The sequence below is a fragment of the Diceros bicornis genome, chromosome 27 (genome assembly GCF_020826845.1).
Source record: "Diceros bicornis minor isolate mBicDic1 chromosome 27, mDicBic1.mat.cur, whole genome shotgun sequence".
Taxonomy (NCBI): domain Eukaryota; kingdom Metazoa; phylum Chordata; class Mammalia; order Perissodactyla; family Rhinocerotidae; genus Diceros; species Diceros bicornis.
Genome location: NC_080766.1, coordinates 16,585,834 through 16,657,922, shown reverse-complemented (window position 1 = coordinate 16,657,922; position 72,089 = coordinate 16,585,834). Strand labels below are relative to the sequence as shown.

Sequence of the window (72,089 nt, the reverse complement as noted above, 5' to 3'; positions counted from 1 at the left end):
TAGATGTGTACAACAGGGGAGTTGCTTACAGGAGACAGGAGGTTTAATCCTGGAAAGACCAGGTCGCCAAAAATTTCCAGAAGGTCCTCTTGGTATGAAACGAAGGCAACTGGCCAGGGAATCAATTGGTCGCAGTCGCGATTTGGCTGCCCAAATCATCTCAAACCTCATTTATCATATTGGAGTAAAAACACTCGCCACATAAAAGGGCTTGGGGAATAAGTAACGTATAGGGAAACATTTTAAAATCTATACCTCTCATTTCGCGGGACGTAAGGCGTGAAGGTGCTTATTACCTGCAGGAAGACAGTGACAGGGCTGTGTCACCCCCCCTCCTCCCCTCACACTCAAGGCCCAGGCAGCCTCCGCGAAGCCCTTACTCAGGGCTGGGGCTTGGGGGCAGCTCAGTTACTGCCCACCCCCAGGATTCTGCAGCGGGGGGGTGGGGAGGATGGGGATGGGGCGCACACCATGTCACTTCACTACCCAGCTGCTCACCTGGAGACAGGTGCGCCAAGGCGGAACTAAATTAAAACCAAGGCATAGGACGGGGCGGGAAGCGGGCCGGCTCCGGGTGGTCCAGGTGCGCCCTGCCCCTCCGGCTGAGCTTCCGGCTCGACGCGCCCCGCCCCTCCGCCGCCCCTTCCCCGCCGCCGGTACCTGAAGGAACAGCTCGTAAAGAATCTCTTCCCGCACACGGGCCTCTAAATTCCCCACAAACACCGTCCTGTCGGCCTCCTCCTGAGCGGGGAACATCCCTCCGCTCTCGGCCCGAGGATGGAGGAGGCGCCGAGACCCCGCCCCCACTCGCCGCTTTTACTGCGCCGCCCGGGCGAGGGGGCGGGGCCGGCGACGAGCACGCGCGCGTCTGGGGCGGAGCGAGGCTGCGAGGCCACGCCCCCGGCGCCCGCGGGAACCGCCCACCACGCCGCCGCCCCGCCCCGGATCCAGCTGGCACGGTGGGAGAGTGAGTAAGAGTGAGAAACGTTAGTGTGCCAGGGGCTTTGCCCTCTTCCTTGTGGAGTACCCTCCATTTTCCCGGGCACGACGTTATTAATTGATTCTGGATTTATTCAACCAACATTTTAAATAAAATGTCTATGGAGATGATTTAAGACATACTAACTGCATTACCGAAGCTCCGAGGCTAATGGGGGGAAAGATTAATTTCTTTGTTTCCAAAGAGTCGGTGAATAAATCATTAGAATTTTAAAATTATATTCTTTATGAAACGACTTTTTGGAAGAATGAATGCATGCATGCATGGATAGGGAAAAAGTAGAGTACTAGAATTAAAGTGTATTTACCTAGGAAGCGCTCCTAAAGAAGGCTTTGAAAATGGCCATAGAAGTTTTAGGTGGTACCAAGGAATACTGAGAAGAGTATAGCAAGTTTTGTGGCTGAAGCCGGAATTTTTGAGGATGACTGTTGGGCGCTTGTAGCAGGATCCACTATGTGTACTATGTATCAGGGCTGTACTTGGTATATTGTGTACCAGGGTGAAGAATTGATTCTTACCTGAGGAGGATTTAAAAAAAAACTAAAAACAATAAAGATAATTAAAAGAAAGAGGGAAGAAAACTTACTGAAAATCTCAGTACTTTGATAAATCAATGATCAACTGTTAAGTTGGCTTCCTTTCTGAAGATACCCTATGTCTACATAGGACCCTGAAGTCATCCCGTAAATGTCATACAAGTAATCAGGACACCATTTAGCCTTTAGTTAGGCGTGGTGATAATTCATTTTGAATTGAAGAGCTATGCTTTCATTTGGCTGGTGGACCCAAAGCACCATCTTTTCTAATGAAAAGGGACACATGTTTGGAACCCTGGTTTCTAATTGAACTCTGACATTACTTAATTTTATGACTTTAAGTAAGTAATTTCACTTTCTGGAATTCAAGTCCTCCTATTTCTTAAGGGATGGATTGGACTAATATAATTAAATTCATTTAATAGGTATTGTCTGAGTGCTTACTGTGTGCCAGGCACTGTCTTTAATCCTTGGGAAACAAAGGTAAGGATAATGATCTGCCCTCTGAAAACTTACAGAATAATGAGAAAGACTATACATATAAATACAAAGTAATGTGTCAGTAACTTCACTAGTCACCTTCAGTTGATGTATTCTGAGTCTGTAAGTACTGCCTCTGTTTTTTCTTTCTTTCCTCTGTCATCAACATTGTTGTAGAGTAGGAGGGAGTTAAAGAAACTAGAACATTGTAGGCGTACAACAAATATATATTGATCAAGTGAGTGGATACCTGCAAGTCTCTATTATGTGTAGATCTATTGATTTTTTATTTATTCATTTACCGCATAAATCTTATCCAAACCAACCTATTTCCTCTTAAACTTCCCCTCAGACACAGCCTATCTGGGAGATGCATCTTTAGGTTTCACTGTAAAATATGCAGTGCATATACATGATTGTGAATGCTCTAAACCTTTAACTATATTTGTAAATAATTGATGATCATATTATCTTGCTATATTGAAATTGCATCATTCTTTGTCTACAAATGTGGATGATTCTGGAGTTCTTATCACATCTTCTTTTCTTTTGGCAGTGTGTAAATTTATGGGGCTTGTACTTGTAGAGTACTTACTTAATGTAATTAGTTCTGAAAGTCAGCTCACGCAGTTAGCTGTTTGTTCAGATTTGACCTCAAAATATAATTTTTCTAATGTAAGTGTACTTTATTTCCTAACTCATATCGAATGCATGCATGGTAATAAACCTAGCAGTAGCTAAAAAATAATTCACTTTACTCTCATATTTACTGGACTGTGAGTCACATATAAGGTTTAATGGATTAAATATATGAAACACTCTGTAAAGAATTAATCTTTCCTCACTCACATCAGGATGTCTTTTACCCCTAACTGTATGAAGACATCAAAAATGAAAATGTTGGGCTGGCCCCGTGGCTTAGCAGTTAAGTGCGCGCGCTCCGCTACTGGCGACCGGGGTTCGAATCCCGGGCGCACACCGACGCACTGCTTCTCCTGCCGTGCTGAGGCGGCGTCCCGCATACAGCAACTAGAAGGATGTGCAACTATGACATACAACTATTTGCTGGGGCTTTGGGGGAAAAAGGAGGAGGATTGGCAATAGATATTAGCTCAGAGCCGGTCTTCCTCAGCAAAAAGAGGAGGATTAGCGTGCATGTTAGCTCAGGGCTGATCTTCCTCACAAGAAAAAAAAAAAGAAAATGTTTATATATAAATATATATATAATACATAATACTATATCTAAAACTATAAACTATGTTTATATATATATATTTTTAAAATATGTATACACACACTCACACACTCACAAAACTAGAGCGCCTTTCTCCCCTTCTTTGCCCAGCTGACTCACTGTTGTCTGTAGTTCAGCCCAGAAGCATCTCCTGCAAGTCTTCCCTGAACTCTGCACTCTAGATTAGCTGGCTGCCCTACCTGTGTGATGCCACAGTTTCCTAGGTATACCTTTTTCAAGCCCTCCTCACTGGGAAGTACTATGGGATAAATATATCTTAGTACCTGGGGCAATCCTTGACTCGTCTGTGGGTGTATAATAAATAGTTGTTGAAATAATACAGTTTGAATAAATGAATGTCTCTACTTTGTATATCCAATGATGAAGTTATGCCTGGGAATCAGTGAATGCTTAATAAAAGTTTCATAACTGAATAAATGAATGGAGAAACTTGGTAAATTAGTGTTAAGGGACTCTAATGGATGCTTTTTTTAAAAATCGACCTCACTTTTGTCTTCATTTTTTTTCTTACCCTTATTTTTTCTTTATTCTGATTTTCCTAATCATATTTTTCCCAAGTAAATATAGCTTTTTTGTTTTACTTTTATTAGATGTTTATTATAAAGAAATATTTTTAATATTTAAACAAAAAATAGAAAAGTGAAAATCACCAGTAAGTCTATCATGCAGAGGTAAACATTTGTAGGAAGACCTTCTCAACTTTGACTTATACATATATACATGAAACATATTTTAGGAAAATAAACCTTGCTATACATATTATTTTTTAGCTTTCCTTTTCCCCTCTAAAACCATGTAATGGAGGCTTTCTATACCAATAAATATTGATTTATCCACATCACTAATTTTAATCCACAGTATGTACATAATTAGACTACTCTCCCACGATTAGACATTTACATTGTTTCTATTTTTTGGCTGTTATAAAAATACTGAGATGAACCTCCTTGCTTATATGTCTTTGTGCATGTGTGTTAGTATTTCTGTAGGAAAGTATCTTGGATGTTTAATTGCTGAGTCAAAGGGTAAGATCATTAAACATTTTGACATGTATTGCTAAATTATACAAAAAGTTTATGCCAAATATATTCTGATAAACAATGACTTCCCCATCTCAATAAATACTACTCAACTACCTATTATAATTACCTGTAAAGTGCTAGAAGCGTGCCTGGTGCATGGGGCTCAATCTGTGTTATGTCTTCGTCATCCTCATCCTCATTATCACTTTTATTTTATTGTTTATAGTGTATGCATGTCTGTAAGCTTAAAATCATTTTTTATATCTAAGGAAGACTAAATAAGTGCATAAATAAATATTGTCTTACTAAACTATAGCCATTTTATATAATATTTTCGTTCCTTAATGTTTTTCTATTTAATGCAATGACAATAATCCCAACTTTCTCACTATTGCCAGTAAGTAAAAAATATGAAAGTGAAATGTAATTTCATATTTTGAAACTCTGTTATGTAAGTACTGTCTTAAATGCCAAGTTGATATTTTCAATATGAGCTCTTTAGAATGGTAAAGATGAAAATAATGTGCAGGATTCATATTAGAGTGTCACATCAGAAGCATAAAGCAAAAGGAAAATTCTGTGTTAAATAGCAAAGACTTATTTAAGTTGAGTATAAACTTGTTAAGAAGAATCTCTTTTAACATGTAAGACAATTACATTATCTTTCTTCCCACATTCTGAAATGATGTGGTTTATTTATATCTTGTTAGAGAAGTAGTTGTTAGAGCCAAATGATGTGGAAGGACCTAGGTTATTTGGTGGTCTCCAGTCAAAATATAGTGTTGGCACCCTTTTAAAAATGAAGTCTCACATAAAGTCCCCAGAGATCAAACAGGTTAAAATAATGATGAGGTTTCATCAATAGTTAAATTTTTCGTGATTTTTAAATGAATACCTCATTTTGGTTGTGGATCTTCTGAAACACCTCCCCAGACCTCAGACTAGTTTCTGCTGATTGATGATGTAAATTAAATGCTTCTGTTCGTAAAGTATCTTTGGAAATTTATGGAGACTTGAATTTCCAAAAAACAGATTTAATTTTTGAACTTAAAATGCATGTACTTAGAGGAATTTTCTATTTTCTTTGCCTACTAAAGTCCATTGCTTGAAGGAAAAATTAAGTAAACGTGAAAAGAAAACCTATAATAATTTAAAAATGTTTGTTATATTAAAAACAAAAATACTTTTTATTTTCAAATTGCAGATCTCAAGGGACAGGCTAGCATTTTGAATTTTAAAATAGCCACTGAGTTTGGGTTGCAAAATGACATAAGCATGCAAGGGCTATATTTTATACTTGCCAGCTTGATGGATATGGATTTCATCATTGATTTTATGGTGTATAAAGACAGCTTAGTTTGTAATCAAAATGAACATAAACCACAACTTTTTCTAACTCTTTCCATTTCTAGCATTTTCTAACATCACATTTGCTGTAGGCTTTTAACAAACATATTCTTCCTGACCACTTCTGAAATCCTGAGGTTAAGAGGAATAAAGAAAGATAGAATTAGCTTTTTCTTTCCCTTAAATTCAACCTGTGTAGCTGAACGTTTGTGACTTATTACAGTCTTTGACTTAAAAATCCTTCTCACAACCACAAGCTAAATGAGAGAAAACGAAGTACTTCACCTTTTCAACAAACAGGGAGGAGCAAAAGGTCAAGGGCCTTTTACACCAAGACCTACCGGACTGTGACAATCTTACCCAAGAGAAACCTTAATGAATTGCGCTATTTCTTTTCTGGCGAATCCGAGTGCTTCTTTTACTTTTATCAGATTCCAAATGAGAGTATACATTTTTCTCTGTTTGATGTGCTGGGCAAGATCTGGTAAGAACTTAATAATTTGATTTGTCATAAAAAATTGGGTATAAAATAATCAGTCTGGTCTGTATTCTGGGGTAAAGAATGCTATGACATCATAATATGAAAAAAATGTACTATGATTATGGGTGTTAATTACATCAAACAAATTAGATTATTCTGAGGAAAGACTGTGTATATATGTATGTGTGTGTGTGTTTGGTAAATTGTATGTTCTGTGTTTTATTAACTTTTCAGATAAATAGTAACTAGAAAACCTTTTACAAGAAGATGTAAATAGAGAAAAAATAGACATATTCAAGAGAAAGTTAGAATAATTCAGGAATAAATTAATTCAGTATTTTAAAATCATGACTTAATAAATATCTTATTTCAATTTCATTTGTTCAAATAACCCTACTTTTGAGGAAAATTTTTATGTAGGTAAATTGTCAATTGCAAAGTAAAGTAAACATTACTACAACTTTCTCTTTTTGTTTGTCCTGTTGTGCTAAGGCATAACAAAAACTGAAACTGGTTTATGATAATAAAGTAGAACTTTTATTTTCCTGGTTTACTGGTGTATGGTAATAAAGTTTACTAATTTTAGTAATATCATTTACTACTTCATGGTAATAAAGTAGAACTACTTGTTCTACTTTATGATGATAAGAAAAGTAACAAATTTAAAATTCATGATGAATAGTTTTCTGTAGGCTTTTTGCCAAAGCCAGTCATTTTCTTTGTTTTAAATTTCTTTTTAAAAAAGTTCTTGAATGTATACTTGAATAACCTTAAAATATCAGCTAGAAGTTCAGATTATTTCTTCTTTCTTTTCAATTGGATATTTAAGCTAATCATAAATTCTGACAATGTTTGAGTCTTATATTCAAATACAGAATCTAAATGGTACTAATATACAATTTATTTATGTTTTGGAATGTAATTATTTTGCAATAATTTTGATATTAGTATCATTTATATTTGGAGGTTTCTTGATAGACACTTTATGTTTGTGTAATGTATATAATAGTGGCACCTTAATTTGAAAGTCAGAGAAATTTGAAGTCTAGGCCCCTAAACTTTGTGTCATATCATAGTTGACATCATTTTACATTATCTTAATATCGTAGTTTATACTACAAACCTTATGTGGGAGACTTTCTGAGATTATTGTTTTGATTAGTAGTTAGTTAGGCAGTTGCCTAAATTTTCAACTGGGAAAACTCAGATATAATTGCTAAGTATGTTGCCATCTCTGTTGACCAAAGTAGAATATCAGACCTGTTAGATAATAATGACAGTAAACAGGAAATAAGGAAATTAAAGATTTAGTGAATCTGAAAATCATTCTTAACCCATGGAAGCTCTTCTGCTTTCTCTCCTTTTCCTTAAATTCCGAACTGCCGAGGAAATTTTCTGTAATTTATTTCATATAAGTATGTTTTATTCAAATTATACATGCTCCTCTCTTCTCCTCTAGAGATTCTAATATGTATCTCTTGGAGGGCATGTGTTACACTCCTCAACGTGAAAGTCATTACATGATTACATCTGCCTTCAAAAAAGGAAAAACATTCTGAAAAATTGAGATTAGTCATATGTTTTTAAAATTTTTAAATAGAATAAAATGGGAGTGGAGAGGTAGCTGAGCAAACTATATACAAATATATATCTATATGCATATATATTCAAATAATATGCATATGTATTCTTAGTATAGTTTCTGGTTCATAGTAACTGCTTAATGGCAATTGTGTTGTTGTTGTTATAATTATAGCAAGAGTCAGCAAATATTTCTGTAAAGGGCCAGATAGTAAATATTTTAAGCTTTGAGGGCCATGCAATCTCTGTTACATCTGTTCAACTCTGCCATCATAGCATGAAAATAGCCATAGACAATTCGTAAACAAATGAGTGAGGCTGTGTTCTAATAAAAATTTATTTATGGACATTAAAATTTGAATTTATTATAATTTTCAAATGTCGCAAAATATTATTTTTATTTTTGTCAACCACTTAAAATGTCAAAACCATTCTTAGTTTGCCACCAGATTTAGCCCACAGGCCATAGTTTGTTGACTCCTGTGTTCCAGTAAACTAGATGAGATGTTAAAGATAGATGAATTCATCTTTCTCATTTCACAGTTGAGGAAAGTGAAATTCCAAAAAATGGAGTCATTTTTCTAAGATGATAGAACTTACAATATGTGATATAGGACACCTGGGAATCTTGTTTAAAATGCAGATTCTTACCCTTGGACTGGAGATGATTCTGTAAATCTAATAAACTCCCAGGGGATGCTCTTGGGTTTGTTGACAACATTGAGTAGTAAGAGTATAGAAAGTTATACTATACATAGTAGGCTGTTTGTAGGGCAATGATCTTTTCAAAACCCATGGAATTCTGAGATTACAGCCTAAACAAATTCATCATTAATTTTCTTTAAATTGTATAAAAATCTTTCTGATGTAACTAGCAATTTGTTTCTATTGATTTACTGAAATCAGATGCCCACAAGCAACTTTAATTTATTGTGCCAAAGTTTCTTTAATGTAAGGGTGATGTGAAAGAACATGAAATGTGCAGTTAAAAGACCCAGATTCAAGTTCTGGTGGCTTATTATCCTAGGCCAAATCACTTAACCTTATTTTTAATAGAAATAAAAGTCATAATACTATCTCTCTGCATTGTGAAGTTCAAAGGCGATGATAACATATATCTGTGACTTGGACAATTATAGGCAATATAAATGAGGTTAGAGTAATCCAGTGTTTCCTTCCATGTGCATTTGCTCAGATAATTTCCAGATGTAGAGCTTCACCAGCGTGGCTCGTGGGCTGTCTGTATCAGAATGGGTTATGCGTCGACTGAGTTGCAAGACAGAGAAGCTTCTCTCAGCAGCTTACCAAGAATGAAAATAGGTTTGAAATCTAAGAATGTTACAATAACATGAGTCATAGGGACCATTTGTTTCAATTCCTTCCCTTTAAAGAAACCGGGGCTCAGTGATGAGAGGAGAAAGAATTTCCTGAGTCACAAGAGATGTTTGAGAGAGGCTAGAGGCACTTGGGTCTCAACTGCCCATGTCCAGGGCACGTCCAGGGCTCTGGACTCTGTCCATTTTGATCTCCTTTTCCTCTTCTTCACAGCCATTGTCCCTATAATGGGAATATATTTCAGAGATATAGCTGAACAACCTAGAATGATTATTCCTAACTTCACCACGTCTTTGTTATTTTTAACAATTTTACTGCTTCTGTAATTTGAAACCTAAGATTTTCGACGAGTCATTATCTTCCTACGTATTTGGCAATAAAATTCAATATTGTGCTCCTGCTACTGAATTTCAAATCACAATAGAGTTACTTAGTCTAGTCCTCAGACCTTCAATTTGTTAATTTTTTAAACAGGATTTTAAAAAATCAATACTTATCTGTTCTAGAGATCTTCACCTTTTTGCTGGTCACATTACTTTTTGCTATTATCATTTTTTAATTAACTGAAGTCTATTTAAACCATTTTTTCTTCATTATAAAACTAAGAAATAAGTATTTCAGATCTAAAACACTCAGAAAATATTAAAATACAGAAAAATAGAAAGCACAGCAAAATATAGAAAAAAGAGAAAAAAATCTATTGTAATACCATCAGCACAAACAACTATTAAGTTATTGGTTTATTTTTTACCAGTTCTATTACAATAAGTATGTGTGTGTGCATGTGCACAAATGTGCACCTGCGTTTATAGTGTACTGTATATATGCTGTATTTTATAGATAAAATTACAACTATACATGTATATATATGGACTATATAGATTTCTTAATTGCTGCATAGAGTCCCCATCTTATGGATAGACCATAATTTATTTTTCTAGTCTCTCATCACCATATATTTAGTTGATTGCTAAATAATCACTTTTAAAAACCCTGTGATATACATTGGTGTTAATGGTCAATGAGTATAATGGTAAAAATGATATGGTAATATTATTTATGGACTCTTCATTTGATTTTAAGAAAGTTGAGCACATTTTAATATGTTTAAGCACCATTTGAATATTTTATTTTGTGAAATATCTGTTTATACCCCTCACTTGGTATTCTATTGGGGTATTCTTTTTCTTCATTTATAATTCTTCATATGTAAGTATATTAATTCCTTTCCTACCTTATATTGAAAATATTTCCCTAGTTTATTTATTTATTTTTGTTGTCTTTTGGCTAGTTTATAGTGTTAAGTACAGAATTTTTACTTTTATGTGCTGTGAAATCAATTGGTCTGATACTTTACATTTTCTTCCTTTGTTTTTATCCTAAAAAAGTCTTTCCTCAATCTGAGAACATGTACATATTAACTGTATTTTTCTTCTAGTTCATATAATTTTACTTTTACATGGAGTGTTTTAATATAACTAGAATCAAATAGTTATCCTAGCCATTGTTTATTTTAAAATCCATTACCTTTGACTACTTTGAGTTACCATAGTTATCATGGATAGTATAGTATATTTCTGGGTGACCCCATTCTGTTTCATTAATCTGTCTATCAATTCTTGATTCAGTTTCACAGGCCTCTTTTTACTCGATTTATAATATAAACATAATTTTAATCCTGCCACCTATTGTCTTTAAAATATTATTAATTTTTCTTGGGCACTTTTCCCCTCCCCCAAGACATCTCATCAATCAACATATAAAACATTCTCTGCATCCCATAATGTTAACTCCTTCCAGTTAATCCACTTCCCACCTCTGGCTCCATACAACCCTGATGTGCTTTCTGACACTGGCTTAGATATCCCTTTTCTAGAATTTCACATAAATGGAATTAAACAATATGTACCTTTTTGTTTCTGGAGTCTTTTGCCCAGCATAATGTTTTTGAGATTCATCAGAGTTGTTGCGTGTATAAGCAGCTTATTCCTTTTTATTGCTGGGTAGTATTACATCATATAGATACATCACAACTTGTTTATCCATACTCTTGATTGATATGTAGCTTCTTTCCAATTTGGGGTCTTTATGAAAAAAACTATGAACTTGTTATACATGTTATGGATAAATGTTTTCATCTATCATGGGTAAACAGCTAGAAGTGAACTTTGGGTCCTATAAGTGCATATTTAACATTATAAGAAATTATCAAACTGTTTTCCAAAGTATTGTATCATTTTGTCATTTCCCTCAGCACTGTAGGTCGCTTCAAGTTGTTTTACATCCTCACCAATCCTTGGTTTTGTCAGTCTTTTTCATTTTAGCCATTCTGGTGATTGTATAGTGGTCTATTATTTTGGTTTAATTTACATTTTCCTGATGACTAATGATATTGAGCGTCATTCTTGAGCTTAATTGGCCACTAGACCATCTCTCGTGAAATGTCTTCAATTCTTTTGCCAATTTTTACAAATTGACTTGCCTTCTTATTTTACGTATATTTGTGTGTATACACGCACACATAAACACACACACATGCTGGATACAGGTACTTTATCAGATGTACATATTGCAAACCTGCATATTCATATTCTTAGCAGTGTCATTTTAGGAGTAGACATGCTTCGTTATGACAATTTCCAATTTATCACTTTTTTCTTTTCATGCTTGCTGTATCTTATCTGAAAAATCTTTGCTTACCTCAAGATTGTTAATATTTTTTCTCAGTATTTCATACACATAGCCTGTTGCCTGCCAGAGAATAAAGCCGAATCAAAGCAAGCAGAGCTGAGAGAATGAGAAGGAGAAAGGATGGGCTAGGTCTCTTTTACCCTAGAGCTGGTTTAGCTCCATTACAACTAAGTCTGACCCTTCTAGAGTCTCTACTGAATGTCCCTGCTGTTCGTTAAGGTCTTTCTACTCTGGCTAGTTGGAGCTTCAGTGTCTCCCAGCACATTGTGACCTTTGGAGTTATTCGGCTCACAGCTTTTTGTGGAGTTTCACCGTAGGCATGCTTACGTTTGTATCCAGCAACAGACGTGAGGGGACCTGTCCACAGATTTCAGAGCTCTGCCTCTGCATAGCTCCTTCCTTTGTAGCTCTCTGCGATACAAATTCTAGTTGTTTCAGCCCCCTAAACTCAAATTCAGCTCCCTAAACTCCAGTCTTTCTCCTGCCTAAACTTGGCAATACCGCCATGCTCTCCTTGGGTTAAATCTGACTCCGCTGCAGTCTGGAAACCGCCTCCAGCTGGAAAGCTATTAGATTATAGGGTTCAAATCACTTGTTTCTCTTCTTTCAGGGATCACAGTCCTATGCTTCTCGTTGTCCAATATATAAACTTCTTTTTTCCATATATATATTTTTGTGTGTGAGGAAGATTAGCCCTGAGCTAACATCCGTTGCCAATCCTCCTCTTTTTGCTGAGAAAGATTGGCCCTAGGCTAACATCCATGCCCATCTTCCTCTACTTTATATGGGATACCACCACAGCAAGGCTTGACAAGCAGTGCGTCGGTGTGCACCTGGGATCTGAACCTGCGAACCCTGGGCGGCAGAAGCAGAGCACGCGAACTTACCCGCTATGTCACTGGGGCGGCCCCCCTTTTTTCCATGTGTTTTATCTAGTGTTCAAGTTGTTTACAGAAGTAAGGCAAGCCTGGAATCAGATATCCATGATGACAGGAATCAGATTCTGTAAGTTTTTGTTGTTGTTTTTTTCTTTTAGTTGTGGTAAGACATACATAAAATATTACCATTTTAACCATTTTTAAGTGTACAGATTAGTGGCATTAAATATATTCTCATAGTGTGCAACCACTGCCACTATCCATCTTCAGAATTTTTTCATCTTCCCACACTGAAACTCTATACACATTAAACAATAACTCTCCATTTTCCCCTTCTTCCCAACCCCTGGCAACCACTGTTCTACTTTATGTCTCTATGAATTTGACTACTTTATGTACCTCCTATAAGTGGAATCATACCATATTTGTATTTTTGTGACTGGTTTATTTTACTTAGTATAATGTACTCAGAGTTCTTCCCTGTTGTAGCATGTGTCAGAATTTCCTTCCTTTTTAAGGCTGAATAATATTCCATTGTACATTATGTATATACCAGATTTTGTTATCCATTCATCTATTGATGGATACTTGGGTTGCTTCTATCTTTTGGCTATTGTGAATAATGCTGCTATGAACCTGGATGCATAAATGTCTCTTTGAGTCTTTGCTTTTGGTTCTTTTGGGTTTATATCCAGAAATGGAATTTCTGCATTATATGGTAATTCTATTTTTAATTTTTTGAGGAAACGCCATACCATTTTCCACAGCAGCTGCACCATTTTACATCCCCTTTAGTAATGTCATGAAGTTTTCTCCTTAAGTTTCCTTCTAAGAATTTTATAATTTTAGCTCTGTGATGTCTTGATTTGTCTCTTGTAAGAGTTTTGAAATTAAAGCCTGTTTTCTCTGTTAGGAGTATAGCCATCTCTGCTCTCTGCTCCCTCTTTTTTCCCCCAATTTTATTGAGGAATAATTGACAAATATAATTGTATATATTTAAAGTGTACAACATGATGATTCAGTATACATATACCTTGTGGAATGATTACAAATATCAAGATAACATGTCCATCACCTCATACGATTAACTCTTTTTGTGTGTGTGTGATGAGAATGCTTAAGATCTACTCTCAGCAACTTCCAAGTATACGGTATCATATTAACTATCAAGTATACAATATCATATTATTAACTGTAGTCATCGTGTTGTATATTAGATCTTTAGAACTTATTCTTCTTACGACTGAAAGTTTGTACTCTTTGACCTATGTCTCCCTATTTCCCCATCTCCCCCTTGCCCCAGCCCCTGGCAACCACCATTTTATTCTCTATTCTATGACATTGGCTTTTACTTTTTAGATTCCACATATAAGTGATACCATACAGTATTTGTCTTTCTCTGTCTAACTTATTTCACTTAGCATAATGTCCTCTAGATTTTTCCAGGTTGCCGCAAATGGCAGTATTTCCTTCTTCTTTGTGGCTGAATAATATTCCATTGTCTATATATACCACATTTTCTTTATCCATTCATCTGTCGAAGGACATTTAGATTGTTTCCATATCTTGGCTATTGTGCATAATGCTGCAGTGAAGATGGGTGCAAATATCTCTTCGTATCCCTGTTTTCTTTTGGTTACTTTTTGCATTGAATATCTTTTTCCATCCTTTCACTTTCAACCTGTGGATGTCTTTAGATCTCAAGTGAGTCTCCTGTGGATAGCATATAGTAGGATGCTGCTGTTTTTTATCCATTCTGTCAATCTCTGTCTTTTGATTGAAGGGGTTGACTGTTTATATTTAAAGTAGTTACTGATAGTGAAGCACTTACTTTTGCCATTTTGTTGTTTTCTGTGTGTCTTACAGCTTGTTTTGTCTCTCATTTCCTCCATTACTGTCTTCCTTTGTGTTTAGTCGATTTTTTTTAGTGACACATTTTGATTCCCTTGTCATTTTCTTTTGTTTATATTCTATAGTTATATTCTTTGTGGTTATCATGGGGATTACATATAACATCCTAAAGATAGATGATGATCTATCTTTAATTGATACTAACTTAACTTCAATAAAAACAATAAAGACTTGAATAAAAACTTAACTTTCACATGAAAAACTCTACTCCTTTACAGCTCTGCTTCCCTCACTTTATGTTATTGATGACACAAATTATATCTTTGTATATTGCATACCTATTAACATAGATTTATAATTATTTTTGTGCATTTGTCTTTTAAATCTTGTAGAAAATAAAAAGTAAAGTTACAAATCAAAATTATAATAGTACTGGTTTTTATATTTGTTCATATGTTTGACTTTACCAGTGAACTTTTTATTTTCATATGACTTCGAGTTGCTGTCTAATGTGCTTTCATTTCAACTTGAAGGGCTCCCACTAAGGGCTCCCTTCCATGTAGGGCAGGTCTAGTGGTAATGAACTCTCTCAGCTTTTGTTTGTCTGGGGATGTCTTAATTTCTCTCATTTTTTGAAGGACAATCTGGCTGGATATAGAATTCTAGGTTGAAAGTTTTTCTCTTTCTCCACTTTAAATGTATCATCTCACTGGCTTCTGACCTGCAAAGTTTCTGCTGAGAAATCCACTGATAACCTTATTGGGGATTCTCATAAGTTTTTGATGCCTAAAACACTATTTTTCTTTCTAGTCCTAAAATCTACCATAATTGAGTCAGTTCAATGTTCTTTAAGAGTTTTACAATACACCAGTTCAACTTTTTTGTATCATATGAAAACTTTTTATTTTCTTTACTTGATATTAATATTACTGGTGAAATTGATTATATGATGTCACAATAAAGGTAAATAAAACAAAACAAAATAAAAGCCCAGACCCTCAGAGGCATTTGACACAAAGCAGTTATTACTCACACTTGTGGAGTCAGGTGGGCATTGGGTGGGCAGCACTGCTCGTCTTAGTTCAGTTCACTAGCATGTTGGCTGTTAACTGGCTGTCAGTCAACTAGGGAGACTAACACAACTGGAGAACTAAGCTCTTTTACATCTCTCTCTCCTCTTCCATCAGGCAGATGAGGGATATTATGGTGATGGCAGAGGTGTGGGAGGCCAAGCCACAATGTGCAAACCTATTTCAAGCCTCTGCTTGCATTACATCTACCAAGGTCCTATTTTCCAGGGCAAGCTGTATGTTTGTGCCCATATCAAGAAGTGGGGCATTGCCCCACTTATGGAAGAATACCTCAAAGTTACAAGGCAAATGGCATGGATTCAGGGAAGGGTGATGAATTGAAGTCATCATTGCAATCTAGTACATCAATCTACTTTCCTTTTATTTTATTTTGTGTGGAATATACTTACCTCTCTATTTATTTAAAATTTCCTGTGTGCTTCTTTCAAATATCTTACAGCCAAGTTTCATTTTTTATGAAAACTGATATTCTTTGCTTTTTAATAGGCAGGCCTTATAGAGTTATGTAACTATTTATATATCATATATATTTTTTCTCTAGTATAATTTTATCATTTTGTTTTATGCTTTCCACTTTCTATGTTTCTTTTATAATTTTCTTTTTGTCTTTTGCATATTTATACTGTTTGCTATACTTTAATATTTTTTAGTGTGTAGAAAGTTATATGTACTATTTTACATAGTGCACCAGTTAACATTTAAGGTTTTCAATATCTTTTCAAACCCATTCTTATCTATTTGTTAAAATTTTAAAAATTGGCATCTTTTGGATCCCCCCACTAAGGAATTATTGTACTACACTTACTTCCTCTATACTCCTTTTAACCTACATTCCCATCTTATTAGTATATTGACTTATACTAATATTTAAATATTCTTATTGAATGTTTGAACAAGAGTTATTTTGATGTTACATTTATATTTTACAAGGTTTTATAATATTTGCACTTATGTTGGTATCTAACTTGTTTCCATGCTCACTTTCAATCTTTTTATACTGTGAATTTCTGTGGATCTTGTCTTCAATAAATCTAGCCTTTATTGAACAGTGACGACATCGGGAACTGTACTGTCATTGATGAGTGGTGCACGGTAGGAAGGGTATAAAATTATTAGGCCACAAACTTTTCCACTTATAACCTTCATTCATTGCACTTTTATCTGTCTGATATATTGTTTTAGAATACAAATCTGAAGTCATCATCACTTCATTCCTTTATTTATAAACTGGATTTTCTGCCTTGATATTTCTAGGATGTTTTTCTCTTTCATCGAAACCCAAACCAGCTTCTAGGAAGTCTCTTGGTGAGTCTGATTCACGGATTTTCTCTAGAGTGTGATGTGCTTTTTCATTTTGCACACCTTGGTATACAGTTATTTCCTTAATTAGTGTAACTGCTACCCTTTTCCCCCGTAAATTTCTCCCTCCCCCCCAGGAGAACACCAATGATTTTTAATTTGAATCATCATTTCCTGTCCCGTATCTATGTTTCCCTTCATAATTTTAATCTCTTTTTTCCTTCATTTCTTACTATTAGGTATGCTTTCCATGTTTGTTTTAGCATCTATAATATGAATTTTTATTCTGCAGTTGTATTTTTACTTTTCCTGAATTGGAGTATCTCATTACTCTATGTTTCATCTTATTCTATTGTTTTTTACCTCAATAAATTTTCTTTTAGTGGCCTCCTGCTCCTGTTTTTGAGACATGATTTTTGTTTTTTGCATTCTAATGGGGGTGCTATAGAGTTTTCTGCAATTATGTCTACATCTGGTAATAGATAATAGATTTCTCTGTTAATTGTTTTGGGTGATTTCTTTTCCTTATTTTATCACAGGGATCCTACTCGTTTATTCCTCCTTACTCATTCTAGGGCCAGGTAACATCTACCTTGGCTTGGAGTGGACCAGCTGTTTGGATGTATTGACTGCACTTGGCCTTCTCAGAGATTAGGTCGTGGGAAAATGGACGTGCAGAGTTCCCTACACAGTTTGTACAGTGGAGTAAGCATTGATATTGCACTGTGATTTGACTTATTCTGCCTCTCCACTTCCTCATTCCCTGAGAACTAATGAAGTATCAGAGTTTTTCATTTGTTCATGTATGTCTCACCCATTAACCTGGAAATTGAATGCAGGTCTTGCTTCCGCTTCATTACCTTTCTCCTTTATCTTCTTCTAAATAATTGTGGCAATATCACATATATACTTTCCAATCTAGAATGATTATAATTAATGCATATTATTATGGATTTATCAAATATATATTATACATTTATAGTTTTAAATATATATTTATGTATATTAAAATATATTTTTTTCAAATATGTATATATGTAGTTTACTTAATCACGTTATTATTTCTGAGCATTTAGATCACTTAGATTTCTCCATATTAAGATAATGTATATTAGTTTATTTTTTTATGTGTTTTTGGACAAGTTTCTTAGGATTAATTCTTAGAAGTGGAATTACTGGTGTAAAGTATACTAACATTTTGGTGAATTTTTGATATATGTTGACAAATTGTTTTCCCAAATCTTCTTGCAAGTAAACTCCCAGAAGCAGTACAAGCGTATGCTCTCATTAAAAACAATATTTTAGGATTATATGCTTATTTTGAAAAAAATGTAAAATTCTGAAAAACTATGAAAAAGAAAATAAAAAGCAGCCATTGTTTTACTGCCTAGCAATGACTATTGCTATTGATTTGGCTTGGTTATTTCATTTTCTGCCCTACTTCCTTCCAGGATAGGTGGATGGATGGGTAGATAGGAAGATAAAGAGAGAGAGAGAGAAAGAGAGAAAGAGAAAGATAGAATGCACCCATGGATGGGAATATTATATGATGATATTTAAGGTGTTTTAAATTTTTTCAATCATTCATACCCTTTGATTACTGTCTTTACATTCAGTACAAATTGTTTATTTCATTAATTAAATCCTAGAAAGAAAATCAGGAAGAATAAATATTTTTAAGATTATGTGTGTGTGTGTGTACCACACACACTCATAAAATTTCACAAGGTTGTTGTATCAACTTAGGCTCTCAGCATCCATGTATATGAATATTTGTTACATTTACCCTCACAGGTATTGAGTATTACAAGGATTTTTCCATTTTGTTTAATCTGATAGGAAGAAATGATACCTTATTGTTTTAATTTGTATTTATTTGATCATTAGTCAAGTAAAATATATTTTTTCTTGTCTTTATTATCCATATATAAATATTCTTTTGTAAAATTTCTGTTATAGTTCATAATCAATTTATCTACTTTTATTGGTATGCATAGCACTTTATTAAAAATATTCATGATTGTAGTCACACTGTTGCTATTTTGTACAGACAAAAAATAATTCTTAGTTTTTAACAACCACATTTATTTCTATATTTCATTGTAAATTTTAAATACTTCTAGTTTAAAAAGTCTTTTTACATAATCAATGAATCACTTTAAACATTGTAGTTGCTCAGTAAATTATGTTGAAGTGCTAATGAAATGAACTCCTTCCCACCCTCCAAATTCAATTCTGTTCTTTGCAACAGCAGCAGGAATTGAATCAAATACTATCCCCATATGTACTCAGCTTGACTGACTTTTTTTATTTCAGAGAGTAAAAGACCATGCCTTGAATTCTCTCAGTTGAGTGTAAAGGATTCCTTCAGAGATTTGTTTGTTCCCAAGATGGAGATCTTCCTGATGATGTATACAAGGAACAACCCGAAATGTGCTGAGCCGCTGTTTGAGCAGGGTAACTCACTCAATGTTAATTTCAACACAAACAAGAAAACGGTCTGGCTTATTCATGGATACAGACCAATGGGCTCCACTCCAGCATGGCTTCAGAACTTTCTAAGGATTTTATTGACTCAAGATGATATGAATGTAATTGTAGTAGATTGGAACCGAGGTGCTACAACTTTTATTTACAATAGAGCGGTTAAAAACACCAGAAAAGTTGCCATGAGTTTGAGTAAGTGCATTCAGAATCTTTTGGTAAGTCTGGAATTTTATGTATTATATATGTTATACGATCTACAGTGTGCTATGCAATACCTCAAAATAAAATAAATACTTGTTTCCCCTAACCATTAAGAATTACTACTTTTATATGCTAACGTATGCAGCCATCTTTTCTTTCTTTGTGTAAATGGATAATCTATACCTAGACACGTCCTGTCTTATTTTTTTGAAATTATCTTAAAGACTTAGTTATTGCATTTTATCTTAAAATCTTTTAAGATTTTTATTTTTTTAACTTTACCTATACTGACTTCAGGATGAGGTACTGACTCTATATGAAGAAAGGGGCTAAACTATATAATCATTAGATTCTTTAGATATCTTTTCTAAGGACGGCTAATATGTTTATAGTAAATCAAATGTGAATTGGTAAAAGTTAGGAAAAAAATAGCTTGAAAAGTAGCATACTTCTGCCAACCTTGGAGACAGTTCTCAGTTCCATTCAGATTTTTCTAGTATTTAGGTCCAGGGTTGGGATGGGTCAGATAAATTCAGGCCAGTTCTAGGTCATCTGTAGTTTGAGTGATCCTTGTTTACCAAGTCAAACCCTGTGGAGATCCATGTCTGTTCTATAGAGAGGTGGTGGTGATATCTGATTTGGGGGCATTCTTGGGCTTGAAATCTGCCTTTGAGTTATGTTGTGCTGAACTTCCAAGCCTCTGCTGAAACTGAAGAAGCATAACAGATCCAAGAAGCATTACATGTAGTGGTTAGGAGTCAGACTGGAGGAGTTCAAAGACCAAATCCATCTCTTATCATCTGTGTGATTTTGAGCAATTGCTTAACCTCTCTGACACATTTCCATATCTACACATTTTGGATAACAAAACTTTATCACAATATTTTATTTAAATATTAAATGAAATTAATTCTTAACCAGTACCTGGCATATAATAATCATTGAATAAAATCAGCTATCATTATTATTTTTCCATCCCTAAATTTGGACAAAACCAAACCATTCCTTTGGAGAGACAGGAGGTAATTGATTCACCCGTTCTAACTGATGGTCTATAAATTGCATAATTTATTTGTCCTTATCGCAGTGGTCTTTTCTCTGACTAATAAACATGTACCTCAAAGTCTGGGAAATGTGAATGTTAAATAGAGAAATTTAGGAAAATTTATAGTATTAAGTAAATTTCAACAGTGCCTTTGCTTGCAAAGGCTTTATATTAAGGAGAAGGGATGAAAAGATCGGTCACCAAAGTTGAGGGTGATACTCCCTCAGGTTTCTGGGCATTTCTCTGAGAAATTTGAAGAAAATTATCACTCCGTGCCTGATAAGCCTCAATCTAATTTCTCATTAGTAGTAAATGCTCCACATCTTTCCACAAGCCATCAGATGTGTCACTGTGTAGAATGGACCATGACCTTCTTTCTGAGAGTGTGCTGGAAGAAATTTTCCCTCATTTAAGCTCCTAATGGACCCTGGGGCTGAAACTCTAAGAAGTGTTCATAACTTTGGCTTGAAAGATTGGACTCCATCACTCTCCAGCTTGCGATCTGGGGAAACCACTTAAAATCCATGAATCTCATTTTATCATCTCTGAGGTGGGGATGGTTATTCACCCTGTTTAGTCTTCCTAGAGTTTTTGACACAATCTGATCAGATAAAACAGGGAGGCAGATTACTGTATATTTTGGAGTTAAACAGACCTGGACTTGAAGTCCATCTTTTTCCCTTGTAGTAATAAATATATATGGTTTTATGCAACTTGTTATCAAACCATATTTATTCAGCATTTGATAGTTGCCAAGGACAGTTTTAGACAATAGGATAAAAATAAATAACTCATAGGACTATTGTAAATGTTAAATATAAGATTTATAAAGCACTAATCAAGGTAGCTAGCACAAAGTAAGTACCAAATAATATTTAATTATTTTGTTATTATTATAAATTGCTTTATTAATTAAATGTATGTATTATTTTGCATATACTATTCCAGATAATAGATGACAAAGGTTTTTAAATTTTTAAATAAAAATTTAATGGTATTATTAAAAATGTATAGAGGAAAATCAAATATCTTATGGAAAAAGTTGAACAAAGACATAGTTGTTTTGAAATTATAAAACCTCATTCCCTATCTCCCAGAAATGGATTAAACCAGAAAAAATAATGAATTTTGGAATATTGATGCACATGGCATAATTTGTGATTTTCTGAAATGAAAATCGTAACACTGCATTTTCAATTGCAGAAGCATGGAGCATCTCTTGATAATTTTCATTTCATAGGTGTGAGCTTAGGGGCTCATATTAGTGGATTTGTTGGAAAGCTATTTCAAGGTCAACTTGGAAGAATAACAGGTAAAATATTTTTGATAAAATTAATATTTTAGCATGCTTTTTAGCATCAGAATTTACTTTAAAATTTAACAGGTATAATAATTAAGCAATAAAATTATGCACATTTATATTTTTCTATATTATATTCAAATGCTAGTATTTGTTTTAGTTACACTCTAAAGTCTTGGTTAGTTCTTAACAGAGCTTAAGTTACCCACATAGAAATGGGAGGAAAAAATGAATTTCTGCAGCCTCATGTGAGTTTTAAGGACACATTATTGTAACACTCCAGAGGAAAATTTGGCCCATTAAATATAAAACTTTTTAAATGTATTACAAAGAATAAAAACCATGTACTTAATTTTTACAAACTTTGATGTATTTCAATTGTTTAAAAAATTTTACTTGTATGCCAGAAGAGAGTAGGAGTTGGTATAGACCCTTGAGGGATTCTGATCCCAATTCCCCTCATATTTCCGTAACAAAGTTACTGCATCCAGAAAGCTTAGTAACCAAATAGTGCTGACATGAATTTTCATGCTTCCTTTTAGGAGTGGTAGTGATTTTAGAACTAGAAGGATAGTCTCCCTCTCCAACCAATTTAGCTTTTAAACGATTATTGAGATCTATGTCCAAAGAAGATTTATAATAATTTCAAGTATTAATAAAAGGTAGCAGAGTCTTTAGTTAAGTTAAGCAGAGGAGGAGGGGAGAGGTGAATAACTTATATAGATAGATAGTGTCTTTACAAACCTATATATACCCTAACTTACTTACTCCCCTCAGTTTTAATATTGTTCCCATTATACAGATGTGAAGACTGAGGTTAACTGAATCAATGTAGGGGGGTCAAAAAGTTAGTAACCGTGAGCCAGAATTTACACAAAGGTCTCCAGCACCCAAAGCCCATTCTCTTTCAACCATCACACTAGCTCACTTTTAACTGGTGATACTCCTACTTTACTTTAAGGTGTGTTGAATCACATATTAGTCCAGTTTGAATGGTCCCACACACTAAGCAAAAATCAGGGTTTACAAGGCCAGCAAATGTGGTGGTTCTACATCAGAATAATTTATAGGAAGAGAGAAGTTTTTGCCTCATTTAATCAAGTCGACTAAATACACTAGAGATAAGAGAAGGGCCTGAGATGAGTAACATTATATTTTACTTTTTAAAGTATCTTAAGGTGATTGTTTCTTCCATTGCATTAATGTCTCAAGGCATGAATTTTATCTCCTCTTTCCATTTTTTTGACAGTCTCCAGGATGTCATGAGCTTAGAATTTTTATTTAGAATTTCAAATATACCAGAAATAATATGCACATTCCATGGAACTTTTTTTTTTTTTTTTTGTGAGGAAGATCAGCCCTGAGCTAACATCCATGCTAATCCTCCTCTTTTTGCTGAGGAAGACCGGCTCTGAGCTAACATCTATTGCCAATCCTCCTCCTTTTTTTCCCCCAAAGCCCCAGTAGATAGTTGTACGTCATAGTTTTAGTTGCTGTATGTGGGACGTGGCGTCAGCATGGCCAGAGAAGCGGTGCGTTGGTGTGCGCCCGGGATCGGAACCCGGGCCACCAGTAGCGGAGCGCGCGCACTTAACCGCTAAGCCATGGGGCCGGCCCTCCATGGAACTTTTAATGTATTCTTTTTAAATGTGTGTGGGAAACTTTTGTGAGAAATGAATAATAAGATAATAATAAATATGTTTTATCTCACAGCCCGAATTGAATTTGACACCTAAAAATCATTTTAGACCTATTGATAGATCCAGGATGAACTAGTGAGGCATGACGTTCAAGACAGCACCAGGATGATATTCATTTTTTTCCCTCCTAAGGAGTAGTAGTAGTTATTTAGTATTAAATATAAACTTACTGCTGGTTTACTCCTAATTGCTTCTTAAATAAAAATGCTCAAAAAAAAAACTACAATATTTTGTTGAGGCATCTCTAATGCGGCTTAACACTAGATTGTTGATAAACTCTGAAGATTGGTAATAAGTATTATTCAAATAATAAAGATACTTGCTATTAATCCAATTTTATTTACCTTTAGATTTATTTTTGGACAGGTTTAAACTAAAACTGTATAGGTTTATTATGTTTATAACGTAATAATAATGCAAGCGTATGATCTAATGGACATTGTAGTAGGACTTGATTAATATATTGATAGTTTCTTTTTTTGAATTTCAGGTCTTGACCCTGCTGGGCCAAAATTCTCTGGAAAACCATCAAATGGCAGATTAGATTACACCGATGCAAAGTTTGTGGATGTCATCCATTCTGATACCAATGGTAACAATGCAGGATTTATTGCTTAATTATTTGAAAATGAAAAGGAGATGTAGACATTGGTGAAGAGGAGAACATAAGAGGAGAAAGAGTAGTGGATGAAGTGATGTTAAGTCTATAATTATATAATGATTATATTTCCCACAAGCAATATTTCTTGAAATTAGTGATATCCTGTGGTGTCAAATGGCCTTCTTTGCCTTCAGCTTTCCTCCTGAGTTTCAAGAACTGTCATGTCATCCTAAAAAATTGAAACTTGATTTTAAAAAAGTTCATCCTCTTCATGCTATTGACAGTTTTATTGATTTGATCACAATTTCCCCCATGCTTAACATTCCTATGTGATTTATACAAGGTTACTATTCTTTCTGCTCATTTTCTTGCGATGATGTATATCAACAAGAACTGAGCACAGGGTTTCAGGCACAAATAGAGAATACCTTTCCCTAAAGGTAGGGAAATAATTTCTCTATTGTTTTTATATCTTCCTGAAAATGTCTAACGGAGTATTGATAGTTTTGTCCAGAGTACACTGGACAGACACTTTCAAGGAATAATTTAGACAACCCTTCCTGATCCCCTTGCTGATTTGAAACTGATGATACTAATATTTATTGAGCACTTCCTACAAATCAGGTAGTGTTTTAAGTGAGTTAATTATGAAATTCTCCTAAGTCCCCATGAGATAGGTAAACATTATCATCCCTTCTTACTGATGGGGAAGCTAGGGTCAAGGTCACAAGGCCCGTAAGTGGCAGAGCCAGAATTTGAAATCATATTTTTTGATTCTAGTCTGTACTTCACCAGTGTGTTGCTCTGATTAACGGATCATTTATGTGTGTTGTAGTTGTGGGCATGGGGTGGTGTGGTGCTAAGATAGAGACAGGAGGAAGTGACACTAAGACTGCTCCTATTTCCCTGTTTCCTCAGATTTCTTTTCTCTTTGGTCCATGTTATTTGCTCCCATATTCCCCTGAATTTACCTTGTGGTGATCCAGACCAATGTTTTTGTGAGAGATATAAATGCCATAAATGCTGTAGATGACAATTTTTCAACTTCTATGTCTATGTGCCGATGGACTGAGCTTATAATAGGAAAAATCCTGCCCCTTATTTGGAATCTAAGTTCCCCTGCTTCTTACAGGGAACCAATGCCTAAAGATTCATGGTTCTAGTATGATACCGCCAGCCTCTCAAGTCTTCTTTATCTCTATATCAGCTTTAACATTTACTTTTATATCAGTTTAACATTCCCACACACAGCACGCCTACTGCCCAATTACTCTGCTGTTCTTTGTCTGAACTGTTCTTTCTGAAATCTCAACTTCAATTCTGCTATGGCCTTTTGAATTAGCTCTTCATACTTTTTATTATTTATTTATTTTTTGCCTTGTTGACTTTTCCTAATAAACAATTTGAATTGTCTTATATTCTCAACATCTTTTGATGACTCAAGCTATCAGATCTAACTTGCCACTAGATGCCAAATAGTTGGCACCTTTGATCTTTTGATGACTGTCACAAATGAAGAACACAGATTTTTGACACTGCATATTCACCTCTCTCAAGGAATTTCCAAATGAGATAGTTGGGGTCAGCACATACCCAGCAGACTGCCTTTTCCTTGAATACAAAGTAATGAGTACATCTTCTGTTTGCTAGTAATTCTTGTCCTGATTCAGTTGCATATGTGAAAGAAGCTATGTGGCATTCCAAAATTGTGGATTAGGTAATTTGGACAGACTTTCATGGTGGGATATCAGGGAAAAATTACCAGTCTAATATCCATAAAATAGAAAAATTCCAGGGAGGTGAGCTGGTAATTTGGAGTCACTTTTCTCATGGAAGTTTCCCTGATGCAGAGAGTTTGGGAAGTGCTTTTGAAATTCTCATATGGGGCTTGTAAAACATCTCACCCCAGAGGACAGCACTATAAGAGAAAGGGTCAACTTGAAATAAACCAGCCTTTTTATGGTCTATAACCAAACTTCTAGTACTCTGAAGTTGTCCAGAAAAATCTCATTTGTTGAGTTTTGTAAGGAAGTCTTGGATTGTTGGACCTACTAGATGTCTGACAGAAGCAAATAATAGCCCTCTCTGTAGGAAGATCACATCATCTTTGGTCTCAAATTATTTTTACAAGCACATTTAAAAATAAATGTCCAGCATCCAAATAAAGGTGACCAGGCACACTTGAAGCAAGACAGCATGCATAAGAACCAACAGAAACAATAGTCAATAGAAATAGACTCATATGCCTCCAACTATTGGAGTTATTATACACTGGCTATAAAATTATGCTTATTATTTTCGAAGAGGTAAAAGATAAGACTGCAAATATCAACAGAGAATGAGTAAGCATAAATATGACCTATTTGATAAAAAATAATAAAAGTTATTAACCTAAAAAGTAAAATAACTGACATTTATTGAATGGATTTAACAGAAAATTTGAATGAGGTAAAGAGACAGTGAGTGACCTGGAAAATAGATGAGAAGTCTATTTCTAGAATGAAGCGAAATGATACAAAAGAATGGACAATACAGACAGAGAAGTAAGAGATATATAGGATACCAATGAGAAGACCAATCATGTTTCATTAGAGTCCCAGAATAAAAGGAGAGAAAAAGAACAGAAGCAATATTTAAAGGTAATATCTCAGAATTTTCAGAAACCGAGGAAATATAATCAATCCAAAATTTCAAAATTCCCAATTAATTCCAATCTGAATAAGTAAAGAGACATCCCCACTGAGACATATGATAGTAAAGTTGCAGAAAAGACCACCATCAAAGCATACAGCTTAAAATTGAGTGAATAAAAATGATCAGACTTACAACTAATTTCTCAACAGAAACAATGGAAGCCAGGAAATATTAAAATGGTATTTTCAATATGGTGAAAGAAAATAACTGCCAAGTTATTTGGCAGTACCCCAACCTGTTTCAGAGAAAAAAAATGGAATAAATATATTTTGTTTCAGACAAATCTACACTGAGAGAAATTGTCATCAACAGAAGGAAAATTATCCTTAGATGGTGGCTGTTCAGGAAGGAAAAACAGTGAAAATGGTAAAATATAGTTCAGTCTAAATGGATATTGATGGCATAAGACATTTTTATTGTTTTATAGGACTTAAAAATATGTATAGAATTAAAATGCATTACAAAAATAACATTATGTGAGGTGTTAAATGAAGTTCGAGCATTCTTTGTCTCTTTAATTGTATGGAAAAAAGATTAAAAAATAGTCAGCATTTGATGTTCATAAGTCAAGGTTTCGTGTTGAATCGCTAGGGTATCCAGAAAGAAGAGTAAAGGAGCGTGTAACTGCCAAGCTAATGGAGGAAAGAAATGGGATAAATTTTTTTTAAGTCCAAAAGAAAGCAAGAAAGGAGAGAAAGAAACATATAGAGCAGGTGAAGCAAATAGGAGTAGATAGTAAGATGGTAAAATTAAACCCTACGATACCATTAAATGTAAATGGCCTACATGGTCCAGATTAAAATATTATGGTTGTCACACTTGGTTAAAAAGACAAAAATCCAATTATGTATTATTTATTAAAGACATTTATGAAAGTGAAGAAGCAGAGTGTTTGAACCTAGTAGAGTGTTAAACAATATGATCTGCAAATATTATCTGCTAAAAGGTGGTAAATCTATATTAACTTAGACAAAAGTGGTTTTGTTACAAAATTAGTAGAAATATGGGGAGATTTTAAAGTGGTAAAACTTTCAACTCACTAGGAAGATATGACAATTCTAGTTTGCGTGTACCTAATAACATGGCTTCAAAATACATAAAGCAAAATTGACACTATCATATTGAAAAAAAAAACATGATAACTGCACAATCATAGTGGGATATTTTAATTAGCAAAATTGGTCTAATGGACATTTATAGAACATTACATCCAATGTAATGGATGCAGTGTTTACATTCTTCTAAAGCACACATGGATATTTTAGAGAAATAGAGTATACACTGGGCCTTAAAAATATTCTTAAAAATTTCAAAGAGAAAAAATCATAAAGAGTAATATTTTCTATCTTCAATGAAATTTAAGCAAATAACAAAAATATTACTAGAAAATCCATATATTTTTGGGAGTTAAGAAACACATTTTAAAATAACTAATGGGGAGAGAATAAATAATAGTGGAAATAAAAAATATTTTTAATTTAATATTATTAGGGTTACTACATATTAAAATTTGTTGGATTCAGCAAAAGCCTGACTCGAAGTAAATGTCCAATTTTTAATACAGGTATTTTACAAGGCTGAAAATCAAGAAGCATCTATCTTGAAAAATTTAGAATTAAACAAAATACACCCCCAGATATGGAGACAGAAGCCAATAATAAATATACAAAAGAAATTAATGGAATAAAAATATGAATTAGAAGTGATGAAAAAGCCAAAAATTTGCACTTTAGAAAAGATAAAATTAATTAATTATTTTAAAATTTATGTGGTTTTTACCTTCTTTCCATAAAATGAAAGGAACATAGAATGTTTGAACTTTATATATCACCCTCCAAATTAATAAATTCTTGGAGAGACAAAAAGGAAAGGGCAAAGAGAGAAGACACAATTAATATCAGTAATAAAAAAGGAGGTAGTATTACAGATAATACAGTATTAAAACAATCATATTGGGATATAATGAACAACATTATGCAAATATGAAAATATATGATCGTATGATATGATATATAAAGTAGAAAAATTCTTATGCAAAAGCAAAAGCATTTACCAAGCTGACCAATGAAAAGAGAGAATCTGAATAGTTCTATAACTATCAATGAAATAGAAACTGTAATTTAAAGCCTTCCAACAAAGTAAGTTCCAGGCAATTTTTTCTTCTCTACCAAACAATTAAGGGAGAAATAAGATCATTTTCACAAAAACGCTTTCAGAGAATAAAAAAAGATAGGAAACTATTTACAAACTTTTTAAAAATCCGTCATAAACTTATGTCAAAATTTCAGAAAGACATTAAGAAAAGTTGCTGGACATTTTCTGTTATAATCATGGGTGTCGTATCACTGATGGAATTTGGAAGACTTTCTTTTTAAGATTGGGAACTGGACAAAGATGCATATTACTGTCATTGTGAGGTAGCATTTTATCAGGTGTCTTAGCTAGTGCAGTAAGGGGAGAAAAGTAATAAAAGATATAAGAATATGAAATCTAATTTTCAGATGGTGTGTTTGGATATATAGATAATTCAAAAGAATCTCCAGATAATTTACTAGAATTCATAGGTGAATTTAGCAAGGTTGTCAGATATAAGTCATATATACAAAATTCAATTCTTTCTAATAACCAGCAATAAGTTTAGTTAGCAAATAAAATTCTAGAATTATACCATTTTTCGTAACATAATATGTCAAATACCTAGGAATAACTGTAATAAAATTATGCAAGAGTGCTACACAGAAAACTGCAAAACATTGTAGGATATAATTAAAGTAGACCTAAATAAAAAGGAAATAAACCACACATTTGAATGTGAGTATTGTAGACATGTCAATTCCTTGCAAGTTGACTTATAGATTCAATGTAATCTTTGTCAAAAGCCAACTTTTTAAAATAAACTCACTAGCTAATTATAAAATTAATATGGAAATGCAAAGGGCCCAAGTATTGCTAAGGTACTCTTGAAGAAGAAAAAAGTGCAAGGATGTGTTTTTCCAGATAGCAAGTCTTATAAAATGAAAGTAATGAAGATAGTGTAGTATGTGTGTAAGGGTAGACAAAAAAGCCAATAAAACAAAATACAGAGTCATGAAACTAACTAGATTTATGATAATTTTGGTACTGCTGGACGGTGTGAAAATGATTTTCTTTTCAAAAAGTGGTTCTGTGTCAGTCAATTGAGTACTCAAATTGAAATAAAAATCTCTAACTCACGTAAAACACAAAAATTCTTTCCTTATGGTGTGTATACATCTGAAAGGAAAAACAATAAATATGTTTCGAGCTATTATTTTAAAAATCTTCATAATATAACATAATGTATTTTTCCAAAGTGTGCACAAAACTCCTAACCCAAATCAAAAGATTAAAACATCTGATTATGTTAAAATTGAGAACTTCATTAAAGAACACTTTAAGAACGCTAACAGCAAACCAAAAAAAAGCAAGAAGAGATAACAAACCACTATACATCAATAACAAAGAGAAATATAACTTATTTAAAAAAAAATTAAGACTGAACACACATTTTACAAAAGAAAAACTCCAAATAGGCAATAAACATGAAAAGTTCTTAAAATCTTTGCTAAGCAGAAAAATATAAATGAGAATGCCATTGAAATACCACATGCCTACCACAATGACTGAATTAAAAAGCCTGACAAGATCATTTATTGGAGAGGATGTAGAACGACAGAAATACTCATATGTTGTTGGTAGGAGTGTAAAGTGGTCCAATCTCTTTGGACAACTATTCAAAATTATTTATTAAAATTGAAGAAATTCATTTTCTATAACATAGCAATTCCACTCTAGGTATATAACCAATAGATATGCCTTCACATATGCATTAATGTGCATTCAAGAATGTTCAGGCCAGCCTCGGTGGCCTAGATACAAATAATTATGAATAGTGGCCTAGTAGTTAGGTTCTGCACACTCCACTTCAGCAGCCCTGGTTTGGTTCCCAGGCTCCTACCTACCCCACTTGTCTGTCAGTGGCCATGCTGTGGTGGTGGTTCACGTACAAAAAGAGGAAGATTGGCAGTGGATGTTAGCTCAGCAAAAAATAAAAATAAAAAAGAATGTTCATAGTATTAACGCATATTAACTCCAAATTTGAAATAACATATGTCCACCAGAGGAGGTTGGATAAATAAGTTGTAGTATGTTTATTTAATGAAATCCTATGTAGCAATGAATGACCATAAATAAATGACTGCATTTACACTTGACAATGTGGTTTAATATCAGAAACATACTGATAATCGAAAGAAGCCAGATGCAAAAGCATACATGAAATATGAGTCAATTTATATGTATTTCCAAAATGGGCAAATCTAAACTCTAATGTTTTGGGAGGCATCCTTAGAAGGTAAAGAATAGCGAAAAAAAAGAAAATGATTTTATTAAAAGAAAAGATGGTTGTTATTTTTAGAGGAAAGAGAGAATATGGGGATTGAGTAAGGGCACACTGGGGGCTTCTAGGTGCTATTTCTTGACATAGGTATGGTGGATAAGTGGCTATTTGCTTTATAATAATTAATCTTGGCTCACTGCCTAGCTTACATCCTTTGTGTCTTTGCTCAGCTCCCGGCTCCTCAGTGGGAAATTCCCTAACCAAACTACAATTGTGTATTGCTTTCTGATGGGGATACATCCTGAGAAATGCGTCATTAGGCGATTTCGTGGTTGTGCAAACATCATAGAGTGTACTTACACAAACCTAGATGGTATAGCCTACTACGTACGCTCCTAGGCTATATGATACTAATCTTATGGGACCAGCATCGTATATGCAGTCCATTGTTGACTGAAATGTCATTATGTGGTGCACGCATGACTGCTTAAAAGTGCAACCTACCACCCTCACTAGGTCCTTACTGTCCCCTTATTCCACTTAATTTTTCTCTACAGCACTTATTATTATCTGACATGCTGCATTTTAACTTGTTTATTATGTCTTCCGACCATGAGAATGTAATTTCTGCTACAATAAGGATTTTTGCCTGTTTTTCTTTTTCACTTACATATTCATAGCGCAAAGAACTGTGATGGTCCTATGGTAAACTGGTGCCTGGTAAATGTGTTAAACTAATGAAACATAATTTTCATGAGAAATTAATTTAAAGAATTAATACGAGAAAAATTCATCTTTTTAAAAATAGCATTTATTTTCCATTTAAATTTTAAGAGTCACATTCAATGGATTTTATAGGAGATTTTGTATTATACAGGTGTTGCTGGCCTGAATATATACACTTTGTGATTCTTGGGTGCTTTTTTCCTCAGGTTTAGGCATTAAAGAACCCTTGGGACATATAGATTTTTATCCAAATGGAGGAAAAAAGCAACCTGGCTGTCCTAAATCAATTTTTTCAGGTATACCAGTAGTATTTCTCAAAATGAATTACGTATGATTCAAAATGATGAAAGAAAACCAACTTACTTTTTTCCCTCTTAATCTGTGGGCAAGGTTTTGATTACCATTGCCCATGATTCAGGAGAGTTTATTGGTGAAAAATGGTTTAATTTGATCCTTCTCAGTTCATAAAGGTTACCAAAAGACATCCTATTTGGTCATGGATGAAACCTATTACGTTATAGTTTCAGCAGTTTTAGTTTATCATTTTAAACATTAGGAGAAGTTATAAGTCATTGAAGAAGCAAGTGTAGCCAAAGTCTTATATAACACCAATTTGGTCTCAGGATTTAATCTTTACCATCACTGTACTACTGTACAAACAAAGATTCATAAACTCCTGCACTTGGTTGCTCTGTACATAAATAGCTGAGCAACAGCTCCAGGTGTGGAATTTGGCTCACTTCAGAGCCTTACTGAGAAATGTTGTGAGATCGGCAGTGGCAACTGATCAAATAACACATCTCTAAAGGCCTCTGCAGCTAGAGAAGTTTTTTCAAATGGATAAAGACCTGAGAAGTTGGGAAAGGAAAGGAACATGAGGAAGTTTTAGCTTCACCTGGTTTCATAGTCATCTCTGACACTGAGTAGAAATGTTAGGGGTGTGGGGTTAGAAGGGAGAGATGTGTACACTAGTTATTAAGTGTGGTAGCACTATGTTTCAGAGCTTGTAAAATTATTAAAAATAAACATTTTGTGGTGTTATTACTTTAGAAAAATTTCTTATAAATCTCATGTAAAAGACATACTAAATTTTAGTTTTCGATGGTACTATTTGTTTAGTTGCTTGAGATAAAACTATGTATTGAAGTCAACACGTGAATATTCATAAAGTGCACGGTATTAAGTAGAACTTAATCTTTAGTCTTTCTCTAATATACTTGAACTTGGCTTAATACATCTACAATTCTTTTGCTTTATTTTTAACACTTAAAGGAATTGAATTTATTAAATGTGACCACCAGAGAGCAGTTTACTTGTTCATGGCAGCTTTGGAAACAAACTGCAATTTTATTTCATTTCCTTGTCATTCATACAAAGATTACAAGACTGGTTCATGTGTGGATTGTGCTGGCTTTAAGACAAAATCCTGTCCTAGGCTAGGTAAGAGAGATTGTTGTAATTACTATAATTCTTTGTGGAAAATGAATAACATAATTGTATTAGTATTTTCTGCTGGAAGCTTTCATATTTACTTGTGAATATGTTAACATTTTATGGAAAAATTATCTGTGGAACACCAGAGAAAACAGTTCATTTCCTGCTTAATATTTTTATATTAAGTGAGAAGGATATTTAGTGAGAGGAACTTGATCAACTTCCTTTCTCTGCTTAATGTAGTGGGCAAATTTGGTAGTCTCATGATGATCCTTGTTCTTGATATGCAAAAGGATCTACTGTCTATCATCCATCTATATTTCCACTGTAAGAAAGAGACTTGTGTGTTCTTCGTGGCACTGAGGGCTTTTTTTTTTTATGAGAAGTCTTAGGAGCAAGTGAAGAGGTGTGAACCACAGTTAGCTATTAGCAAGTAGACATGACTCATACGCGGTTCACACCTTCTAAATTGATAAAGCTTGGTAAAAGCTGTCAAGTATTGCAACTTCTGATAACTAAAGCCTGCCGGTAGGAAATTATACAGAAAACAGAATCCGCATAAAATATAATGTTAGAGCTGGAAAGAGGCTATTTGTTCAGGGTTTTCCAAAGAGAATACCAGACCCCAGCATGTCATGAACATGTAAACATCTGATCAGTATCGTGACAGGATCTGCCAGAAATGTTTCCAAAGCTCGGTGAAATAGGCAGCAGTTACAAAGGCTGAATTAAACAGCCTCCTGCAGTTTTCTTCAGCAGGAGGTTTATACCAGCACATGTAGAGAACTCCTAGGAGAGGCATGCACTCTGCAGGCTTTGCCAGACTTATTTTCTCAAGAACCTCTTCTGTCCACAAGGCATCTTGTGGGACTTTTCTTCAGACCTCTTGCTGGGAATTGCTTTTCTAGTCCCATTTATTTTCCATATAAAAGAGAAAATTGTGGCACAATGTGAACATATGGATTGCTTAAGGGCATAAGTGAGAACTCAAGTTAAACCTCTGAATTCTCACTTCGGTATTCCTTCTGCTGTATTCAAATCTCAAATTTGGAGGTAGCAATATGGGAACAGACATATACGTGACATGGGAAACATATATATAGGTATGTGTGTGTATAATACATATTACATATGTACAAATAGTGTATGTATCTGAAATATATATATTATATACACAATATATGGTGTATACAGATGCTATCTAGAATATGTATAGAATATATATAATGTATACACATGCACAGAATATCTGTATGAATGTATATATAGGAGAATTGGGGGCTGTACTCATGGAGCTAAATTTTGTGTTCAAGTTTTATCTAATCCATTTATTCTGCTGAATTTACTAAAAACAGTTATAAGTAAAATTCTGAATTTATAATATAGTAGTAAAAACTGCTACAAATGGACTGTAGCCGTATGGAGTACGTTAAACTCTGTTAAGATTTCAGGGAGTGGATTTATTTGTGATTCTTGAATTTAAGAGTTATTATTGTAATTAAAAATAAATAGAATGTGGGGCTGGCCTGGTGGCGTAGTGATTAAGTTCGCATGCTCTGCTTCAGTGGTCTGGGGTTCGCAGGTTCCGATCTTGGGTACTGACCTGCGAAGGGCTTATCAAGCCATGCTGTGGCAGGTGTCCCACATATAAAGTAGAGGAAGATGGGCATGGATGTTAGCCCAGGGCTAATCTTCCTCAGCAAAAAGAGGAGGATTGGCAATGGATGTTAGCTCAGGGCTAATCTTCCTCACCAAATAAGTAAGTAAGTAAATAAATAAATAAAATGTGAAGTTATTTGAAAAATGATTTTTAACTTATAAAAATCCACAAATTATTATTATAATTTTATTACAGTACATTGATCCTTTAGTTCCTTTAGTAATTTGAAATTTTTGTATGCTATTTGATGGAAGTCCAATTTCTAACATTCTGTTTCTCAAATCTCAGGTTATCAAGCTGAGCTATGGAAAGATGTTTTAAAAGAAAGAATAGACAGAAGCTCTCTTAGGACCTCTGTGTTCTTGGATACTACTGGCACAAATCCATTCTGTAGTAAGTTGTTAATAGTTTTAACAAATGAACAGATTATTTGTTTTATATACTCCTTTATATTTTGTCCAAAATGTTCTTTCTACTCACTCAAGTTCCATCATACTCTTTCAAGGAACTTTAAAATTTGCTAGACCCAGTTGGACAAATACAAGTAAGGACTTGATTTTTTAGATAAAATGAACATATGCTTTGTGTAATATTTTCCCAAAGAAACAATCAAAGTCCTTTGTTTCTTTCCCCAAATTTGCATGATTACCCTTCCCACCCTTAGAGTTTTGTCAGTGTATAACAGGTTACAGAGTTTAAGACATCTGTCTATACTATTAACACCCATTTGGGAACTGAAACTAAACTATATAAATACAAAAAATCGTGGGTAAATAATAATCCTTCTAACTAGACTCAGTTAGACAAGTCTAATTAGAGTCAGTTAGACAAGAGGAGAAATTTGGAAGAACAAAAGATAATCTCATAGAAATGTATTAAATAGTTAGATTTATGAGGAGGTATTAAAGAAAGCAAAATTATTCTGTTTAGAGGTGAAAAGCTGGAAGTGGTTTATAAATAAAATAAATTCTATTATATGAAGAACCTTGTGAAATTTCCAGTCACTGGCATTGACCTGGGTTACTGGAGGATAAGTATTTAAAATAGATTCTCATATTTAAAAATAGTTTAGGTCAGTTATGTTAATATTTTACAGTAACAGTTGCTATCACTTTTAAAATACTATAATTCTTTAAATATTAGTCATGTGTCTTATCATTCAGAATTGGGCCCATCCATTTTTTAAGATAAAATTTTTATTGAGTTAAATTTAGATTCCCATGCAGATAGAAGAAATAATAGAGAAGGATCCTGTGTACACTCTATCTGGTTTTCCTGAATGGTAAAATTTTGCAACACTGTAGAATAATATAATATCACGACCCGGATTTTGACTTTGATACCATCCATCATCTTATTTGGATTTCCCCACACATTCATGTGTGTGTGTGTGTGTGTGTGTATTTAGCTCTATACAATTCAATCACACATATAGGGCTATGTATCTACCATAACAGTAAAAATATTGAACAGTTTCATCACCACAGTGATTCCTGGTGTGGTAGTTTTATAACCACATATACCACACTCCCATCTCCCGGCACCAATTAATACCTTCCTAGAATTTTGTCATTTTGAAATTGTTATATAAAGGGAATCATTCAGTATTTGATCTTTTAATTGGCCTTTTTTTCACTCAGAGTAATTCTCCGGAGATTCATCCATGTTGTAGAGTGTATCAATAATTCATTACTGCTGAGTAGTATTCCATGGAATGTATGTTCTACCATTTGTTTAATCATTCATTTGTTGTAGGACATTGAGATGTTTTTAGTTTTGGTCTATTATGAATAAAGCTGCCATGAATATTCGTGTACAAGTTTTTGTATGAATATAAGTTTTCATTTCTCTATTATAAAGGCCCAGGAATACAATTGCTGAGTCTTAAGCTAATTGCACATTTAGCTTTATGAGAAATTGACAAAGTGTTTTTCAGAGTGGCTGTACCATTTTACATTGCCCCCAGCAATGTATGAGTGATCCAGTTTCTCTAATTTCTTACTAACATTTGGTGCTGTCATTATTTTTAAAGTTTTATCCATTCTGATAGGCATTTAGTGATACCTTATTGCAGTTTTAATTTTTATTGCCCTGATAGCTGATAATATTGAATATCTTTTCTGTATATCCTCTTTGGTGAAATGGGTGTTTGTGTCTTTTGCCCATTTTCCAATTTGATTGTTTTTTTTTTGACTGTTGAGTTTTGAGACTTCTTTATATATTTTAGATAGTGGTCCTTATTGGATATTTGGTTTGCAAATATTTTCTCAGTGTCTGTAATTTGACTGTTCATCTTCTTCACAAGGGCTTTTGCAGAGTAAAAGTGTTTACTTTTGATGAGGTCTCATTGATCATTTTTTCCTATCATGGAACATGATTTTGGTGTCTAAGAACTCTTTGCTGAGCCCTAAGTCCTGAAAATTTTCTCCTACAATTTTTTCCTATAGTTTTATGAGTTACATTTAAGTGTGTAATCCATTTTGATTTAGTTTTTGTTGTAGGATGTGAGATTTACGTTGAAATTCTTTTTTTTTTTTTTTGCCTGTGGTTGTTCATTTGCTCTTGTACCATTTGTTAGAAAGGCTACCCTTCCTTTATTGAAATGCTCTTGCACCTTTATCAAAAACCAGTTAAGCATATTGGTTTGGATCTATTTCTGTTGGGTCTATATTCTGTTCTCTATTCTATTTCATTGATTTTTGTGTTTATTCCTTTTCCAGTACCACATAGTATTAATTACTATAGCTATATAGTAAGCCTTAATATCAGATAGAGTGACTTTCCTCCTCCTTCTTCGTCGTGATTATTGTAGATATTCTAGGGTATGTGCTTTTCACCATAATTTAAAAATCAGATTTTCTATATCTATAAAAACTTGACTGGGATTTTGATAGAAATTGCATTAAATCTCTAGATCAATTTGGGGAGAACTGACATCTGTACCACATTGAGTCTTCTGATTCATGAACATGTTATGTCTCTCCATTTATTTTGATTCTTTGAGTTCTTTCATCAGCATTTTATAATTTTCAGCATACAGATCCTGTGCATCTTTTGTTACATGGACACCTAATTATTTCTTTTTTTTGTTGAGTGATGGTAAATTATATTTTAAAATTTTGATATCCCCGCATTCATTTTTACTATGTAGAAATGGGATTGAATCTTTTGTATTGAACTTGTTTCCAGGGACCTTGCTGAATTCACTTATTATTTCTTGGATTTTTAAAAATAGATTTCTTGGAATTTTCTATGTAACAATCATGTCATCTACAAATAGAGAAAATTTGTTTCTCCCTTTCTAATCTGTCTGACTTTTATTTCTTTTCCTTGACTTATTTCAGTGGCTAGAACTTCCAATACTGTGTTGAATAAGAATGGTGAGAGCAGATATCTTGCCTTCTTCTCAATCTTGGAGGGAAACCATTCAGTTTTTCACTATTAAGTGTGATGTAATCTGTAGGTTTTTTGTAGATATTCTTTATAAAGTTGAAGTAATTCCTTTCTGTTCCTAACTTGCTAAGAGTTTTTCTCATAAATGTGTGTTGGATTTTGTCAACTACTTTTTAAAAATCTTTGATATGATCATATGATTTTTCTTTAATTTGTTGAAATATTGGATTACATTGATTCTAGAATGTGAGCCAGCCATGCATTCCTGTAATAAATCTCACTTGGTCATAGTGCACATATTTTTTATACATTGTTGGATTTGGTTTGGTAATATTTTGTTGAAGACTTGGTGTCTAAATTCATGAGAGATGATTTGTCCATAGTTTTCTTTTTTATACTGTCTTTTTTCAGGTTCTGTCAAAAGAGTAATGTTGTCTTCATACAAGAGTAACACAACTTCATAAAATGAGTTGACAAATGTTCTCTCCTCCATTATTTTCTGGAATATATTTTGCAAAATTGGTGTTAATTCTTCTTTAAATGTTTGGTGGAATTTTTCAGTGCAATCATTTGGTCCTGAAGATTTTTTTGGAGGGGAAATTTTGAGTTACAAATTTAATTTCTTTAATAGTTATAGGGCTACTTAGATTATCAATTACATCTTGGTTGAGTTTTTGTAGTTTGTGGTTCTCAAAGAATTGGTCCATTTCTTCTAAGGTGTTGAATTTATTAGCATAAAGTTGTTTGTACTGTCTTTATTATCTTTTTAATGACTACAGGATCTGTAGTAATATCTTCTATTTTGTTGCTAGTAGTGGTGATTCATGTCTTCTGTCTTTTTATTTTTGTCTGTGTTGCTAGACATTTATCAATTCTATTACTTTTTTTCAAGAACTAGCCTTTTGCTTAATTGATTTTCTATTGCTTTCCTGTGTTAAGTTTCATTGATTTCTGTTTGGTTCTTTATTACATCCTTCCTCCTGCTTTCTTTGGATTTATTTTGTTCTTCTTTTTCTATTTTCTTGAGGCAAGAACTTAGACTGTTGGTTTGAGATATTTCTTCATTTCTAATGCTATGAATTTCTCTCTTACTACTGCTTTAGCTGTATCCCACATGCTATGATACATTGTATTTTCATTTTCATTCAGTTCTATGTATTTCTTTTTGAGACTTCTTCTTTGGCCATGGGTTATTTAAAAGCATGTTGTTTAATTCCACAAGTTTAGAGAATTTCCTGTTGTCTTTCTGTTATAGAGGTCTAGTTTGGTATCATTAGGATTAGAGAACAAACTCTGTATAATTTCAATTATTTTAAACTTGTTGAGTTTTTTTTTATAGCCCAAGATATGGTTTGACTGGGTGAATGCTTTATAGACACTTGAAATAAATGTGTATTCTGCTTTTGTTGATTAGATTGTTTTATATACATCAATAAGATTCTGTTGGTTGGTCTCCAACATCATCAACTCATTACAGCATCAACTCACAGTCAAAAATCTCATGTAATCTCATAAGATAAAAAATTCCAAATTGTATCATTTAATTGTAAATTTGAATCAGATTTGGGTGAGGTTCTAGATAGAATCCATCCTTGGGCACAATGTGTCTCCATTTGTGAGCCTGTGAAACTCAAGAATCAAGTTACCTGCTCCCAAAGTACAATGGTGAGACAGGCATAGGATACTAGTTATAGACATTCTTGTTCAAAAGGAGAATATAAGAGGAAAATGGAATCAATGGTCCCAAGCAATTTTACAGTCCAGTGAGACAAATTTCACTTGGCTTCAAGGCCTGGGAATAATCCTCTTTGGTTTATTCCCCCTGGATTTTGCCTCCTGAGTCCACAGTTCCATATTCTAGGCTCTCAGAGTCATCCTTCTTCTTATTTTTTATTATTTTTGTATGAATCGTAGCATATGCTTGCAGCTGAATAGTTTTATTAGCGTGTTTCTTTTTTTTAATGCTTTTTTTTTTTAATTTATTTTTCCTCAAAGCCCCAGTAGATAGTTGTATGTCATAGTTGCACATCCTTCTAGTTACTGTATGTGGGACGCCGCCTCAGCATGGCCGGAGAAGCGGTGTGTTGGTGTGCGGCCGGAATCCGAACCTGGGCCACCAGCAGCGGAGCGTGTGCACTTAGCCGCTAAGCCACGGGGCCGGCCCTATCAGCGTGTTTCTTGCCTGTAGAATTTTGGAGGTCTCACAACCTTCTTCATTTTGTACTCTCTGTCCCCAGTCCAAGCTGGCAGTATTTATGCTGCTACAACATTCTCAGTAACCTTGTAGATCTCCATATATGTCACAAAGATTCATTCCATTAGACAAGAGGCTCCTCCAAATATCTTTTCTAGATAATATTACCTCTGTTTTTGTCTTTTGCTGAGATGGTTGAGGGAATCTATGGATCACACACTTAATCTTTTCAAAGAGCCTTTTGTGTTACTGAATACTCTTTTTGATCTTTCTAAGACAAACTATTGTCCAGCCATACACCTAGGTTTTTCTCTAGAGCATGATTGCCTGATGGTGAATCTCTTAGTTTTAGCATCATTTGCAAACTTGATAGGATAAGGATTTTTCAAATCTTCAAATCAGGATTTGTTTTTAACACTTCTATCTCAATTTATGTCTTTCCTTTCACATTTCACCATAAACACCAATAGGAAACAAGGCCACACTTTCAACCCTTTACATAGAAATCCCATCCGATAAATGTCTAATTTCTTTATTTGCAATTTCTGCTTTCCACATAATTTCTGGACATAATTCCACTAAGCTTTCTGTGACTATGTAGCAATAATTCTTTTTCTTCCAGTTTCCAATAACATGCTCCTTCTGAGTCCTCACTAGCAGATTGTTAATATCTACATTTCTACTAGGAATATGTTCAAAGTAATATAGATTTTTCTATCGTGCTCCTCAAAATTCTTCCATGTTCTGCTCATTGCTAATTTCAAAGCCACTTCCTCATTCTTAGGTATTTGTTATAGCAGCATCCCACTCTTCATACCAAAATCTGTGTTCATTTTCTGTCACTACCATAATAAATTGCCACAAACGTAGTGGCTGAAAAGAACACAAATCTATTATCTTACAGTTCTGTATGTCAGAAATCTGACACAAGTATAACTGTGCAAAAATCAAAGTGTCAGCAGGACTACATTCCTTTCTGGAGGCTCCAAGGGAGAAATTTTTGAACTTCTAGAGGCTGTCTGCTTTCCTTGGTTTGTGGCCTCTTCTTCCACAATGGTGGGTTGAGTCCTCACACTGCATCACTTCGACCCTTCTTCTGCATCACATCTCTTTTTCTGATTCTATTTTATCTTCTTCTGCTTTTAAGGCTTTGTGATTACAATCTTTGTGATTACATAGGATTTACTTGGATAATTCAGGATAATCTCCCTATTTTAAGGGCAGCTGATTGGCAATCTCAACTCCATTTGAGATCTTAATCATCCTTTGCCATATAAAGTAACATATTCACTGGTTACAGAGATTAGGACATGGACATCTTTGGGCAGGTCTACCACAATTACAATATGCATATGTGATTTTTAATAGTCTAGTGGTATCAACATTTTATCACTTCAAGTGACATGTGGGAACTTCACTTTTATTTAGGTCTCTTCACATTCTCTACCTTTAAATATCATTGTCTTGAGTATCAGATTGTGTGATAAGTTTTGTTTCTGTCATCAAATATGATTTATAAGATTCATGAGGTAAAGGATAATCTATTGTATGTACCCATTTTTCTTCTCTTCCCATTGATCCCTCTTTGTTTCTGATGCTCCAGGATTATTTATCTCATCAATTTCTTTCTGTTAGAAGAAATTCATTCTTACAATATTTAAGAATGAGTCTGCTAATGGGAAATTCTTTTAGTTTTGCTTTGTCTGAGAATATCTTTATTTCTCATTTATCCTGAAAGGATAGTTTGGTTGGATATAAAATTCAGAGTTGAGTTTTTTCTTTTAGCACTGAAAAATGTTGTGCCATTTCCTCCTGGTCTTTGTGGTTTCAGAGGAGAAATCTATTGTGATTCAAATTGGTGTTCTTCTGTAGGTAATTCATTATTTCTCTTTGGTTGCTTTCAAGGTTTTTTTTTTCTTTGTTTTTAGTGTTCTGAAGTGTAATTATGATATGTCTTGGTGAGGATTTCTTTAATTTTATCTTGTTTCAGATTCACTCAGCTTCTTGAATCTGTTTGTTTCCTTCAGCAAATTTAGAAAAATTTCAGCCATTATTTCTATAAATATTCTTTCAGCCCCACTCTCTTTTCTCTTCTTGACGCCCTGATAATGCAGATGTTACATCTTTTCTTATATTCCCACAGGTCCCTGAGGCTCTGTTCATTTTTTTTCTCAGTCTGTTGCCCTCTGTCTTCCAGATTGAGTGGCAAATTTATCTGTCCTCAAGTTCACTGATTTCTGTTCTCTATCGTCTCCACTCTACTATCAAGCATATCCAGTGAGTTTTGTATGTTACTGTATTTTTCATTTATGTAATTTCTACTTTGTTTTCTTTTATAGCTTCTGTTTCTTTGCTGATATAGTTCTATTTCTTTATTTTTTTGCAAGAGACTCTAAATGACTTTGAAGAATTTTTATGATGGCTCCTTTAAAATCCTTGTCAGATAATCCCAGCATTTGATTCATCTCCATGTTGGCATTAGTTGATTGTCTTTTCTTACCAAAGTTGTGATTTTCTTTGTTCTGGGTATAATGGGTAATGTTCAATCATATCCTAGACCTTTTGTCTATTATGTTAGAATTTGAGTCCTATTTAAATCTTTTATTTTAGCAAGTAGTCACATTGTTTAGGTTTTGGCTTTATGTATTCTGAAACTGTGATTCTTTCAATATATCAAGGTTCAAGATTGTTATATTGTCCTGGTGACTCGCTTCTTTTTTGCTTTACATAAAAATGCATCTTGCCTCACAGACTATTTCATTGGATTCTGTCACAACAACAATTGGCCCCATAGAGCCTTTGAATCTTGTGTCTTCTATCTTTAATGTTATGTTCTGTAGCATTTTATTTCACTTTTTATTTAATGATCAATATTTATTATGAATGTTATCATTACATCAGATACTCACTTATATTTGCCAATTTCAGTTTTCTACATTTTATCTTGTCCTCTCCTCCCTTCTCCACTCCTTCCTTCTGGGTTTACCTTTTATCTTGCTGAAATATATCTGTAGTGACTTTTCACAGTGCTTATTTCCTTGAAAATGTCCTTATGTTTCTCTTACTCTGGAATGTAAATTTAGTTCAGGATAGAATTCTACATTGAGAGTTATTTTTGCTGAGCACTTTGAAGATATTAATTCTTTTGCTTTCAGATAAATTTATTTTTTTCATTTATTGTCAATCTAATTGTTCCCTGCAGATAATCTGGAGTTTTCTTCTGGTTGAATTTATTTATTTATTTGTCTATTTATGCATGATTTATTGTTATCATTTTCTAGTCTCAATGGTCAGTCCAAGTATCTCTTAAAAATTAAAGAAAAATATTTGTGCTATTTCAAAATAAAGATTCATGTCTTCTTTTAATATAGAAAACTCTCAGCAGTCAGCTCTTCTTCAAAATTCTCCCTTCAGGGCCTGTTGGATTTTTTTTTTCAGAACTTATGTATCATAATGGAACATTTTTTATGTAAATTTGGGGGGTCCTTCACCAAGTGATGAGTGTAAATTTAAATTCCATGTTACTTGGAGTTTTATTTAGTCTCAGGGAACATTTTTTTTCCACCAAAGACCCACGCACAGTCAGTAGGAGGAATTTTCCAAGTTCCTCTTTCAATGATGAAGCAGAGAATTAAGGTCCCTGACATTTTGTAGAGATTTTAATTTCAGTTCTATCACTTAGCATCATGTCTCCTGTTCCAGCATGGAAGTTGACACTTCAGGCTCGGTCTCCATGCTCCACTCAGTTCTCAAGTCCCTTGGGGGTCCAGGGCTTCAGTCCTTCTTATAGCCTTGACTTTAATTTCTCTTCATTTCTGCCTCTTAATATTTCTCCTTCCTTCATCTGAATTTGGTTGTGTTTTTAATTTATAGATCGTACACCCAGAATTTCTGTGTGCTTGTAGCAGGATGTGGGCTTATTCTGTAATATCTCAGTATGTCATGCTGGCAGGAGTCATCTAAGTAGGTCTGAACACCCATTTTTTTGGGTAAGGTGGACCAAAGTGTTTTGTCTAAAGCTGGGCAGTCACTTCAAAGTGAGAAGTATTTGTTTACATATCTTGTGTTAGAAATTGATGAGGTCTAGTCATAAATCCATTACCTTATTTGAGGTAGTACTAAGCATCAGGCATAAGGCAAGAAGTTACTCTTGGCTGTTTAGTAGCAACATTTGACAGTTAGCATGCACAATTTTAGTACATATATTTCTCACAAGAAAATTTCCTGCATGCCATGTTCTGTTTGTATACATTGTCTTCTAGGAGATGGTGCACAGTACTTGGGAAAACTCACAGAGAGTCAGAACTTTCTGTGTAGCTCAGACAATATTGTCTGAGCTCAGACAGTATAGGTGTGAGTTCAGCATCCTTGCCTCTGAAAGATATACTATACTAATTTTTACTAGGAGCATTTTGAATAAAAACTATGAGCTCACTCTATATAAGATCGTTTAATTTTACAGTCCTTCCCTAACAACCAGTGAAATCGGGAATTATATTTGTCAAGCAAATTTAGCTAGGACTATTAATCAGATAATTAAGGAACCTTATCATATTTACCTTAGATGTGCTATTGAAAAAGAAAAATTGTTTAATTGACCTAAATTTTGAATTTTTTTTGTTTGCAGACCCATTAGTATTCAGTAATTATTTGGCCAACCCTTCACCATACCATGACTGTCTGGAAGGCTTTTTCATTCTTCATTTTCAAGACTAGTTAAAAATTGACAAGAAGTAAAGTATATTGTCCGTGTACCAGATCAGTGCCTCTCAATATTATTTGCATATTTAATATGTGCCTAGATTACATATGTATGTACAAACATGCATATCTGCATATGTACCAAAACAAAGTTAAAAAATAATGTGAATTGCATTATATATTTTTGTTTTGTAGCCTATTATTTTGTTCTCAGTATAATTGTTCTGGATAAAACTATGAAGGATGGCTATATTACATTTAAATTATTAAACCAGATTGGAATGGTTGAAAAGCCAAGGCTCTATGAGTAAGTATAATTTAGTATTTTTTTCTTTTATAAACTACATGTTTGTTTTCTTGAGTATCCACTTTGGAAGATAATCCAAATAGGGTAAATTTTCTATCCAGCAAGTCTTGAAATGTTAAATATTAAAAGGATCTCAGGTGTTATATTCTAATTTATTCATTCTATGGAGAAAGATACCAAATATGAAAGAGACTAAACAATGTGTTTATGTTATACAGCTAGCAACTACAAGAGTTAGAAGAAGAGACATTTTTTTTCCCCTCTTTTGACTCTCATTCCAGTGTTCTTCCTCTCAAACCATCTTGCCTTCTAATTCTCTTTAGTTTTCAGGCAGTGTTGTGTTCACAGTGATGTGAATAAATGTCTCGTGACTTCTGTCAATAGAGTGACCCAATTTCAGTATTTCAGAGAAACACTCCCACACACAAATCCCCCAAATAATAGGAGAGGATTCTGTTTTTTCTTAATCTTCCATTTAACATTTATATATGTATATATGTGGAGATGTGTATACATATTTTTAGTTATGTAATCATCTCAAAGAATATTCTCGGGGCCAGCCCTGTGGCTTAGCGGTTAAGTGTGCACACTCCGCTACTGGTGGCCTGGGTTTGGATCCCGGGTGCACACCGACGCACGGCTTGTCCGGCCATGCTGAGGCCACATCCTACATCCAGCAACTAGAAGGATGTACAACTATGACATACAACTATCTACTGGGGCCTTGGGGAGAAAAAAGGAAAAAAAGGAGGAGGATTGGCAATAGATGTTAGCTCAGGGCCGGTCTTCCTCAGCAAAAACAGGAGGATTGGCATGGATGTTAGCTCAGGGCTGATCTTCCTCACAAAGTAAAAAAAAAGGATATTCTCAGCTTGAATTTGTTGAATGTCTATTTGTGTGTTTAATAAATTCTCAAACTAGAGAGTTCATTTTCTCTTAAGCAAAAGAATGATATAAAGGTGCATGTTACTATTAAAATTGTGGTTTCCAGCCTGTTGTGCTAGATTTCTAGAAATCCATTAAATAATGTAACTGTTTTCAAAAGGCTCCTAGGTACCATGTCTAGTGATGAAATCAAAGATAAACTTTATTTTATTGTTTGTGGGCTTACAACAATTTGGTTTAAGTTTAAACTGGCTCCTGATGACATGATTAGAATTTCAGGAGGAACAGCTGGTATATCCAACATTTACTGTTGTCACAGTTTAGGTGGTTACAGTACCTGAACTGGCTAAATCTGATGTGTGATGGACCTCAGACTTGACTACCTTGTAACATCCAAACTTGTGCAACCATTAACAGTGAACCAGGAAAAAGTCCTTGCATGTTTATTTATGTGCACTTTAGTATCATAAACAATAGTAATCGTGTATTTAATTTTACAGTATTATTATGAACCCTTAGTTAAAATCTAAAACAACATAAAAATATAAAATGTAGCCGTAGCTGATAGTACATGAAGTTTGTTTTGTAGATTAATCTTGACAACCTTAGAATCCACAAAGAAAATAATAGAAGAAGTCCATGCTGACAAAATATTGAGGAGCTCTGTACTGAAGTAACACAAAACAACTTCCTCATGGAATACCATGATCATCCTTGAAAATAATATTCTGGGTTACAAGTCAGGCAAAATTTTTAAAAATTTGAGATAAACATATTTTTAATATTAGATTCTATAGATTTAATCTTGTTAAAATTAATAAAGGCATTACAGATAATTTAATAGTTGGATAGACCTTGTAATGAGTGAGCACCAATTATTTTTGTTTTCTCCCCTTTTTCAACTTCCTTTCAGTCACCCAAAGAAGAAGATAAAAGAAGTTAAACCAGGATTTTGATCCAAATTCTTCACTTACCGTCTTTTATTAAGAGAAACTTTTAAGCTCTTTCCACCTAACTTTGAGCACTGATTGAATATGTTATGATAATAAGTAATATTATTCCATATAGTTTATTACTTTAAATTGCTTAAAATCATGTATATGTGTGTATGTATATACACATGCATATATATATATGTGTGATCCTTTATTTATTCTTCTCAGGCACACGCTTTGTTAGCTTTTGAATTCACTCATTCGATAAGTGTTATTCAGCATCAACCAAACTTATTCAGGCATTTCACCAAATAATGGGAACCCAAACTAAGATAGCAGTGTTACCATTTTCAAGGACATCGCAGAATACCGGAGGAGACTAATGCATAATTCAGCTCTGCGTAATGAGTTTTACAGTAGCATAACACTTATGTGCTGTGGGAGTACGGAGGAAGAAGCAAGGAAACATTTGAAGGGGAGGTATTGCAGTCAGGGAATGAGGACAAGGTACTTTCAAAGGCGTGGAGCTAGGAGAGTACCTGAGTTCAGTAATAGCGCACAGCCTGCAGTCCTAGAGCAGTGGTTTGAAATTTGTTCAGAAGGCAAAGAAATTGTCTTGATTTCCTTTTCAAACATCATGTTCTATGCAGAACACCATGAAATATTGATGCATTTTATGCAAATACTTGAATTAGTGCATTTTTCATGAAGGAATATAAAATATGGAACACAGATGCATGGTAAGTCTGTCCATCTATGCCTGGCCAGTGGCTTTATTGTTTTCTGTTAATAATTCTTTGCTAATAAATTTAGTCATGCTATGGGATTTAAACTGTTTCAGATACCAGGGAAGTCAAGATTTTTAAATGATCTTTTATTTCTTTTTTCAAAATTAGAATAGGAACGTTTGCTTGCTGTAGAAAACATGAAGTATTATACAGTAGAAAATGAGAATCATTTATAATGACAACATCCAGGGATATCCACATTCACCATTGGGTTTATAACCGTTCCTCCTCCTCCTCCTCCACCTCTTCCTTTTCTTCCTTTCTTCTTCTTGTACATACCGCTGTGCACACACACATTATTGTTTTTTTAGAAAACTTATGATCTTATTGCAAATGTGTTCTGCATCTTGATTTTTATACTAAATGCTATAATGTGATCTTTGTTTTCTATGTTACTAAAACTCACTTCCACATTGTAATATAATGCCAAATATATTAACATGCCAATGTAGAATTTTAAACGGGATGTCAATATTGGATATTCATTCAGGTTAGAATAATTTCCCAGATGGATGAGTGATGGGGAGATTAGAGTGGAGCAAGTCCAGAGAGGTGGCTATTGTAGTAATTTATATGAAAGATGATGGGGACCTGGACCAAGTCAGTGAAAGAGGGTTTTCAGGGTTTAGAATAGGTGTGTTTTTATGCTTAATTAAACATGTGAAATTAAAGGAAAGAAACCAATCTAAAGTGACTTCAAGTTTTAAGCTTGGTGACTATTTAAATTATGGTGCCATTCACTGAGCTAGGAGATACATGGAGAGGAGCCAAATTAACCATTTAACAAAAATTCTTGAGAGCTTCTATATGCCAAGAACTGTACTAGAAATTAAGGATAAAATTTTGGACAAATTAGATTTCTATAGTTACATAATTTCAGTCTAGTGCAGCAGATAGACTTTACAGATATGTAATACAAATAAAATGATGATGTTCATCATTCCTCTATTCAAACAATTTTTAATGAGTATCTGCATTGAGCTAGGCACTGTGCTAAGTGCTGAGGATACTGTGATGAGAAAAACAGACATAGTCCTACCCTCGTTAAGCTTACAACCTAATGAAGGATATAAAGATAATCACGTAATTATAAAGATATGCAAATACAATCTGTCCATGAAAAATGTCTTTAGGCAAATTATAGTGTGCATGGAAACATAAAATAGGGGATGTGAATTATAGGGGTCACTAAAAGTTTCTTTAAGGATGTTTTATATTAGTTGAGACCTAAATGATGAACAGGAGTTAGCTCGCTCTGCTACATTCCAGGCAGAAGGACCAAAAAATGCGAAGATCCTTAAGCAGGAGGGAGCATAGCCCGTTTCAGGAACTAAAGGAAGTTCATCATGTCTGAACTTGTAGGACATGTTCCAGGATTTATATTTTATTCACTGGCAGATGAAAACCACTGAACTGTTTTAGTTGGAGCAGTTTGGTTGGGGCCAGGATTGGATTTTTATTTTGGAAAAACAATTTGACCACAGTGTATTGGAGAGGGAAAAGACAGGATGATGTTGCAAGAATATAGACAAGGGACAATGGTGTCCTGAGATACAGAGTTTGCGGTAGAGATGGAAAAATGAGGCTGGATTCAAAGAAGATTCAGGATATTTCATAGATAAAGGCAGGAGGAATTTATGATAGATTGCATGTAGAGGTTAAAAGAGAGGATGATATCAAGGGTGAATCCTAGTTGTCTGGCTTGGGCAATAGATGGCGCTACCATTTAAAGCAATAAGGAAATTTGAAAGTTTTAGGATTTTTTTTTTGGTGAGAAGTGAGTGTTGGGGATGATGTCATTTAGATTTGAACCTACTGAGCTTTAGACATCCTTGAGGTATCCAAGTAGACATGCTGAATAGCAGTGGATAAATATGTCTGGATCTGAGCAGACAGGGCTCAGCTGGCAGCAGAGACTTGGTGGTCACAAGCAAATAGTTGATATTTGAAACCATTGGAGTGGATGTGAATTTGTGGGGGACACAACACGTTCCCATCTGGATATGTTGACTTTGAAGTGTCTCTGAGAAATCTAGATAAGCTCTTGGGCAGAAATTAGAGATATGACCAATGGCACTATATTCTCTGAAAGAGGAGGTAGTAACTCTGCCAGGAGGGAGCACAGATGGTCTTTGAGGGGAGTGATGACATCCTTTTATGGGCCTAGATGATTTGAAGAATCAAAAGGAGGGAAGAGCAGGGACAAATATAAGATACACAAATGCTGGGTGCCCCACTGGTGCTCTTTAGCTGTTCTATGTCGAATTGTTGCCTTTGCTCAAGCAAGTTGTTGTTGCCTTGATGGAGGAAATTATTTCAACAGATTTTTAAAACATTTCCTTTCTCTCCTCTTCCTTTCTCTCCTCATCTCTTCTCTTTGCTTCTCTCTTTTTCTCTCTTCCCTCCTTCCTTCTTTCCTCCCTCCTTCCCTCCCTCCCTCCATCTCCCCCCACCCTGCCATCTTTCTTTCTTCCTCCTCCTCTTCCTTATCCTTATTCTCCTCCTTTACAGTTCCCTTTGGAGTCGAGTAGACCCAGGTTGACCTAAATGAATCCAGGGCCTCATATTTCTGGCACATAAGGATGAGGAATTGATTAGAGCGATGAAGAGTATTGACATGGCTGTGTTTGCATTCCTGCTTTGCATTCACTAGCTTAGGAAAGGCACTTGTATATTCTGATGCTCAGTTTTCTCCTCTGTAAAATATAGGTGCATTGTAAATTCTCAAGAAATTATACTTATTAAGTACTATCTTTACTATTTCTTTTGAATCGTAGGCTTTTATAATTACTCCTTTAATTCACAAATATTTGATAAAGTGTCACAGAACAACAAAGGATTACTATTTGAGTACCCAGTCTATTCAAGGAACTATAATAGTTACTCAGGGGTCTGAAAAAAGAAGCAATAGATGACTTCTCTAATCTTAGACAAATGTACAATCTAGACACCTGGTCAAAAAAACAAGATGTACCACTTTTTTCCCAAAAAGTATCCCCAAAATATTTGTGGACGGGGAAGCATATATTATTATTATTTTGTTTTAAATTTCTGTTTGAATTATTTTAATAAATACCTTAACTATTTTATTGTTTAGCCTTTTTCCTATAAGACTGTTTTCTGTATCCTGCATTGTTAAGATTATATTGATTTTAGAGTTAAATTATGTTTCAAATTACTAATATGCTGAGCATATCAAATTTTCTGTTTAGGAAGAACAAATCATTTTATAAACTTCAAGAAGTCAAGATTCTTGCTCAGTTTTTAAATGATGTTGTAAATGTTTCAAGCATTAGTTTGGCATATTTTCAGAGCTCAGATCAGCAATGTTCCACATGCAAATACAGCATCCAGCGTCTCATGTTAAAATCACTTACATATCCAGAAAGGTAAGAAAACTTAATTTTGATTTCAATATGTTATCTTTTAAACTTAAAAATACGTTTGCTAAGGAATGGTTTAAGAATTCATGTACTCAAATATCTGTTTATTGTGTACTTTAGATTATATTTTACATAAATATTTGAATATCTAAAAGGTACAAAATGAATTTTTTTTTTGCTTGAATGAGATTTATTTTGGAGTCCCTTTACCCAAGCAAACAAAAAACACACACAATCATTTCATGAGACACAACAAAAAATGAAAAAAATGAGACAAATGTCTGCCTTAGAAGTTGATGAATAATTTTTATATATACATATATATTTGCAGAGTATTTGAGAGTCTTTTTATATAGTCCTTTTGATGAGCTCCAATGGCTGAAAACTTTGTAATGAGACATATGGTCATAGAAGATAGAAGTCATTATGACTTTCAGTGATCTTTTCTATCTCCCAAATTTGTTACTCTTTATTTGGGAAGAGAAAAGAAGTCCTTTTTCATCTGCTATGTATAAGATTCTACAGATCACTGGAGATTCAACCCCAAGAATATACTGACAGGAGTGAGGCTCTAACATATATACAATAACAGCATGAGGAGAATCTGACTCTACATTTTAGTTTTACAGTCACCTGTCTTGGTTTATCAGTTATATCACAAATATCTCCATTTCAAAAAAATGTGACACCATCACGACTGTGTGGGTACAATTTTCTTGAAGACAATAGGCCCTAGCAGTATTTTTCATGCCCATTTAGTATGCTCTTCTTGGTTCCATGTCCTCACAATTGAAGAGGTTTCCCCACTATGCATGCCCTCATGGTTTTGATGTACAAGTTCACCATAGCAGAATTCATATTTCCACAAAATCGCCCCTGTGAAAGCACTAAGAACCCTTAAATGGGTTCTTTAAGAGCTCTTTAATGAGTTGATCATCTGTCAACTTGGATATGTGAGTTGTTCCAACAGTGAGCATCAACTGAGAGCCAACAGCAATGGGTTTGTGGATTGCCAGAAATCTCTCTTCTTTAGTTGACTGCAATGCTTCCTTTTTATTTCTCTTTATTTCCTGTACTTATATATTTACTTTCCCAATTACCTTTCTATGATGTTGAACATAGTAAATAAGAATTTTTGGAGAATAAAAGTGATAAAAATTACAAATGATAAGAATATGCATTTAGGGCCAGCCCTGGTGGCCTAGTGGTTAAGTTAAGCACGCTCCGCTTTGGTGGCCCAGGTTTGGATCCCAGGTGTGGACCTATCCCACTCGTCTGTTAGTGGCCATGCTGTGGTGGTGGCCTCCATAAAACAAAAATGAGGAAGATTGGCAGCGGATGTTAGCTCAGGGCGAATCTTCCTCAGCAAGAAAAAAAATGAATAGAACAAGATACAAAAAACTGCATTAAGTGATATGTACATTTAAAGAAAAGAATATGCATTTGAATAAACTCTATATTAACAGAGAAGAGTTGGGAAAATTCTTTGAAGTGTAGGTTATTTTGTAACTTTTGGTATGAGAATATTTAGTCATTCAAAAGTCAATAGGTAAGATGTCTTTATAATGGAAAAAATCTAGGAGTAATTTTACTGTCCTTTGCCTTTGATTGAAATACTTAGAAAAATACCAAAATATATGGATATTTTCAGTTAGGAATATTGGTAACATCATTCCTTGATGAAATATACCAGAGAGAGAGAGAGAAAGTTTAGGGGATCACGTTTGAAGGACTAGAGCTGCAAGATTTGTGATCTTCAACTGATCTCTGGATCTATTATGTTAAAGATGCAAAGCCTCTACTAAACATAAGAATAAAAACTATATTTGTAGTCCCCAAAAGCTAGGTTTTAAAGATGCCAGGGTTGTTGCACCATTATATTTCCCTAGTCTCCCCCATTATTACTTTTCTCAGCATAAGGAAGGTGAGTACGAACAGAGAAGTCTGGAGGTTGTAGCTTTACATCCTCTGTTTCTGGCACTTAAATGTAAAGAATTCATGTTGTCCAAAAATAAAGTCTTCTCACTATATATCACAACTGGAAAGAGAAACAGAAGAGTTTCCTCCTCAGTCAGGATGAAGCATATAATGTAAGTGTTGACCAGACACCAGAAATTTAGCTAGAATATTTTACATAAAATAGCACATAAGATGAGAGATGAGAAAGAGATGAGATGAGAAAGAGATAAGAAAGAGAAATTTAGTTCCATACACGTGGACAGTAAAAGGAACCAAGGGTAATCCACCCTTTGTATATACGGGCAAATGACAGGGCTAGATGCTCCTCTCATCATTTAAGTAGAAGTGAAGAGAAAAACACAACAACAACAATCAAATGGTGCCTAATTCAGCATCAGCAATTTAAGAAAGATCTAACAATCAAGATTTAAAAATAAGGTTGACTTTTTAAAAGGTTTATTACGGGAAATACATAAAACATTGCTTGTTGCTCTCAATAATATTTAAGAAAGCAGTAATTCATGAAAGAACAAGTAAAAAGAAAGGTGATGAGACAACTGACTATGATTAAAAGGGAGTTGACTGAGTTAAGAAGCTAAAGTTAACATCAAATTTAGTATCAACATTAAAAACAAGAAAGAGTAGAACTGGTCAATAGTGTAGAAAACTCATTTTATAATAACCTACAAAATAAGGTGATATAAATAAGGGAGCAGATTGGGGAATAATTATTGAGGAAAAATGATTGAAATGCAAAATGTAGATACCTAGTTTGCTGAAGAGGAGAAACAACAGAAGAACTAATTGCAGATATGATAAAAGAAAACTCTCCTCAACTGAAGAAAGGAAGATGCAGATCTCAAATTGATAAGATGAACTAAGAACCAGGAAACTAAAAGATACCAACATTTAGACCCACTTTTGTATATTTTATTTTTAAAATGTGGCGATAAAGATATAATTCTGCAAGTATTCAAAGAAATCTTCATGGAGTGGAAGATTCAATGTAGCAATGGCAATTCTTATTAAATGCACTTATAAATTTAACATGACTCCAGTCAAAATCTAAAGGAGATATTGCTTAGCTCTTCCTAATTAATTTGGAATAACAAATTATTGAGATGAGCTAAGAAAATTTGAATAATGAGAATAATGTTTATAACTTTAACTGTGAAATGGTAAAGCAAATTCCAAAACAGCAATAATTTTAAAAGTTTGATACTGGTAGAAGCATATTATTGCAGTTTAATGGAAAAAAATGAAAACTCCAAAACATAATTTTGTAGATGGTAACAAATAACCTTTAAAATAATGACACAAGAATAAATGATTGGCAATTGAAAAAGAGTTTGATATCTTATTTGTAATAATTTAGAATAATGTGTCAGTTAAAACCGACTATTACATTTGACACTAAAAGGAAAGGCAACTAAAGCAAAAATAAAAAAGTGCAACTACATTAAACTAAAAATCTTCTGCACAACAAAAGAAACCATCAACAAAATGAAAAGGCAACCTGTGGAACGGAAGAAAATATTTGCAAATTATATATCTGATAAGGAGTTAGTATCCAAAATATATAAAGAACTCATACAACTCGATAGCAAAAAACCCAAACAATCTGATTTAAAAATGGGCAAAGGAACCGAATAGACATTTTTTCAAAGAAGACATACAAATGGCCAACAGGTACATGAAAAGGTGCTCAACATCACTAATCATCAGGGAAAGGCAAATCAAAACCACACAAGGTATCACTTCATACCTGTTAGAATAACTATCGTCAAAAAGGTAAGAGATAAATGTTGGTGAGGATGTGGACGAAAGGGAATGTAAGTTGGTATAGCCAGTACGGAAAACAGTATGGAGGTTCCTCAAAAAATTAAGAACTACCATGCGTCAGCCCTGTGGCTAGTGGTTAAGTCTGGCATGCTCCGCTGCAGCAGCCTGGGTTTGTGGGTTTGGATCCCGGGTGTAGACCTACTCGTCACCCATGCTGTGGTGGTGACCCACATACAAAATAGAGGAAGATTGGCACAGATGTTAGCTCAGGGAGAATCTTCCTCAGAAAGAAAAAAAGAAAAAAAATAAAACTACCATATGATCCCACATTCCCACTTATGGGTATATATCCAAAGGAAATGAAAACAGGATGTTGAAGAGATATTTGTACTCTCATGTTCATTGTGGCATTATTCACAGTAGCCAGGATATGGAAACAACCTAAGTGTCCATCAACAGATGAATGGATCAAGAAGATGGGGTGTAGGTGTATATATATATTATTCAGCCACAAGAAAGAAGCACATCCTGCAGTTTATGACAACATGGATAGACATTGAGGGTGTTATGCTAGTGATATGTCAGACAGAGAAAGATAAATACTGTATGATATCACTTATATGTGAAATCTAAAAAAGCCAAACTCATAGAAACAGAGACTAGAACGGCGGTTACCAGGGCCTGGGGGATAGGGGAAAAAGAGAGATGTTAGTCAAAGAGTACAAACTTCCAGTTATAAGATGAATAAGTTCTGGAGATCTAATGTACAGTATAGTGATTATAGTTAACCATACTGTATTATATACTTGAAATTTGCTAAGAGAGTAGATCTTAAATGTTCTCACCATAAGAAAGAATTGGTAACTATGTGACGTGATGCATGTGTTAGGTAATGCTATCATGGTAATCATTTTGCAATATATAAGTGTATCTAATCAACACATTGTACACCTTAAACTTACACAGTGTTATATGTCAATTATATCTCAATGAAACTGAAATTAAAAGAGAAAAAGAAAAGAAAGCTTACAAATCAATAATAAAAGAATGAATGCATTGAAGAAATATATCACCACAAAAGAGAAAATTTACAAACTATGGAAATTATCTTCTGAGATCTTTTTATTTTATTTTTTATTTTTATTTTGTTATGTAAATAATGTGTAATGTTGAAGCTGTAAACAAAATACACTTTTTTATGGCTGTGGACATTCTTCCGAGTGCCATTACTGCCAGAGATACCGCCACCCTACCTGTTTCACCAAGTGGCTTACTCATTAGAGAACTTTCCCCTGCTGCTCAGAGGTGGAGCAACAGACCAGCTCCTTTCCCTCCACCCCTGCATTGTTTAGCTGCCTTTTTTGTTATTGTTGTGGTAAGAACACTTAACTTGAGAGCTACTCTCTTAACAAATTTTTAAGTGCACAATACAGTGTTATTTACTACAGGCACAATGTTGTACAGTAGATAGAAAACCAGCAAACAAAAACCTCTTACTGTTACAAAACACAGAAGACCCAACCAGAAATCCCTAAAGGCAAAGAGGCCATGTAGCCACATTATCTGAAAATCCCATGGCAGATGTGGCTCCTGGCTTGGCTGCATTCAAAGGACGAGGGAGCAGTTTTGTGCCAGCTCTTGGTTCTGCCATTCACGTTGCTTCATTCTCAGTCTTCGTGGTGCCAAGTTGGCTGCCAGTACCTTCAGCCCACTTAATTCCAAGTTCAAATCCCATAACAAAAAAGACAAAAAAGTTTTATAGTCTCATTGCATCTCACTGACTTTTGTTGGGCAAATTCATATTTTTGAACCTTACACTGTGGTCAGGGAAATAAGTCCTTTGATTGGCATATCCTTAACTGTGAGATGAGATGAGGTCAAATTCATCCAAAGTCTATGGTTTGAGAGTGGAGTAAAGAATGGAAAGGCTAATATTACCAGAAAGGATAATATTACCAGAAAGGGCATAAATGCTTGGTAGCAAAAATAACAGGCTACTAGAGAGAGACTGAAAATATTTAGATAAATCAGGCAAAACATTGATTAAAAGTGGATTATTTGGCTTGTAATATATCCTGTTAAAGTTAAATATTGATTTAACTAAAAAAATGTGCAATATAATTCTGACTGGCTGACACAACTTACCTGTGAATGAAAGCAACAGATGAATAGCTAAGCTGGAGAACTCAAATTCAGATCTTTCAAGATCTGGATACTTAAAACAATTTGGGGTAAGTTAGGTTTTTTAAATAGTTATGTATATTGGTCTGCATGGCTACAGTGTAATATTTTGTCTGATAATACAATGTGAGATTGAACAATGAAGTAACTCCTCAAATAATTTACTACAATGTATCATGGAGAGCTTATGTATAAATTTAGACACGTCCTTTTTCAAATTAATTAAATATTTAAATCTGTGGTTTCATAGCTTTGGCCTGAATGAGTTACTTACCTCATGATAACTTCTCTAGTTATTTAGTATTGCATTTTAGTTCAATAATTTCAGGATTCTTTTGAAAGTATCATACATGAGGCTTAGATTTAATGATAGAGTAAGTGTTTGCTTAAGAACAGCCAAAAGAGCTGTCTTTAATTTAGAGAGTAACCTCAAGAAACTAACTTACAGTTATATTATTTGTTCTGAAACCTTTAACATTTCATTTTTGTCTTTTACACTGCATGGCTAACGGGCCAACAGTATTTTGGGAGAATGTGGGGCTTGAAACTCTAGACCTTTGAAGGGTGTTTAAAAGTAGCAATTTTGGCAAAATTACTTTACATTTTTACAGTTTGTTCGTCCTGAAACTTGTCCCCCATCTTCACTATCCACGCCCCATTTTTTTTCCTGGGTCCTCAAATGATGGTCTCTAGGCCAGTGTAATGGTGAGATGCGATACAAACAAAGAACTCCAAACAGTGTCAACAGTGTGATTGTGAATGTGTGTTTCTATGTGTAATGTATGAGCTATGCCCCATATAGGAAAAATCCAGTGGTTTTAGGATGACTGGAAAGGGCTTTTCTTTTATCTACCATTAGAGTCATTATTGAACAAAAAGGTTGTTATAACTAGATATTTTTAGAGATTCAATATTTTAATTATCATATTAGGGGACAGGATATTTTTATTCATCTTCTGCTTCTAAAATTATTTGCTTTAGATTAAAATTTTTGCTGCAGTTATATAAGAATTTGTTAAATATTTGATAATTAAAATAAGTGATTCTCTTTTTAAAGTGCCTAAGTTATTGTGACATAATTTTAAGTGGTAATTGTATAATTGGACAATGTTATCAAGAATTTTCAGGCTGTATCATAAAAGCCTCAGTATATATATTTCCACTAGCTATGCTGTAACATACAATTACAGTTATTGCATAAATACACAATAATCAATACAAATCTTAACAAAATTTGATTAAAAGTACAATACAAGATGTATATAAATGTATTCTTTTACAATCTTAGTCTTTCTTATTCATAAAATGGTTAGTTTTCTTTCTACAGTTGTCTTGTAATTTGTGGCCTAATATATGTAAAGTATATCTAATATATGTAAAGTATGTATTTGGCTCATAGTAAATGGTCAATGAATAGCAATCTTTTTCTCCTTATTTTTCTCCCCTTCTCTGGTTGGTCCCCAATTTAACTTTTCTTATACCTCCTTTTATCTATAAATTCACAGATCAAGCAACAGACTCACCAAGCCAATAATTATATGAAACAGATTTGTCTATTTTGCTGAAATAATTCATCAATAAAATGCCTTATTCTCAATACTTCTGTAAAACTGTAAGTTTCATTCCCTAACCATACAAATACTCCTCGCTTCTTGTAAAATTTTCATTCGTTACTACTTTCTAAACTTCTCACACAAACTCTTTACCCACTTCTACCACACTACCCACTCTGATAATGCAGTGATCCAAATCTTTACCCAACAGAGTTGTTGGGGATATCGGAAGACTCTGAGCAGAGCTGATTAAGAATGTTAGAAAAGGAAGTCTGCATTGATTGCAATTTCATCTCATAAAGTGGAATTTATCTGCTGAGCTATTTGCTGTAAACAAAATCTAACCTTCTCTTCTAGAAAGGTAGTACATAAGGAAGGGATTTTTAGTTTTTTTCCAAGGTGCGTGCTTTGCATGATGCACGTGATTTAAGAGAAAATTATTGGGTACCAAGGATTGATGACTCCTTTGAACATTTGGGCATTAAAGGGATATCCCTGAGAAGTTTTTTTTTGTATTAGTGAACTGCTTTCAAGATGAATAGTAGTGACTAAGTTTGTTTAGCTTCTACTACCTTCCAGATGCTAGTTTTGCAATCTTTGCAACAACTCTATGAGGTAAGTATTTCTTTGTTATTAGTAAGGAAACAGAAACTCAGAGGTTTTAAAAAACCTGTGTAAGGTTTCTCAGCTGAGAGGTGCGTTCACAATGATTTGAAGACAAACTTTTCTTGGATTTTTAAATTTTTTTTGCTTGTTTGTTTTTAGTTGCTGTTATTTTTTCAGGAATAAACATTTTTCACTAATTAATGTAGTCAATTATTCCCATTGTGGAACATTTGGAAAATTTAATTCATATGTAATTCTACAACTAAGAGATAACAACTATTAATATTTTGTCTTACAACCACACACGTTACAGTTGAATCATGAATTTAATTATTTACATTATATTATAAGCAGGCTTTCTGTGTAGAATCATGCAGCTTACCCACTGCGATAGCTTCAAGGGTCACTGTTCACATAGATAACAATGTGCACATAATATACTTGGAGCTGTGCAACACCATGAACCTGGTTATAAGCAAATTTTTCTTTCTAACTATAAGTTAATGGCTGACATTGTGTTCTGTCTTTTGTGAAATATTCAAATTAGTCTTTCCTTTATTGTTGGGTACTTTGTTTTTTCCCAGTGTTTGCTTATCATAAACATTGACTATCTCTGCATAGACAACTATCTACACTTTAAACAATTTCCTTGCTTTATATTCATAGAAGGAACATCAAGGCGGAGAAACGTTTTCAAATCTTCCACCTCACCACATGATGTTTGTACCTTGATACGAAATGCTGGTGAGCCTACAAGTAGTCGTCGCCCTCTTCATGCATTTCTCTTCTAAAAGTCACTTATTAGAAGGGGAAAGGGAAAGGAAAGGCAGAGAGATGTGTCTACTATTATATTTGACTATCTTCTTAGTCATGTATTACATAGACAAATGTTATATACAATGCATTCGTTGGTTAAGTAAGAAATAGGGTAAAGTCATTGGGATATGCTAAAGAGCCAAAAATAAACATGTATTTATTTTTAATGTTTATGTAAAATCTCAACAGTGGATTTGTTGTTGTTGTTAGTGCCATTGATTTGATTCTGACTCCTAGTGACCGTGTGGACAGCAGAGCAGAACCCTGCCTGGTCTTTTTGCACCAGCCTCTCACCTTCCAGTGCTGTACCAGACAAAGGTCTGCTGCCATTCATAGAGTTTGCATGGCCAAACAGTGGCTAGACTATGAAACTTTATTAAATTCACAAAATTTAGATGCAATTATCTCTACTCAGGGAAAAAAACCAAAATACATTTTTGTGGGTGGTTAGCAAAAACATCCCTGCTGGCTGAGGATGCTAACAGATGCTTGGATGAAATGTATGCTTTAAGTTTAATTACCTAGATAACTGCCATAACCATTTAGTTGCTTTTCCTATTTAGATCTGTCCATACAGATAATGTGCAGTTAATGAGAATTAGCGCTGCTGAAGTATTGGGAACCTGAGTTATAAAAATGTGATGCCTTATGGTTCAGATTAAACTGTGTATGCACTCAACCAGTAATTATCTCTGTAACAAACTGTGATAGAGACTACAACATGTTTCTCCTTCCAGGCATTTCCAGTAGAGTAGGGCCTTTGAATTTAGAGGCTGAGAGGAATATGCATGATGGAGATGAGCTGGGATGACCTCTTGAGAAAAGTTGGACTAAACTTTTAAAAAGCTACTTTTAAAAACTTAACAGTAAAAGGTACTCTTCTTGGTATACAGTTCTATGAGTTTTGATAAATTCACGGAATCATGTAACCATCACCACAATCAAGATACAGAACATTTCCATCAATCACAAAAACTGCCCTGTGCTGCCCCTTTATTTTTAATCTTGGTCCCTGCTCCCACTCCTGGCAACCACTGTACCTAGTTTTGCCTTTTCCAGAACATTATATAAATGGGATCACACAGTATGGAGCCTTTTAAGTATGACTTCTTTCATTTAGCTTCATACATTTAAAATTCATCATGTTGTTGCTTATATCAATGGAATGTTATTGATAAATAGTATTCCATTGTATGGATATACCATAGTTGTTTATCCATTCACCAACTAGAGGACATATGGTTTGTTCACAATTTTTGATGTCTGTCTAAGAATAAAGCTGCCGTAAATATTTGCGTATAGGTTTTTATGTGAACGTAAGTTTTTATTTCTCTTGAATAAATACCTAGAAGTGGGATTGCTGAGTCAGATGGTAAGTGTATGTTAAAATTTATAAGAAACTGCCAGACTGTTTTCCAAAGTGACTGTATATTTTGCATTCCCACCAGCAATATATGAGAGTTCCATTGCTCTCCTGAACCAAAAACTGCTCGAAGAAACCTGACCATTTTTTTTGTTGTTTGTTTAGTTTTTATTTTTGCTATTCTAATAGGTGTGTAGAGGTATCTCGTGTTTTTAAGTTGCATTTCTCAAATGAGAAATGATGTTGTTGACCTCTGTCGTTTAACTGAGGATATTTACATCTTTTAATTTAATGTAATAACTGATATGTTTGGGTTTAAATCTATCATCTTGCTGTTTTGTTTTCTATCTGTCCCATCTGTTCTTTGTTCCCATTTTTCTCATTGTCTGCCTTCTTTTGGATAAATTGAGTAGTCTTATAATTCCATTTTATCTCCTTTGTGGATTTATTATCTATAACTCTTTGTTTTATTATTTTAGTGGTTTCTTTGCAGTTTACATTATATTTTTTAATTTATCACATTCTACCTTTCAGTGAATTTTACCACTTCACACATAACATGAGAACCTTATAGTAGTATAATTCCATTTCTCCCATCCTAGCTTTTGTGCTGTTGATGGTATACATTTTACTTGTACATATGCCAAAAACTCCGTAATACATTGTATCACTTTTATGTAAAGAGTCAATATATTAAAGAGATATAAATAATTAGGAAAATTCTTATATATTTATCCATATAGTTGCCATCTCTGGTGTACCTCTAACCTTTATATAGATGTGTGTTTTCATCTGGTATAGTTTACCTTCTGACTAAAGGAGTTCTTTGAAAATTTGTTTGTAGTGTGAGTCTGCTGGTTGTGAATACTTTCAACTTTTGTGTGTCTAAAAGAATCTTTGATGCCTTCATTTTGAAAGATAATTTCTGTGGGTATAGAATTCTCGTTTGACAGTTTTTTAATTTCAGTACTTTAAAAATATTGCTGTACTGTCTTGTACCATGCATTGATCCTAATGAGAAATCTATTACTATCCTTCTTTTGTTCCTATGAAGAAAATTGCCTTTTTTCTCTGGCTGGTTTTAAGATTTTCTCCTTATCACTGATTTTAAGCAATTTAATTACAGTGTGACTTGTAATTTTTTTCATACTTATTGTGTTTGGAGTTTCTTGGCCTTTTTGGACCTGTGGGTTTATGGTTTTCATCAAATTTCATCTAAATTTTCAACTATTTTTTGAAATATCTTTTTCTGTGTCCCCTCCCTCTCCTTTCCCCTTAGAGACTCTAATTTCAAGTTTATGCGGCAGCTTGAAGTTGTCCCACAGCTCACTGATGCTCTGTTAATTTTTTAATTCCATTCTTTCCCTGCATTTTATTTTGGATAGTTTTGTTGCTATGTGTTCAAATTCACTATTCTTTTCTTCTACAATGTCTAATCTGTTATTAATCCCATCCAGTCTATTTTTCTTCTCAGATTTTGTGGGTTTTACCTCTGGAAGTTTGATTTAGGTCTTTTTATATCTCTTATGTCTCTACTTAACTATTTGAACACATAGAATGCAGTTATAATAACTCTTTTAATGTCCTTGTCTGTCAATTCTCACATCTGTCCTAGTTCTGGGTTGGTTTCAATTGGTTGACTCTCATATGGGTCCATTTTTTTGCTTCTTTGCATGCTTGGTAATTCTTGATTGGATGGCAGACATTGTGTATTTTATTATTCCTGTGCTCTATACTTTTGTATTCCTAAAAATATTCTTCAGATTTATTCTCAAGATGCTGCTAAGTTACTTATAAACAGCTTGATTCTTTCAGGTCTTGCTTTCAAGATTTATGAGGCAGGCCTGGATTAGTGCCCAGTCTAGGGTTAATTACTCCCACTACTGAGGCAAGACCTTTCTGTGCACTTTACTCAGTGATCTGTGAATTAATTATTGGTTTTTCCCATCTGGCAGGTGGGAACAGGCACTTGTGTTAGAGCTGGGAACCTTATCCTAAGTAACTTTTTAAAGAATATTAGATGCATAGATGTGGTGATATGTGGTGCACAAGCCCTAGGGAGCTTTTTCATGTTAAGGAAACATGTATATTTCTTGTAATTTGGTATATAATATATATGGATTAAAATGAAAAACTAGATTGTATTTGAATTTTAGAGAGATTTTTATCACTTTTTTATTAAAGTTTATACTTTATCAATGAAATTTGTTCATTTCTGCTAATTTTCAGTAAGCAAGTATTGAAAATGCCATATTCAGTGCTGTTTTTGAAACTAAAAAAATAAACATGTAGTATTCTTCTTCCCATGGTAGTTCAACATATATCATGAATTTTCTTCTAAATTATAGTTTTTTTAAATTTTTATTGCCTGAGGAGAAGGAATTATTAATAACATAGAATAAATAATGTCAAAGTTAGAGTCATGGCGTTGGAACTAGATAGGCTTTTCACAATGTAAAAAACAAAGAAAATTAATTTTTATCATACATTTTGGTGAAATTTAACTTTGATAAGCATTTTGAACTTGCCTAAACTGTTGTAATGCTTGTGAAGGCTTTGTAAAATGTTGAATATTTAATAAAAAATAAGCATTTACTATATTATTGATTGAACATATTTAATGGTAACAGGGTTGCAAGCTTTTATTTTATTGTTGAAAAGGAATAAAAACACAATTGCCTTAATGTTGCATTATGAATATATAAACAGAACAGTTACTTAATGGCTGAGGTAATTTATCCATTAATAAGTCTAATGACATACTTGTCCTACTATGACAAAATGAGGTGGATCAGGGAGATCCAGAGCATTGAAGGCACATTTGGTGAATGAGGGATGTAATAGGATAGATAAAGAATTCCCATAAATATATATATATATTTATATATTGGGGAAGTGGTAAAGTCATTCCTTCACTTATTTCTTAATAATGGAGAAAGAATAATGTCTGATTTTTCAATTATATTCCGATCTCTGATAACTTAATAAAAAGCTATTTTTGCTAACTTCTAAAAACCTTATGAGATTTAAGTACTATCATTTTACATTTATTGCCATAGTATTAAAATTAAAATTCTAAGATGCTTTTATTTCAAATGGAAAGTACTGTAGTATCCTATATCAGCGTTTATAATTAAAGATAAATATGTCCATATGTTATTGCTTTTAAACACAGCAGATATAGAAAATTGGTTTATTTAAAAATTGAATAATTTAACCTAAAATGCTATTGAATGTTTTAAAAATGTTTTCAATGGTGTCTTAACCAAACTAAAAGGAGACTGGGAACAATGTATCTCTTGAACCAGAGCAGTACATATGTCAAATAAAGATGAGATACCAGCATCTCTGCGGTTGAATTGCCTGCCTTTCCTTGATTAAGTTACCATTGCTGATACAGGAAATTTCCATTTATTACTACCATTTTTTTCGTTAGCTCCTTTCCTGAAATTTTTCCAATATTTTCTTATTCTTATTGATTACTTTTTTTTTCTTTGCTTGAGGAATATTCTCCCTGAGCTAACATCTGTGCCAGTCCTCCTGTAGTCTGTATATGGGTCGCCACCACAGCATGGCTAACGAGTGGTGTAGGTCCGCACCCGGGGTCCAAATGCATGCACCGAGGCTGCTGAAGTGGAGTGCTTAAACTTAACCACTATGCCACCGGGCCGGCCCCTAGTTGACTACTTTTTTTTTTTGAAGGTTTTCAAGACATTAACAGGAAGATAAATAGTTAGACAAGATGCCTGACTCAGCACAGTGACTTCACCTCTCAGAAATCTTTTTTTTCTTTTTTTGTGAGGAGATCAGCCCTGTGCTGACATCTGCCAATCCTCCTCTTTTTTTGCTGAGGAAGACTGGCTCTGGGCTAACATCCATGCCCATCTTCCTCCACTTTATATGGGACTCTGCCACAACATGGCTTGCCAAGCAGTGCGTGGGTGTGTGCCCGGGATCCGAACTGGCAAACCCCAGGCTGCCAGAGTGGAGCGCGAGCACTTAACCGCTTGTGCCACCGGGCAGGCCCTCAGAAATCTTTAAAAACACAATTTCTCCAAGTTATAGAATACTCTTGAAATTATTATTTCCATTTTACTAGGTGGCAAAGAGGATTGATTAAATCATTTTGGCAACATTTGTCTATGCAGTTCAGCCCAACTCCTCCATGGTGGCTATCATGGTAGAAAAAGTGGCCCAGACACTAAGAGTTGAGTTCAGGTTTCAGCTATTTCAGTATCCAACAATATCTCCCATACAGTATAAGTATTCCAATGACACAGCAAGGAGAGAAGAAGTTGAAACACAAATAATTTTTTATTTCTCATAAATATTGTGTCTACTTCATCCCTACATAGCCAAATGAGACGGAGTGGAAACTGTCCTATAGTTTCCAAGTCCCTGCATTTGGAGAACTAGTTAATTACAGGCGTAGACTATTCTAATATTTATGAGAAGAAAATAAACTCTGCTGTTTGACTAATAGTTATTTTCTCTCTCTCTCTTTTTTCTCTTTCACAGACCACCACTTTGCGTGTATAATTTTGTACTTAAAGAAAGTGAGGAAGTATTTCTCAATCCAAGCACATGTATATCAAAGGAAATATAAAATGCCATCTTCCATTAAATGTAACAACCTGTTTGTGAATTAAAGAACTTGTAAATAGAACAAAGTAATCAATATTTCTTTTACAATGCATTGCTCAATCTGGGATTCAGGTATTTCTACTTCTTCAATAAATTTTTAAGAATCAAAAATACAGAAAATTTTTAAAATGCATACGGTAAAGCATTCTGAATATATTCTAAAAGCTGTTTATTTCTCTTTTTTCCTCAATCAAATGTTTATCATGGAATGTCTCCCTAAATTACTTATTATTAATAGATAATATGTTAGAGAAAAAGAGAAGCTTATTGCTTTAATGCATTGTGTAAACAGTATCATTCTCCACTTCTCAGACCGCAGTAGTAACATAAACGAATATTTTTTAATTGTAAATTTGTCACTTGGAGAAGTTAGTTGGACTAATGTAAATCTTGTAAACATAAATACACCTTCTGTTTAGTGATCTATTTGGAATTTTTGTGATGCTTTGTAAATAAAGGCTTTGTTTCTATGGAGGACAATAATCTATGGGTCCATAATACTTAAGGTCAAATCTTGGGTCCAACACTCACTAATGATGTGACCTTGAGTAACTAAATTTACCTTACCATGTTTCAGTCACCTAAAAATTTCTGTGAAGACTGATTCAATACTTTGACTAGTATCTACCCATAATGATAATAATAAAAATAATAACTAACACTTACATACATCACTGTATTGCTGCTCAGTTTAGTACTGTCTATATATCATTTCATTTAATCCTTACAAAAACCCTATGGAGTTGGCCTTTTTATCTCCACAGATGAAGAAACTAAGGCACAGAAATGTTAACTAACTTACCCAGGATCATGTACAAAATCAGAATTGAAACCTAAGAAGGCTGGCTCTTGGGCCCATGTTTTTAACCCCTATGTTAACGTGCTTCTCCAAAGTTCAATACATATTAGTAGCTATATTTACAAATAATCACATTCAAAATAATAATATGCATGTCCTCGGCATTCTTTCATTAACCTGTTCAGTCCAGGAATTCCTGGGCCTCAGCTCTCTCTCACTTATGTCTGAATGCTCCCAAGGTTTGTTTTATGTATGTCTCTAAACCAGTCTGTCAGCTATAGTCACAGTCTCTATGCTTTTGATTTCCTGCTGTGTTAGTTTTCTGGATGGCTTGAACAACATAAATTTATTTTCTCTCAGTTCTGGAGGTTAGACATCCAAGATCAAGGTGTCAGCAGGTGTGGTTTCTTCTGAGGCCTCTATCCTTGACTGGCAAATGGCAGCTTTCCTGCTGTGTTCTCACATGGTCTTTCTTCTGTGGGTAGTGTCTCTTTTGTATATCTGAATTTCCTCTTCTTGTAAAGACATCAGTCAAATTGGATTAGGGGCCACCATGGACTCAATTTAATCACTTCTTTAAAGACCATATTTCCTACTACAGTCACATTCTGAGGTACTAGGGGTTAGGAGGGACACAGTTCAGCCCATAACACCTGCCATGACTCATTAGCTCCACAGTGATGACCTTTGCCTAATAAGCCATTTGAAGGTGAATTAGGGCCATTGATGGTGCCCACTGGAAAACACTGATATGTGAAGACCCTCGATGTATTAAATGTTTGTTCCAGGCAGAAACAACTAGAATGCTCTTCACTTTTTGCCTAGGGATTTAAGCAGTGCTGCTTGCACCTCTACTGTCTGACAGGCCTTGAGAAAGCTCCTTCAGTTTCTGCTGTAGCCCTTCACTCCACAGGCCTCTGACTCCAGTCCACAGAGATAGCTTCTCTCTCCTCTGTCACTTAGTTATTTGCTCACAAACTTCCCACATTCTTAAACAAAACCACAGTCATTTGCTCACAAACTTCCCACATTCTTAAACAAAACCACAAACTCTCATGTAATTTCATTTTCCAATTAATTTGCCAGATATTCCCATAAAGTTTTGATTCTCAGTTTGTGACATTAACGACAGTTAAAATTAAATAAAATGCACTATAGATATGTTACTAGGAGCAGAAATCCTCCTCCAGTATTCCTGATTGCTTAGGGCCTCTGGGTAACAGAGAAACAGTAACCAACTTGTGTCATAGCGTCTTAAAGGACCCCATACCCCTCACAATAAAACTTCCTTGCCATAGCTGATAGAATCTCCCAAGGATAACTCGAAGACATAAACTTATAAAATGTTCATAGGTTCTGTATTGCAGTATCTTTTCCAGTATCCTAATTCCTTCCACTTTTTGTTCAAGATAAGGGTTAACAAGAAAAGGAAGCCTTTGGAGCTTATCATGGTGGTGAGGGAAGTAAACTCTTCTGACCCTCAAGTTCATAGTCTTCAAGCAATATTTTTAATCATATTTGTTTTTTGCAAATTTGTGGACATCACAGATCAAAAATAGAAGTAAGAAGAAAAAAATGTACTTTCTCAAAGACCGTAATGGAGTACAGGTACTCTATAGCAATTACCTGGGATAACAAAAGGAACACATACTCATTATGCACAAAATATGTTACGCCAGGCTGCTTTGAAGACATGATGTTCTGGGTCAGATACAAAAGGAAACAGAGAGATGAGATGTTTAAATTCTTTATCCCTCAGGATGCCTACTTGGCATGGGTGACCGAATCAGACTTTCAAAGTCCTCTCAACAGCGTAGTTTAATTATTTTAAGGTTAATTTTAGGATTTATCTAATTAAATAATATATTCACTATTTTATTTATGTAACTTCTTTGTGTTTCCATTGAATGATAAACTTTATATTTAAAAAAGTAAATCACCAACAAACCAATGAATCATAACTTTGTTACCTACGATGGTCAACTGAAATAACAAATGGACATAATCAAAGGCCAACTGGATTTTGTTTGTTTTAATAAACTACAGGTTAAAAAAATAAATTGCATCATCCAGATAGGCTGTGTTATCATTCTAATTTACTGGATAATTGTTTAATTGTGTGTATGTGTCCAATAGAGATGGCACGTTATGTAAGAGTACTTACAATTAGTTATATTCATAAAGGTGTTGTTGTGGGTCATAACATTTATGGCTTATGCATTAATACTGTTTTTTCACATTATTATAATAATAAGGGCAAATACATAATGAATACGTACTATGTACTAGTCTGTGTTTTAAGTTATTGAATTGCAATCTTTCATTTAGTCCTTACAAATGCCCTATAAGTTATGTACTTTTATCACCTTTAGTGACTGAGGGGAGAAAAAGAGCAAAAAAATTCTTTGGACAATTGACAATACTTGAAAGATATGTTTGCTGTGTTTTGGTTGTTATCTATTGAGTATATAATAGGCATTATGTAAATGTTTGTGAATGAATAAATGGATGAATGGGTGAACAGGAAGTCAAATCCTCTGGAAAAGCAGCATAGGACAAAAGGGGGAGCCTGGCTCTGAGAAACTGTGATGTGGCTGCTGAGTGCCCACCAACTCCCATGGAGCTTGCTGAATGTGACCATCCCAGCAAATGTGCTGGTTTTCTGGTGTGTGCTTTTAGGATCTTAGGATGAAGACATCACTAAAATTTACCAAACACCCGAGTTCTGCCCCAAGACAATACAACTTGCTTCTCCAGGTGGCATAAACAACATTGTCAGAGAACATTAGGGGATGACTTTGGAGTTATGAAATGTAGGACTTCAGAGCCCAGATAACATTTTCATTCATAATTTCTTTTTTCCTATGAACATGTGGTACATGAAAAAAGAAAGAAATATGGGAAGTGAACAGCTGGTTATGCAGATGGTGTGGATGAATTGAATTTGGATTTCTGTATCATGGCTTAAGTTTCTGGTAATGTGAGGCTCTTGGCTAGGGGTAGAATTATATCTTCAGGGACACGGAAGAATGTGTTTGCATGTAGGCTAGCAGTCATGATTCAAGTGCTTTAAATGGAACACAGTATTGCAGAAAGTGTTTGAAGATTCCAAGCAACAGATCATTCACCCAGATTCACTAGAACCCTATTGAATATTCTTCTAGCTTTCTGTTTGAGCCCCATCAGCACCTTCCAGTTCTTAACTCAGATTTGCCCTCACACCTTCCTTCTCACTTGGGTCCTTTCTTGGCCTTTTCCTTGGTTAACTTCTTATCTCTCACTTCTTCCTTTGCTTTTGCCTCCTCTTCCTGTTTCCCAGAGATGCTATTTCACGTCTCTGTCACAGCATATGGTATTATAACTCTTTGCTTACTTGTCCGTATCCATCACTAGAATGGAATCTTCCTGAGAGCAGAAAATTTTGTATTATATATCTTTGTATTTTCAAGGTCTAGACAAATGCCTGGCCCATTTTAGGGGCTTCATAAATATTTGTTGAGTGATAAATGCAAAATTAAATAAATGAAGCAGTGAGTTTCTTTTTAGCTTGGTGGGGGAAGAGTGGGCAGAGACCAGTGATCGCAGGCTATTTAGAAGAACAAAATGTTGCAAGTGGTTCTGGTTAGAGATCAGAGAGTTCTCACAGTACAAACAATTTAAGATTATCTGTCTGTTCAACTCTTTTGTAAGAATGTAGTAAAACCAGATTTTAATATTAGATAATGTCAGTCAAGATAAATACACTATTTAAGAATAATTGCATTTAGAACTGAATTAAAAACAAATTCTTCCACATATATCGTTCAAGTACTAAAACATTAACGCTCTAAACACACAGAAGAATTACAAATTTCAGGTTTTTCCTTAATAACTCTCTGGGAAAAAGAGATAATTTGAAGGTAAAAAAAAGTCTGCTGCAGGCATAGATTCTGAAATCATTAGAACTTTGTCGGCTGAGCTTGTCATAAGTTTCCAAGGGATTTTTTACTCTCCAATATTTGTTACTGTGGCATTACTCTTTAACACTTGGTAAGAGAGATGTTTAATTAGGAAAATTAAACATCTTTAACTGGGAAAATTTCTATGGGAAAAGTTTTTAAGAGGATGGTTGCCAAAGTGAATGAAGAAGCTTGCTCTTAGCAGAATACTCTTCGAGTGGGGGGATATGAGAAGAGAGAGAGTGACAAAGAGAAAGAATTAGAATTTATTAACAATACATTTTATTTTAATGAACAAACTAAATGTAGTCTCGGAACCATGTAACCTAGGTCACTGCCCCCAAGAAACTTTCATTCTGAAAGACAAGATACAGTTTCTGTTAAATAGTATTACTGAACATAGGGGCTGTCTTATTTCAACCTTTGTTTCTCATAACCTGTACCAAAAAATAACATTTGATCAATATTTATGGTTTTGAATATGAGCACAGTTTTTAATATAGGGTAAAGAAAAATTATTTGGACAATACCCTAGGGTTGTGATGATGGCAACCGACAGTACTGGATTCACCCTTAACTCCCTTCCCATTGAACAAGTCAAGAAAATACACAGAGAGAATCTAGATTGAAAATCTCTGCAGTCTAGTTAAATTAATCACAATCTTCCAAACTTTAGGAGGAAATTATAATAATCAAACACAAATGGGACATTGAGGCAGATGGTTGAACCGAGAATGGGTGGGAAGAGGTTGACCCACTGCACTGTGATTTCATTTCACTTTCCAACCAGAGGTATATGGTCATTTATCT

At 34.2% G+C, this 72,089-nt stretch overlaps 2 protein-coding genes across 6 annotated transcripts in view; one reads left to right on the top strand and one right to left on the bottom strand.

Moving 5' to 3' along the window:
• The window catches only part of RBM11 (RNA binding motif protein 11), an 11,796-nt gene extending 10,989 nt beyond the window's left edge, over window positions 1–807 (bottom strand). Inside the window, exon 1 of the mRNA XM_058570700.1 lies at window positions 661–807. Coding sequence (XP_058426683.1) covers window positions 661–756 — 96 coding nt within the window. The 5' untranslated portion in view covers window positions 757–807. The remainder of the gene's footprint in view (window positions 1–660) is intronic.
• Window positions 808–19,169: 18,362 nt separating this feature from the next.
• Window positions 19,170–66,601, top strand: LIPI (lipase I). Of its 5 annotated transcripts, none has more exons than XM_058523379.1 (9): window positions 19,170–19,549; window positions 21,784–21,892; window positions 24,071–24,172; window positions 32,165–32,254; window positions 33,336–33,398; window positions 35,341–35,445; window positions 45,536–45,647; window positions 51,468–51,644; window positions 66,417–66,527. In XM_058523379.1, exons 1-9 carry the CDS (start codon window positions 19,238–19,240, stop codon window positions 66,502–66,504), a joined length of 1,158 nt encoding a protein of 385 aa, XP_058379362.1. In that variant the 5' UTR covers window positions 19,170–19,237; the 3' UTR covers window positions 66,505–66,527. The 5 variants fall into 5 exon arrangements, with proteins under 5 accessions (XP_058379362.1, XP_058379360.1, XP_058379359.1 ...); XM_058523377.1 differs by having other exon boundaries at window positions 33,231–33,398; window positions 35,341–35,427; XM_058523376.1 differs by having other exon boundaries at window positions 33,231–33,398.
• Window positions 66,602–72,089: the final 5,488 nt, after the last annotated feature.

Bases quoted from the DNA above. Each gene is read 5' to 3' on its own strand.
- LIPI (XM_058523376.1), top strand. From the start codon at position 19,238: ATGGAGATCTTCCTGATGATGTATACAAGGAACAACCCGAAATGTGCT. The intron at 35,446-45,535 runs GTAAGTTGTTAA...TTTGTTTTGTAG, and splicing joins TGGCACAAATCCATTCTGTA to CCTATTATTTTGTTCTCAGT. The intron at 51,645-66,416 runs GTAAGAAAACTT...TCTCTTTCACAG, and splicing joins TCACTTACATATCCAGAAAG to ACCACCACTTTGCGTGTATA.